The 72,089-nt window shown below is 32.1% G+C and overlaps 3 protein-coding genes across 3 annotated transcripts; 2 read left to right on the top strand and 1 right to left on the bottom strand.

The window, feature by feature from the left end:
• Positions 1 to 16,227: 16,227 nt before the first annotated feature.
• Positions 16,228 to 19,682, top strand: LOC139498555 (G-protein coupled receptor 157-like). Its single transcript, XM_071286993.1, has 3 exons — positions 16,228 to 16,665; positions 17,533 to 17,738; positions 18,375 to 19,682. The coding sequence occupies exons 1-3, from the start codon at positions 16,248 to 16,250 to the stop codon at positions 18,789 to 18,791; spliced, it is 1,041 nt and encodes a 346-aa protein (XP_071143094.1). The 5' UTR covers positions 16,228 to 16,247; the 3' UTR covers positions 18,792 to 19,682.
• Positions 19,683 to 25,700: 6,018 nt separating this feature from the next.
• LOC139498557 (perlucin-like) lies at positions 25,701 to 31,916 on the top strand. The gene is made up of 6 exons (XM_071286995.1): positions 25,701 to 25,794; positions 26,368 to 26,468; positions 29,480 to 29,576; positions 30,600 to 30,711; positions 31,001 to 31,129; positions 31,839 to 31,916. The coding sequence occupies exons 1-6, from the start codon at positions 25,743 to 25,745 to the stop codon at positions 31,867 to 31,869; spliced, it is 522 nt and encodes a 173-aa protein (XP_071143096.1). The 5' UTR covers positions 25,701 to 25,742; the 3' UTR covers positions 31,870 to 31,916.
• Positions 31,917 to 33,482: 1,566 nt separating this feature from the next.
• Positions 33,483 to 50,955, bottom strand: LOC139498556 (RCC1-like G exchanging factor-like protein). Its single transcript, XM_071286994.1, has 11 exons — positions 50,814 to 50,955; positions 44,232 to 44,453; positions 43,603 to 43,700; positions 42,975 to 43,104; positions 42,393 to 42,521; positions 40,268 to 40,386; positions 39,759 to 39,843; positions 38,042 to 38,311; positions 36,441 to 36,614; positions 35,118 to 35,203; positions 33,483 to 33,850 (listed from the first exon to the last, which is right to left on the bottom strand). The coding sequence occupies exons 2-11, from the start codon at positions 44,443 to 44,445 to the stop codon at positions 33,773 to 33,775; spliced, it is 1,383 nt and encodes a 460-aa protein (XP_071143095.1). The 5' UTR covers positions 44,446 to 44,453; positions 50,814 to 50,955; the 3' UTR covers positions 33,483 to 33,772.
• Between the last annotated feature and the right edge of the window lie 21,134 nt (positions 50,956 to 72,089).

Consider the following 72,089-nt stretch of genomic DNA (forward strand, 5'->3'; position numbering starts at 1 on the left):
GAGATGTGGTATCATCGCCAATGACATAGTAATCCACCAAAGTTCTAATGAAGTGGTTGTGAACAACCTTTTGTCCTTCGAAAAATGATCAAACATTTTCCGTTACAAATCCCACAAACTACGGTGTCGAAAATCATTATATTGAATAGACTTTAATTTATTTTCTTCGTATATATTTGATTTAAAAATTGATTGGTATATACGACGTCCGGTGATTATCAAACGAGGATATCTCATAAATGATGCCTGCTGCAAATAATAACTTAAAAAATGAATTTTGCAAGTGACTTCTTTTTCAAAAACAAAAAACATCATTTCTCATAACTCAAGTAAAATCAAATTAGTCACAACAAGACTTTAGAATAAATGAATTGAAATGTTTTCCGAAAGTAAGGCGTTATTTCATGTTTAATGATAAAAAAAAATGGTAGAAAATAATTTTATAACGTATAAAATGATGAAACAAACAAGAATCTTCAAACATTTAACAAAGTTTATTTGAGATGTATTATTTGAATAATACATTTGAAACATAGGAGTAACTGAATAAAATATTTCAGTGCATAGCTTATTACAAAAAATAAAGGATGGCAAATCATTCAGAAGAGTGTTAAAATACAAACAAATAAGCCAGAGAGAAAGTTTAAAGATGGAAAATAAATAAATCAATGAAAAAAATAGTAAAACAAAAGAGACGCTATATGGTAAATGTAACAAGGTAAAGAAGCATTGTCCCGTGGTGTGTGCGGTTATACAGATTCACTAGTACGATCACTCAGACTTTAAACTCAAAGGTAAATTATTTGATAGAATGAAGCTAGATTTATCAAATTTAAAAAAAAAAGATAATCGTGTTTTTTTTTTCAGGAAATGCGTTAAAAATTCTTCATATATCAGGACTGGAGTATGAGATGTATTGCAGAAATGTCACGACATACTTTCTGGAGACAAGAATTAATTGTGCTTTACAATGTAGCACTGAATTAGATAGATGTACGCATATCAACTTCAACAATACTGTAGAACGTTGTCTGTTGCTGAAATCATGCTTAGCATTAGATACAGTATCAGCAAATGCATCAGCTACATCATCAGCAAATGCAACAACAGCTAATGCAGATGCTTGGGCATCAGCGGGTCCATCAGGTTTCGCATCAGCATCTGCATCATCATCATCATCAGGTGGACCCTCAGCTTCAGCATCAGCTTCAGTGTCAGTAAATTTGACTGTAAATGCGAATCATTTTAAGGGTTTAGTTCATTCAGTTACTTAATTCTTTTCTGATCCTGGAGTGACTTATAATGTAAAACTTTAGAAAAACATGACCTATAACATGAATTTTATAATTATCTGACTTGTACTTTGAAGTAGAACTCGTATAAACTATGTTTTGTGTTGTTTCATAATATGTTGGAGTATTTGAAAATTGGTATACTTTTTTTATTTAAAAATATCAAGCCATAAAAGAAACTGACAATACTGTTGATAAAGGAAAGTACGAATTTTAGTTAAATTTCCTTGAATTTAATGTATTTTAAAAATTTCACTAGTGAAGAAATTTACATTGAATTTCAAATTATTTCTAAAACATAGAAGTTTTCATTTAAAAAATTGAATAACTAAGATAGATGTCAAAGGTATAACAAATCATATCTTCGCTTATGCTTATAAAGATGTGTATTTTGTATCAATCTTATCGCTAGTCAAAATAAATCACACGATCTAAGCATATGTTAATAACTATCAAAGGTACCAGGATTATAATTTAGTACGCCAGACGCGCGTTTCGTTTATATAAGACTCATCAGTGACGCTCATATCAAATGTATAAGGAATGTTATTAGAATGCTACCACTTTTTTTCATCTTTCTGTTAATTTTCCTGACTGTTTAAGCCACTCAATGTACCCCTGCTGTTCGATTTAAATAGACATCATATACTGATGGTACTTGATGCAGTGGAATTCAAACAATTTTCAAAAAATGTTACAGGTTTGGCTCATTACTTTAAATAGTCTCGATGTTATGTCTTTTTATTTTAGTGAAAGGTTTTCTGTCGTTTTACTCATATACTACAGTTATCTAAACATTTAATGTTTCCATTATATTGTTATTCCTTGTTCCTCGATATGAACTATTTGAATAAAATTCTCTCTGGTTCGGTCTTATTAACTGTCACCTTTAATCTACTCATTATCAACTTCATTATCAGGTTTTTAAAAGATTGCGTTACTAAAATCTTTTTTTTTTTTTTTTATTATTTTAGCAAAATAAAATATTTTTTTGTGTCTGATATTATTCATTTGAGCAATGAAATACTAGGAAAACGATTTTTCAAAATGCAAGCTATTTTGATACTGCATTATTTCATTGTGTTTAATAAACTGTTCGTATACAGATTATTTTTTATTTTTCAGGCAATTTTGTTTGCGTCCGTTACATTTACTAGAGTTGTTTTACTTCACAAGGGGCAAAACCTTTTGAACTTGACCTTTATCACGTACTTGTCTGTTGTTGACTATTGTATATTGACCGAAATATGTCGTTTGGTTACTATTTTTTTCAATTACTGTCTCATTGGCGTAAACAGAACACACTTCACAATCATTTAGAGTCGTTGTACGATTCGAATAGCACATGCCTTATGATTCGAAACTGAAATGAATATACAAAAATATATCAAAGCGATAGCATAATCCGATTACATTATACTAAAAATAAAAACTTTCATTGTCAAATGCCATAGCAAGTTTTAAATCAAAATACTATATTTTTATTTAGTATATTCCTATGCTTGTGACCGATTAATTTGTTATTTATGACAGACGCGCTTTTAGTCTACAAAAGACTCATCAGTTAAGCTCGAATGCAAAAAAGTTAAAAAGGCCAAATAAAATACGAAGTTGAAGAGCATAGAACCACAATTTCTAAACATTTTGCCAAATTCAGTCAAGGTAATCTATTCCTGAGTTAGAAAACCTTAGTATTTCAAAAATTCAAAGAAGTTTTATAAACAGTTAATTTATGAATATGACCATATCAATGATAATTCATGTCAGCACAGAAGTGCTGGCTTGACTACTAGGCTAGTGATACCTTCGAGGGATTTACACTCCACCAGCAGTGGCATCGACCGAGTGGTTGTAAATAAACTCATTATATAAACTAGGATTAAATTTTGTATTTACGACGGACGCGTGTTTCGTCTACAAAAGACTCTTCAGCGACGCTCGAATTAAAAAAAAGAGTCACATAGGCCAAATAAAATACGAAGTTGAAGAGCATTCAGGACTAAAATTCCTAAAAGTTTTGCCAAATACAGCTAACGTAATATATTACTGAGGTAGAAATGTCTTAGTGTTTCAAATTCAAACGTTTTGCAAACAGTCATTTTATAAATATGACCATATCAATGACAATATCAAGTTTAACACCGGAATAGGACATATGACGTCATACTGGATTGTGCAAAAGACTTTATCAAGGATTCTCAATTTTTAAACACCATAAGGGAAATAGGTTAAACAACTTGTGAGAATGGGATATTAATTGATATCAAATATTGTTATTCGATTTAGATAGTGATAATGAACTCGCACAAGACTTGTTTAATATTATATTAAAATTAAATAACTCAGATCATATCAAACGATATCCCATTTAACTCGTATGAACCTATACATATGATTTTGGGAATGTTGAATTACAAATTTCAAACACAAGATTTGTCTGTTTCTTTTTATAGAGAAAATCAAAAGGACGATTGAATTAAATTCATTTTGAAAAAAAAATTAGTTTAAACTAGCAAGTAATAAATGTTGGTTTTGATAATTTGTTACGGATAGAAATATTAATCACCGCCTTTATTAATTATATTTAATTTTGTACGATTAATTACGTTTGAAGTTGCATTCATAACAAACTGGACATATATATATTACAGTTAATTGCTATTAATAAGTATTACAATATGCATTTTGTTTTAATGAATTAACAGTATTTAGTTTTAATATAATCTTAAAGCAATCCTAATTCTAGCTCACTTTTAAATTATAGTTTTTCATAGTTATCAAAAGTACCAGGATTCATGTGTGACGTCATGCTGTTTATAAATTTTATAAATTCAAATGTAGCATAACGTTTGCCTTTTCGCCATCGTTTGTGACGTCATTTTTTTAATTGCGTTAACGCCTGCACTGATTCTGGTGTGTCTATGCTGTATTGAACTTGGCATCATGTATTCGGGTTTAGTTTTCTGTAATAAGTTAATACTTTAGTTTCATTATGAATATATCTGACATTCATTTGTTAAAATTTACTGTTTGCAATAACATGAATCGTTCTATATAATAGTGTTCTTATCCCGGGCATATTACAATGCCGTATTTAGCAAAACCTTTTCAACTTTTGATCTTCAGTGCTGTACAACTTTGTACTTTTTTCACTTTCGGTCTTGTATATCTGGGCGTTATGTATTCGGGTTTAGTTTTCTGGAATCAGTTTTCTGTAATTAGTTTTTACTTCAGTTTCATTATGTACATGTATATCTCTTTCATATTCATTTGTTAAAATTTACTGTTTGCAATAGTGTGAATTGTTTTATATAATATGAATGTTCTTATCCTGGGCATACAAACAATGCCGTATTTGGCAAAACCTTTTCAACTTTAGATCTTCAGTGCTGTACAATTTTGTAATTTTTTTTCGTCACTGGTGAGTCTCGTGTGGACTAGACGCGTTTTTGGCGTATTGAATTTTAAACCTGATGCTTTTTGTTATCTATTAATCATGCTTTTCTTTGTCTAATATGTTCTGCTTTTTATTTGTATTGTAGTCCTGTAATATTTTGTTTTCATTTCAATGTTATATTTAACTGTGCCATTAAAGTGCGAGGTTTGGCATGCCTTAAAACCAGGTTCAACCCACCACTTTTATTCCCCTTTAAAAGTGTCCTGTACCAAGTCAGGAAGATGGTCATTGTTATAATATTGTTCGTTTCTGTGTGTGTGTTGCATTTTAACGTTGAGTCGTTTCTGTTTTCTCTTAATTTTGAGATAAGACGTGGCACGGTACTTGTCTATCCCATATTTATGTATTTGGTTTTGATGTTATATTTGTTATTCTCGTGGTGTATTGTCTGTTGCTTGGTCCGTTTCTGTGTGCTGTTGCGTTTCGGTGTTGTGTCGTTGTTCTCCTCTTATATTTAATGCGTTTCCCTCGGTTTTGGTTTGTTGCCCCGATTTTGTTTTTAGTCCATGGATTTATGAGTTTTGAACAGCGGTATACTACTGTTGCCTTTATTTAAACATTATTGAATATTAAAATTGGCCTTCATAGGGAACACTCAAGTCCAAAACTTTGAATACCAATGATTCATGATAACGTAATACTTTAGTACCTATTTGACCATAAAGTGTAACCGGGAAACACTTAAAATCAAATCATCGAATTTTAACTTTGTTTGAAAGTGTGGAAACAGGAAATTTACCCCTTAGGCGGCATAGTTCGTTTGCTAAATCTTTAGATTCTGTGACGTATTGTTGATTGCAGTATGTTCCCCATTTTAACTTTTTACCATGAATTGTTCGTCTTTCTCTTCATAATGGTTTATTTTTGCTTCTTGATATTAATCGCCGCTGTTAATTCAGCAATAGGCATTGTATGAGATAAGATTATTGCATCGTTCTTGAGAATTTTTATATAAGCACCATTTCTTCAGTTTGGTTTGTAAGATTTCTTTATAAGAACTAGCAAAAAAAGAAATGTCAGAAAAGTAATAAGATTTTTACTTAGGCTTATCCTCGAAGCTTACAAGGACTTAACCTGATTATATAAGATCTAACTTATATAACTGACGAATCGAACTATTTAAACATACTAAATCAATTCGAACAAAGACTTCATGTCACCAACGATACGACTGTAGGCACTTAATTTAGAAAACCCATACAGTTTCCCATTATATGGTTCTCTCATTGAAACGGAAGTATAAACAACAAAACATAATTGATATCAACGGAAATCCGACAATACGCAGTTTTGAGTGCAGGAATCGCTTTTTTCGTCGCTGGTTACGAATTTTATTCGATATGGTTATAATTACAAATTAACTGTTTACAAAATGTTTATTTTTTGGAAATACTAAGGCTTTTCAACCTCAGGCACAGATTACCTTAGCTGAATTTTGGTCCTCAATGCTCTTTACTTTCGTATTTTATTTGGCCTTTTTTAACGTTTTTGGATTCGAGCGTCACTGATGAGTCTTTTGGAGACGAAATGAGCGTTTAGCGTATATACACAATTTAATCCTGGTATCTATTATGAGTTTATTGTTAAGTATATTTAAAATAAATCATAGATCTGTTTTATCATATTTTAATGATGGTTTTAAGCAGATATACATACCGCATATTTAATTTTGTCGTTATTAAGAAGCAGTTAAACGATGTTAAAGCATTACAAAACATTCATAAAATTAGTTTAAAAAACAACCCGCCCAATTACGTATAAAAGGAAGCACGAGACCAAGGTATTTAAACAAAAAACAAATTTTAAATTATTTCTAAATTAAAATTGAAATTGAAATTGATGAAAAGACAAACAAGTCAACAAAATTCTAAAGAACACTAAAGACACGTGAGCCAAAACCAAAAACAGATACCCTTCAGCTCACCAATTAAGACACGTGTTAATCAAATGACTTATTTAAAAAAACGCTCGATATTTTTTCATATTATTTATGCGAAATTAACAATATGTAAAACTGATCGTAGCGACCAAATTGATTTCTTCAGTTTGGTTTGTAAGATTTCTTTATAAGAACTAGCAAAAAAAGAAATGTCAGAAAAGTAATAAGATTTTTCCTTAGGCTTATCCTCGAAGCTTACAAGGACTTAACCTGATTATATAAGATCTAACTTATATAACTGACGAATCGAACTATTTAAACATACTAAATCAATTCGAACAAAGACGTCATGCCACCAACGATACGACTGTAGGCACCTTAAGAAAACGAAGAAAACTTGCCCTCATTATACTGGATACCTAAATTACACAAAACTCCATATAAAGAACGATACATAGCTGGGTCTTCAAAATGTTCGACTAAACATCTTTCTAAAGTATTGACTACTATTCTTTCTACAGTTAAAGATGGGCTTCAAAAATATTGTGAGGAGATATATTCTACCAGTGGTGTTAACCAGATGTGGATTCTCAAAAATTCGAAAGATCTACTGCTTAACCTTCGATCACAATCTTTGCAATTTTGCAGCAACATAAAAACTTTTGATTTTTCTACGCTATATACTACTATTCCCCATGCTCAGTTGAAAGATCGACTTCACCATCTCATAAAACAGAGCTTTTTCTATAAAAAGGGGAATCGTAGATACAAATTTCTTGTTTTGGGATACAATAATTCATATTTTGCGAAGAATCACACTGAATCTTCCAGAAAATATACTGAAGATGATATTATTAAAATGCTGGACTTTTTGATCGACAATATATTTGTTGAGTTTGGAGGATTTATATTTCAACAGACAGTCGGTATTCCAATGGGTACTAATTGTGCACCCCTGCTGGCTGATTTGTTTTTGTATTCGTATGAAGCAGAATTTATTCAGAACCTTCTAAAAGACAAAAAGAAAAAGCACCTTGCGAAATTCTTTAATTTTACTTTCCGATATATTGATGATGTTTTATCATTGAACAACCCATACTTCAGCCAATACTTACATCTCATATATCCAAGTGAGCTTGAAATTAAGGATACTACTGATACTAGAAGGACTGCTTCATACCTTGATCTTTTCCTCAATATTGACATAGATGGACGACTTCACATGAAAATCTATGATAAACGGGACGATTTCAACTTCCCAATTATCAATTTCCCATTTCTCAGCAGTAACATACCCTCTGCCCCTTCGTATGGTGTTAACATATCACAATTGATACGTTATTCACGTGCTTGTTCACACTATACGGACTTCATATACAGGAGTGTGCTCCTTACGCAGAAACTGCTCCAACAAAGTTATGAGGCGGACAGATTAAAATTGACTCTCCGTAAATTTTATGGACACCATCACGAATTGGTGGATCCATATGATGTCTCTTTAACCAAACTAGCTAAGGACATTTTTACTACATGGTAGATTGTGGTTTGTCATTATGTCGTCTAGTCTTTTAATTACCTAACGTGACTTATTCCCGATTGTGACTGTTTTGCTGAATGTGAATTCGCATTACTATAAGACGTGTTTCTGTACTTGTTTATCCCAATTTCATGTATTTAGTTTACATGTTTAATGTTATATTTGTAATTCTCATCGGATTTTGTCAAATGTGTTGTCGTCTTTTTATTATATTTAGGTGTTACGGATAGAAAAATTAATCACCGCCTTTATTAATTATATTAAAATTTTGAACGATTATTTACGTTTGAAGTTGGATTCATAACAAACTGGACATATATATATATATATAACAGTTAATTGCTATTAATAAGTATTGCTATATGCATTTTGTTTAAATGAATTATCAGTATTTAGTTCTAATATAATCTTAAATCAATCCTAATTCTATCTCACTTCGATAGTTTTTCATATGTGACGTCATGCTGTTTCTAAATTTCATAAATTATAAATTCAAATGTGACATAACGTTTGTGCCGTTTCGCCATCGTATGTGACGTCACATTTTTTTAATTACGTTGACGCCTGGACTGATTCGGTTGTGTCTATTCTGTGTTAAACTTTAATAGCATAAGTATTCGGGTTCAGTTTTCTGTAATTAGTTAATACTTCAGTTTCATTATGTATATCTCTTTCATATTCATTTGTTAAAATTTACTGTTTGCAATAGCATGAATTGTTCTATATAATTGGGATGTTCTTATCCCTGGCATTAAAACAATGCCGTATTTGGCAAAACCTTTTCAACTTTTGATCTTCAGTGCTGTACAACTTTGTACCTTTTTCACTTTCGATCTTTTATATCTTGGCGTTATGTATTCGGGTTTAGTTTTCTGTAATTAGTTAATACCTCAGTTTCTTTATGTTAACTCTTTCATATACATTAGATAAAAGTTACTGTTTTCAATAGAATGAATTGTTCTATGATAAGAATGTTCTTATCCCGGGCATAAAAACAATGCCGTATTTTGCGAAACCTTTTCTACTTTTGATCTTCAGTGCTGTACAACTTTGTACTTTTTCACTTACGATCTTTTATATCTGGGCGTCCGTCACTGTTGATTTTTGTGTAGACAAGGCGCGTTTTTGGCGTATTGAATTTTAAACCTGATGCTTTTAATCATGTTTTTCTTTGTCTAATATGTTCTCCTATTTATTTGTATTGTAATATTATGTTGTCATCTCAATGTTATATTTAACTTTGCCATTAAAGTGCGAGGTTTGGCATGCCACAAAACCAGGTTCAACCCACCACTTTTATTCCCATTTAAAAGTGTCCTGTACCAAGTCAGGAAGATGGCCATTGTTATATTATTGTTCGTTTATGTGTGTGTTGCATTTTAACGTTGAGTCGTTTATGTTTGAGATATTGAGATAAGACGTGGCACGGTACTTGTCTATCCCAAATTCATGTATTTGGTTTTCATGTTATATGTGTTATTCTCGTGGTGTTTTGTCTGATGCTTGGTCCGTTTCTGTGTGTGTTACCTTTCGGTGTTATGTCGTTGTTCTCCTCTTATATTTAATGCGTTTCCCTCGGTTTTAGTTTGATACCCCGATTTTGTTTTTTGTCCATGGATTTATGAGTTTTGAACAGCGGTATACTACTGTTGCCTTTATTTATTTAACCCCCAAGGTTTTATTGGGTACGTGGAGAAAGGAAAAGTTAAGCAATATGAAGTGAAATGACTTAATTAAAACTCAATGTGTCAGTTTAGATATCAATTAATTTCTTTCATAATCGTGTTCTTCGGTCCTACTAGTATTTCAATATTTTTGAGAAATGATCAGCTATCTTGCACGGCCCTCTGATTTGTAATTTTAAGGGTATGAATGGCTATCAGGATATTCCTTTACTGTATAATTAACATCATCGATGTTGCTTTCGTAAAAGTCTCTGTTGATACGTTCACACAACACTCTGCAAATATAGCTTATTATTACGTACGCACGATATTCGTTTCGTTTACGAAAGACTAATCAGTGAGGGTCAAATAAAAAAAGTAAATGGCCAAAAGAAATGTTGATAAGCATTGAGGACGAACATTTTCAAAGGTTTGCCAAATAAAGCTAAGATGTAATATATTCCTGGATCCAATACAAACGATTCCTGGAAGGTTACATGCAGGTTTGTAAGGGTTAGCGGAAGCTCTTTTCGACTCAATAGACAACTTTCGAGTTCGATGCATTTCTGTCAAAATATTTGGTTTTAGTGAATTTATATCCATATCAAATACAATTCGTAACAAAAACCAAATAACCATAATCAAATCACTTCCACGAGGCAATAGTTTCTTTCAAAGTTTGGTTAATTTTGAGAGACTACTCGAGCTTCAACTATAGATCAGCACATTTATAAAAGATTATGGTATTTCATGTTATATGGACACACCAGAAAATCCATACAAAACACGTCATTCGTGCGTTTAAGGGTATAGACAATTCCGTTCTCATGTTGAGCTAGTATTTGGAAAACTATGATGATATATTGCACGAAATATTCGGCATATTGAATTATAATATACCGCAATGGAGGTAAGCAATTCACCTAAAAACATTTTTTTTTCTTAGTCACTGCATACTAAAGCTGCTTAACATGCAAATGTCAATGGCGTCAATGCCACGCTTCGCATTGAAGTATATATCCAATCAAATTGGTCTATTGTCAATTTTTTAGACTAAGGCCACTTTATACTATATCATTTGTTTGTGTGATGTTGTTTGGAAATAGTTTGCAATAAAATGGGAGTTTATTCAATAGGAAACCTCATTATAAGCCATGAAATTCGACATCAATGAATTTTCATATAAAAATTTACCTATGGTCAAAATATTTATCTCTTTATATTAAACCAGCATTTGTTTTTATGAAAATTATATGTATATCGTTTTTTATTAACCTTCTCTATATTCCTGCACAAAAATATTGCATAAACACAGTTTTTTTTCTAAAAGTTATTCTTCCATTTTGAGTAGGGTTTTTTGGCGGGAAAATCGTTAAAGACGCTTAATGGAATGTATACAAAGCAATGGAGGCCGGAAGTGGGATTTTCTGAAGTTCGGAAATATTTTTAAGCATTCGGAAGTCAGGTTTGAAATGACCATTAGAAAATTGACATTTTTGTACAATACTTTAGAATAACAATGAAAACATATCAGTAGAAATGGTTTTTTTTATTTAGAAGTGTAGAAAAAAACGTATTCTACGCTAATTTTGTACACTGGTATTAGCGTTGTTACGTCAATGCAGAGTTTTACAGTGTGATAAGGAAAATAACCAAGTCCGAACGAACTGACATGATGACAAATTATAGACTGCTGTAGGATAATTGAAAATCAGCACTGTGGTCATAAAGGAATTGGGATTAGGTATAAACATTATTTCTAGTATCCTGCTCAATGACGATCACTAAAAAGCTTGATGAACGTTAAGATTGCAGGGATACAGGCGATCTCCTCTATCTGGTAAATGACGTCATAAAGGCGTGCATAATTGACGAGTTTTTTCCGGTAATGGACAAACTCGAAAGAAGCCTATTTGACTATAATAGACGTCACCAAAAAGGCTAAAGGATTGTGTACCCTTCTGTTGATTCAATGCTAAACAAATGGAAATTTTATAGAAAATCCACAGCCTTTTATCCTTGTACTATCAATAATATCATATTTGGCAGTTTGATGACTGATAGGTATAGGATTATTGCATGCAGTGCTAGCATTGATTTCCTTAAAACAAGTTTATTTATGTTGTTATTGGTTAAAACAAATAAAAATATGGTCCAAATCAAGTACACCTTTTAGGGTGCGCTCGACTTTAGTGACTCAGCACGAGGTATTTTGGAATTTACAGCTAGGTTGGTTAGAACTTTTTGTAAAAAATAAGCACTAGCACATCGTAGAAAAGCAAATGAGTAATCTATTTTTCAAATTTTATAACAAAAATCTCTGTATTAAAGGCTGTGGATTTTCTACAGAAATCTTGGTTTATGTGCCACAAAGTACTAGTACTCTTTTTTTTTCAAATGCAATGCAACAGTAAATAATAATGCTCGCCATCAATTTTCCCCCTAGTATATGTACAAAATGGCCTTTCTCTATTATTTATTATATCTGTAGTTTAGATACAATTGATGTTTGAAAAATTTGTACAAAAATGGCTACAGAAGGGATCATAAACCTTAAGGTTCATCATAAGGAATTGAAAAATATGGCCGTGTTTACACCTCAAAAATTACTATGAGTACAGACAAACTGGTACATCCAGGAAAGTTTTAAGGCATGGCAGGAACTAGATATATAAAAGTCATACGAAGTCTACGTTTCAGAAAATAAAATACTCACCTGGATTTCCATGTCCAGTTTTTTTCAGTCTGCAGAAGATAGCAAAATAAACAAACACCCTAGTTTCATTTGATACGGTCCACTCAGTTACACAGTTTAAATCACATATTGTTTATAGGTGTACATTGTCCATCCATTGTCCATGTAAATCAATACTACTCACAACATTGATTATATGAGGGGAGCTTCTCAATCATTTTCACTACTAAGTTAATTTTTGCACCTTCTGCAGGAACGAAAAAAACTGGAAGGCAAAATCTAGAAAGTTTATAATTTTCTAAAACATAAAATGCATTTAAAATCTATATATCTAGTTCCTGTCATCCCTTAAAACTGTTGCAGGTGCATACGTTAGTCTGCACTCAGAGTAAAATTTGGGGTGTAAATACGTGCCGTATTAGAAGTGGGACATTTAAAGACGTATCGTATCCGTATCTGATACGTTGACGTATCCGAACGTATCTTTGAGTTATGGCTTCAAATACATATGTTTATGTGGATTAATTGTTTGTTATGTAAGATCTCTTTCAGTCATTAATACCCTTTTTTATTACACGATAGTTTTCAATTTATGTTTACTCGTTTATATCTACACACTCGATATTTAAGCCATTGATCATCACTGTTCAGTCATGAGTTTTAATGACACCAAATTGAATGCAGATATAATTAATGCGAGAACAGAAATAAGAGAGGGAAAAAATAGGAAAATTATGGTCTATTTTATTCTTAATATTTGAAAAAAGTATTGCCTGCTAAATGTATTAAAATTGATATTGATCAGTCATCAATCCAACTTTGCTGATGTTGAATGATTCATTTATCATAAGCAAATTCAAAGTACGCGTATATAGAGATTGTCAACGTTAAATTTGATTTATAATTCAACTTCACGCCTGTGTAGTTCTAATTATATAATGATTTAAACATCGAGTGTTATAACATGTACAGGTATATAGATTGACACGACAAACACGTGATTGTTAAATGTGTGTAGATGCAGTCGTCCATGCTTTCATAATTGTATTAAAGGTACTGAATATATATATTTATCATATACTTAGCAATAATATGATAGCTTTTGCATATGGCTAACGAACGGAAGTACACAAGCCATAATTTCCCACCCATTCTGATAACCCATATCAGCCCGGTCTGATAACCCATATCAGGGGCGTCTCGGCGTGCAAAAACCCATAACAGTGCTTCTCGTGCAAGTTACTTCCGGTGTTTACGGTATCGGTTGTTTACTTTTCCATTGTGACGGCGTCAGATATTTTTTATGACGACGTCAAAATTTACGTGAAGTTTTGTGGGGATAGTTAAGTACTTGCTAACAAATGCCATTGGCAATTATGAATCATTTTATAGACAAACCTTGAGTAATAATGATCATAAAACTCTTCCAAATTTTCAATGTTTCAAAATGCCTCTATTGGAAATAAATCATACATATATATGGAGGTAATGATGCTGTTGTTGGACAATTATTGTATATTTGATTCATAATTTAACTTCATTATAAAGTTTTTGACTGTTTTAGCTGTTGCATTTGTTTATTTGCCTTACATACAACTATTGTCGGAAGTATATGATAAAGCGATTAATACATGGCCTTTTCCATATCAGCCTGGGTATCATCCCTCGACCCATATCAGCGCCTCGACTCCGTCTCGGGCTGATATGGGGGTCTCAGGATGATACACAGGCTGATATGGAAAAGGCCATGTATTAATCTCTATATATCGTAGTGACATCACGTTTAGGGCAGTCAATTTACAATACATGTAAGAAGTAAGGATTTTGACATACAAGAAGCAAGTCTATAAACACCGTTAATACATTTATTAAACAATTTAAAAAAAAAAAACCATTCAGGTATCAAATATAAGAGACCAAAAAGAGTCATTAACCTTTCACTTTTACCCTTTTCTCGATAGCTACATGTATTTTGACAATAACCAATAGATGCGTTCATATACGTCAACGTATCAGATACAGATACGATACGTCTTTAAATGTCCCACTTCTATTAGCCATAAGGTTATGATGAACCTTAACTGCATATTTATAATCTGAAGAATGTATTGGTAACAATAATTTCTTCTTAACTCCTGAATTTTACACTTCCACCGAGAAAATAGATTTTTCAAAGTTTTAGTAATTTTGAGAGACTACTAAAGCTTCAACTATAGATCAACACATTTATCCAAGATTATGGAATTTCATGTTATATGGACACACGCGTTTTTCTGGTCTCCCATTAAATAGACAGTATGAACCCTGTCTCAGACCTGAATACCATATAATATTGTTATAAGCATGACTTAGTCTGTCCTTGCGCACGATTCGTCTTTTGCTAACAATCTCAACATTTACATAAGTGGTTAAAAACGGGGACTGTGAAACATATTGGCATAAAAAATAAAATATAGGGCCAGACGGTTTAGCAAAATAGTCAGTAAATTTGTCAGTGAAATGATGCTTTTTCTTTATCGAATTATAGTGAAAACTTCACAATGAAAATCTACATATATTGTGGAAACGATCAAAATGTAAAATTTAGAAATTGACTTTGACCTTTGACCTTGACCTTCAATCAATTTCTGTGGTCTAAAAACCTTTAATCAATAGAACCTTAGGTATAAACCACTAAGCATTTATCACATATCTTGTGATCACTAGAAATTTCGAAAAACATTCTTGTACGATAACGGAGGAGTTTCAAACACAAGAAAAAGTATTAGGGGTGATAACTGTTGCAACGAACAAATGTGAGAGATAACGCTTGCAACGAAAAGTATTCGGTTAAGCGGGGTCAGTGCCATGGCGCATAAACTGTACGATTTTATATACCAAACATTAATCGACATTTTGTGCCAGAAATAAATGTGGCGGATAAAATTGTAAACCAGATGTTAAGAAAACAAGTAAAGGTCTTCCCTGATATCAGTAGTTTCTGTTAAAGATAAAAAAAAAAGTTTTAAAAAATCATTAGGGTTAGGCATAAACAGATCAAACAAACATCACTTCCAGTGTTAAATGAGAGGATATTTTACACTGATATGGAAAAGATATAATTGCTAGAGATATTTCTGGGAATTAAGGGAGAACATAATTACCTCCGTTTTAGAAAGTGTCACTTCCAGAGTTATGAAAGGTTATTTTAAACAGATTCCAGAAATATATGATTTCCTTTCACTTTTCTTTAAAATAATGGATATCATTAGCATGATTAGCCTCAACAGTTTATTTCTGTTGTAGTTTGATGGGTTATTGTATGCTGATTCCAAAAATATAGTTATTTCCCTATGAATTATTGCAAAATGTCTACTTCCGGCTACCCCTCAATAACCGAATCATATGCACCAGTTCTTTTAATTGAATCTAGCTTTTAAAGGGAAGACTCACACACTAGCAAATAACAAACTTTAGAATATGACTTTGAACTTAAACATTAAGCCCATGTTATTTTTTAGTGGAACAAGGCTCTTAAAGGTTTGTCATTGTCTTAAAACAAAATAGCTACATGTATCATTGAAGCAAAAAGTAAACAAACTTGCATGATACAGTAAAAAAATGCGTTATCTAAACTGCCCTTAAATAAAACGTGAACATGATGCACATGATTTATATCTACGCTATCTATTTTTGTGAAATACTTAACGAAATCTTATTTGTATGATAGAACAACGTTTAAAAATGAATCAGACAACTTTAAATGTATCTGATCTGACAATATCGGCCAATATAACAACTGTTAGTGCTTCCTTGTCACTTTTAGGAGGATTAATAATAATTTGGTCGTACCGATGTATCCCTGCAACACGAAATCAAGTTCGTGCCATGTTAGTGGCTCTTACTGTTGCCGATATGATGACTGCTTTTGGCCAGGAAATAGCCGGTATAAGATGGTACAACCTTGGTATGAACAACTCCACAACATCGGACACTTTATGCGAAGTTCAAAGTTTTTTGACAACATTTTCATGTATGGCATCATTCTTTTGGACAACATTTATAGCGCTTTACCTATTCATTTGTGTTTGGTATTCGACAGATCTACTTTTGTCTAGATCGCAACGTTTCCTGTTGCAATGTATTGCATGGGGAATCCCAGGTAAGTTTTGATTCTGAAACGTTCTTATCAAATTATTTAATAGTGTAACGTTATCTACTTTGAATTTCTCAATCCAAATAGTGCAGCTTTAAATCCTAGAGTAATTTTTGTTATGAAAAAAATAGACATCTATTTTCTTTCATCATATTTTGTTCAATCATAGATACTTTTGAGTATCTACAATGCTTAAGAAAACTTTACTATTTCTATTATATTAAAAATGTTAAATTTTAGATTAATCAATAGAAAACGTTCCTCGATATACGTTATTATTTTTATATATCAAATCTTTAATTATTAAAAGGCTCCATAGAATGGTTTTATAACATGCAGAAGACAATTCTAAATACCGATAGTTTTGGAGAATACAAAAGCCATTATTAATCGACTGCTGAAAGCATGCTATTGACCATAACTATGCTCACTTTGAATTAATAGAGCGCATACATATGTATTGCAACTCTCTGCTGAAATAATAAACTTATCAATGAACATTCTTACAGCAAGTATACTATTTTTAAGTTCTTAAAATATAAATTTTATTATTGCTCGTTTAATCTGTAAATTAGTGAAAGGAGGTTTTTTTTTAAACTTGCTTAATCGCTTCTCCAAATTGGATCCTTATCTTTCTTGAATTAGAAATGTTATGGCGTAATAATTTTCGTATTTCATTATTTGGTGGCTGATATTGTAGTTTATGTATCTTACCCGGTAAATAGCCGACAAGTTGACAAATCTTCGAATACGATTTCATACATGTTTTGTACGAAATCATTTATTATTTTTTATTATTTGTCTATTTTTTTGTTCTTATACAATGTCATGGAATTCTAGAACACACATATGAACAAAACCATGTCTTTGTAGGAGTTATAACATCAGCAGCATTGGCTTATGGAGTTCTCGGAAATAATGGTTTTGCTTTAAATGGAGTTTGGTGTTGGCTTAATAAAACATCTAAAGACAAATACGGAATCCTTTGGATGTTACTAACAGGAAAAGGCTGGGAAATACTAACTTACCTGATTACAGCTTCATTGTATATTTTACTAAAAATAAGAACATTCTTTAAGGTATGTAAGCACAGCCTGTTTTCCATTGATTTGCCCGGAAGATAATGTTGTTTTAATAGCATTACTGAAATGGTATATTATGGATACATTTTCTTGGTAGAAAAATATGTCATTTGTCATCTAACTTAGTTGTTAACTTTCTAAAATTACTACATCTAGGATTACCTCGGACGGCTTACTATGTTTGACCTTCAGTAGTTTTGGTCTCCAGTGGAAGGTTTTATTCAAGAAATAGGAGTTCTGTGAAAAGAATTTATATCATGAATTTCGAAAAGCGAACATGTTAACCGAAGTTCAACTTACATTCCTGCTTAACGTATTCACATAGTTATTTAAAATTACTAGATGAAAAAGAACACCGATTGAACTGCATCTTTCAATTATTGAGTAGCAAGCAAAGGCATCATCGCCTATAATAAGATTATAAGATATAAATTGTTTTATTGAGAAGAATATCAAAATATGAAACAAACATGCAAAATGTTATATTAAAAACAATTAAGATTAGCATAAATCCTGCATTCTTTTGTCTTTTTTTTTGATTTATTGAAATAGCTCTTTAAATAAAATAATAAAGGTCACATTGAAATGCATGTTTCGTTCTGTTTTTTTATATCTAAAAAAAATCTTTTTCAGAGAAGACGCCACAATTCTTATCTTTGGAATCAAGTCAGCAATGGGCTTCGAAGGGAGGACGAACTTTTTTGTTTTACTTGGTTGATCCTTTATTGTCTTAGGTTTTGGGGAACGGCTAGATTTTTTATCAATATTATTGACGATGGCAGTGATCCAAAAAGCTTGTATTTTGAAAATTTTAAATTGGCATTACTATTTCTTCAATCATATGGAGATAGTGCGCAGGCTTTTTGGAATTTCATTTTATTTTGTGTCTTTGATAATGCTGTTCGTTCTTTTAGTTTAAACAATTGCCTTTCTTTTTCACCTAATGAAATAGCCTCTTCTGATATTTGTTCCCATACTCAGGAAAGATTAGATACAAATATACAACATGACAACGAACAGAAACCTCTGTTATATAACAGAAAACTATAACATGGTTCTGCCTTTTCAAATAAATATTTATTTTAATTTATACAGTATATAGAAAAAAAAGACAAATAAGTCATTTACAATGTTAATTAGCACATAAGAAATATTTTGAATGTCAGCGTCATGTTTGGTTTATGTGAATTAGTTTGTTCAATAACAACATCTAATGATTAATATACGGTTTTTTGTGTCTTACTTTTATCATATTAGTAAGTCTATATGAAGTTGTAATTTTATAATTTTATAGTTTGTGGTTTGGGTATTTTTTGTGTTTCACATATCCTTATCAAGACAATAACAATCAAAACCAAGGAGTAAACAAAGACTCAAAAATCCAAAGGACATTTACATCAACAGTTATAAATAATAAATAAGAAACAACACGAACTCCACTAAAAACCGGGAGTGAAATCAGGTGCTCCGGAAGGGTAAGCATTTCCTGCACCGTATACGGCACCCGTCGTGTTATTTCTTTGTTCAGTTCGGTAATGATAGAAGGTTATTATGACTGAGGAAGAATATCAGATATGATTTCTGACACACTTTTGTCATAATGGCCAATAAGCTCATGATGGCGACCTTAACATTTCTTGAGTGATGACCTTACTTTGATTGATTCATAGCCCTTTCTATGTAATTCTTTATAACTTTCGGTATGTCACATTGACCGTTTTTTAATTGACATGTGAATAGATTTTGTCATTCTCTAATGTTTTGTATTTAAAGACAAATATGTTAAATTTCATCTGCAAAAAACCATACAAGCACACAAACAATTAAGTTTTCTAAATCCATCCCTAATCTTAACATATTAAGCTAATTTTTAACCTCACAATATTCTGTTAACACTTCAGAATAATACGTATCGTTTCTCTGCATTCCAAACAATTTGAATTTCGGATACTATAATGAATATTTGGCAAAATGTTAAAATGTTATATTTATCTTCTATTTTATTATATCATTTATTTTTATCTTATTTGTGATTCTTAACAATTATTACATGTGAATCTGTTTTTGTTCGTTTTTATCTATCTTCCGCTTTATGAACAGATAATGAACTTATCCAATGGCAATTGGCTTAAAATTCTGCACAGATAACAACGAATATCAAAGTGCGTATTGTGTCAACTTTGATCTCTTATTATTAACAACATGATGTGATACAATCTGTGAAAAAATATATATATACCGTACCACATGAACCAAATGTATGCATTTTTCGTTTTCGTTTTTTTTTTTTTTTTCTCTCTTTCAAACGACAGATCAGGTACGATACCATAAGCATTATAAATGAATTTTCAATATATAGTTAGACCGACGCGATATTCTTTTTCAACCAATAATAAACAACAAAAGAGCATTTAAAAAGATTGTATATACTTTAAATATGCGCATATTCCGTTGGTAATTGATGTATGACAAACTTTAAACCCTTATCATATTGAAACACATATTGTGCTGATTCAACCGAACACACTACATGTATGCCCAAGTAGGCAAAACATTAAAATGATACGAGAAACACCACAGATGTAACATACGTAGAATATGCAGGTATTATATGTTTCAATGACGTATATGAAAGAGTAGACATATAATATGGATCATTATATGTCATCTTAAGTCGTAAGGTCTTGTGTTCAAATCCAGGGGAAAGGGGGATAGGCATTCACTTTTGTTCAGGAAAGTATCAGACAGAAAGAACAATTGTGGTCTTATTCCCATGTTACTAAAAGTTTTGATACATTTGCATTTTTATGAAGTCAATAAAATGAGGAAAAGCCTTAAAAAGGAACAATTTTAAAATGCTAGATACATTATAATGTGGGCAGCAAATGATTCAAATGAGAGCAATACATCGACAATACATCGACAAAGACTAGTATCAAAACGGATAAGATATGTTTTACAAAGAAAAATATTCCATTATGTTTCAATTTTTATCGTTTAAAAAAAAGGAGAATGTTTTTTGTGATTTTTGGGTAAATCGTCCTTTTCAATATGTTTGCTGTTGTTTTTTAGTTTTGTTAAAAATATTCATATTGTTATAGATTATGAAATTGTTCTCTTCCAAATCTTATCAAAACCATCCATTAAACACTACAGTGCCCTGAAGTGCACAACAATAATTGACAATGACGTCCTTGACATTTTCAATGAACAGCAAAACTATGACGAAAAAAACGTCTGTTCACACCACATGGATTTCATACATAACCTGTGTGATGTAAATAAAGAAACAGAAGAAAATATGAGGACACTTACAATTCAAATACAGTTAACACAGATTAATGGAGGTAACTGAAGCGTATCTAATCTGATTTCATTAAATCGTAAGAATTATATAATGACGTACATGCTAAACGAAAATACAAACAGTGTAACAAAAGAGTTTGAATAGGAATGTAAGATGATAGGGTTTGTGATTTTGTTATTTCCTATTGGTCTCACACTAAGACAACTAGGCGGCTAAAACACGACACAGATATCGTGTAATAAGTGTTGATTTTCACAATATCTTAGGTTTTCAATTTTTTTTAAAGTACGTTTGTTTCAGTATCTTTTGTCTATTTGTAATGATGAAACGCATGTCAACACGACACTATTTACAACGTTCTAATGAGTTTCTTAGATGCTTTGAATTAGGATGACGGTCATATTATCATAAGACTTGACAGTGATCTTAACAAATAACAGCACGACGTGTTTCGTTCTACGCTCACTATCATTGAAACCATATTCAGAATAAGAAGCAGGAGTGATACCCTATTTCTTTTCTCGAAATGAAATGGATTGTTTTTATGTGTATACTGATCTTTCCAGTTAAATCTGCGAACGGTAAGGAGACATATGAAAATATTTAGATTCTATTCAGAATCAGAAAAAAAGCATTTCCAAGGTTTTTTCAGTCTTACCTGAGTACTGATTTTTAGAGATTAACAGAAAATAATTTTACGTATGATTGTAAAGGCTACATTTCGTGGGATTTAACATAGATATAAAAAATATGTATGATCATAAATCTAGATATAGGAAGATGTGGTATGAGTGCCAATGAGACAACTCTCCATCCAAATAACAATTTATAAAAGTAAACATTATAGGTCAGAGTACGGCCTTCAACATGGGGCCTTGGCTCACACCGAACAACAAGCTTTAAAGAGCCCCAAAATTACAAGTGTAAAACCTTTCAAACGGGATGTTTAAACATATTTAAAGTCATAAGAAACGAGTTTCTTGTATTTTTAATGTTGTCAAAATTTTTGACCAAACGCATGAATATAGACATGCATGTCTATTTTCTATTTAGATATTGCTTGATCTACCTTTAACATGATGCATGTACATATGTATCATAAGTTTAAATTCTAACTACCCTACTGCCTGTCGACACTTTCTTCATTGCACAAGTCATGACTTCTTTGATAGTCTATGACGTTTTAAAACACTAAAAAAATATAAATCGCTGGGATGCATTTTAATTGATTTTAGTCTCTGATGCATGCTTTATTGTTATTTATTTATTTTTGCTTTAAACGAGTTTTCAGCTCCCGCGAATACTCCCAAATCGTACTTTGGTGTTTACCTAGTATGTTGGCATAATCTGTAATACATTTCTGTTTTTCACTGCTAACTTATTTTGTAAGGAAAATCAACGAATTGAATTACAATTAAAATGTAAATAAATTATATATTTGAATTGTTTTTTCGTTGTAGCTTTTGTCTCTAAACTAGTTAAAATCACAGGACCAGAACGTAAGTTGCTATGTGGCGAGAGTAAGAACTACATTGTTGAAAATAAAATGAAATGTGTAATACAGTGTAGTTATAACATAGAATCCTGTACAAATTTGTCATTTAACTTGGAAACAGGGATTTGCACTTTGTTGAATAGTTGTTCACTAGCGTCCATTTCTGCACATGGCGATGCCGATGGAGGAGGTTATGGTTACAATTTCATTGGAGTTAAAGTTTCAAAATTTTAACTTTTTCCTTATATATGGAATATTGTAAATATTTAAGACATTCTGATGATCAATGTAAATAATAAATACATTCCACATGAGTCTATTGTTTATTCATTGATGATGTTTCATGCACATTAGAAAGCAGACCTGCATAGAATTATAAATTACCTCATGGGTTTTTAAAGTTTTCTTTAAGTAAAGTAGAATTGACAAGTTAGATAATTCAAACTTAAGAATACGGTTTAGAAATTAGATTATAAGATTTAATTTAATCCACTTGTATTAAAATACTATTTTGACGTGTATAAAGTTTTAATGATACATATATTATTGTACCGGATTTCTTGGGAATATTTGGACTTAATATTTATAGAAGGTTTCCGATGCAACAAATGCTTACCGAAAACTGAACACAAGCATTAAGAGTACAAGTTGCAATATTAATGCTATTTACTGATATAGTAATGATTGTGTTATTCATATTGGATTTATTGTTTAATGTAAATATTCCTTTTTTCAAATTGCTTCAGTGCTTGTCTTGTGAGTAATGTTTGACGACATATAACAAGTTCAGCAACAAAATGAATACCATGCGTTTTATCGATTTGAAGATTTGAATTTTAATACACCTCCTTATGTGATTAACTGAGAATAGAACTGCAAATCACAAACCTTTCATATTCTCAATCGATTCTTATTGTTATAAAGTGCTTATAATATGGAAACGAGTATCATACATCTGAAGGGTAAAACAAGATCACCCTGAATAAAACATGCAATGAGATATAATACACATATTACATTTATACCTCTCATCTATATCATAACATTGGCATTTCTATAAATGTTATAATTTTATAATGATTGAAAATTATATCAAGTAACTTGGAACAACGACATTTCACTCACGGGCACTTTCAATAGTAAGTGGTTATTTTTTTGTTTCCTGATGTTTTAATTCAAAGGAATATTACTGTTTTTTTTATATAAAAAGTCATTAACCTGTCTCTTTGGCATAAAACAGAACGTTTTCATATAATACAAACTAAGTATGATATAGAAAATATGTATCTATACGCGTCTAACATTTCACAAAATCTTGGATGAGCAAATGCAAATGATTCAATATGTTGCAATACAAAACTATTTCATGACAATTCCTTATTATAATAAATTTTTTAAACCTATGAGATAAACTGTTATCACAGAGATATGTCTCACCTTTTTTTAATTTTGATTATGCAAATGTTGAAATCAAAATAGCAATACTTTAACATCTTACACAAGATATGCAAATATTCAAAGTCAATGAACCATGACTGAGTTACATGGCTGAACAATCTCCATGTAAATGAGATGTGCCAATGATAATAATACTGCATACCAAATATCATTGACTTATTATATATAAGTCGTTCCCAAACCTAAATACAAACATTAACTTGTAAAATATGTAAAATATTCAAATTTAATGAACCATGAAGAGGTGTTGGGGCTATATAATCTCCATGAAAACAATACTTGCAAATGCCAAAAAATTTGCATACCAAATATCATTTACTTAACATTAGCAGTTCATCTGAAACTGATCTAATTACAAAATAATACATGTAAACTAAGATTAGTTTCAAAGTCATTAGACTGTGACTGAGGGGCAAGGCCAAATATTCTCCATGGAAATGAGATGTGCCAATGATTATACAACAGAATACCAATTAACATTGGCCTACCACTAATGGTTCCCCTTACACTGACCTAATCACAAACTAATCCATGATAACTTATAAAAAATGTCAAGGTCAACCTGAGTGTACACAAGTAATAGCCGTCGTGTTACACAAGACAAATATCCGATCATGTCATTATGAGTTACAAAATTTGGTTTTACCATACAAAAGTACAAATGAGTTACAAAATTGGGTTTTACCATACAAAAGTAAACTGGTGTTTTTGATTGTTAATTGATTCTTTACCAGAGAATCAGATTAACTAACACCAAAAGGGGAATACAAATTCAACAGTTTGCAGCATATTTTTTCTCTCTCAATTTACATAATTTACAAACATAAAACAAAATACAAAAGTTAAATTTAGGGAAATCATTGAAAGGCGAAAAATCACTTAGATTAGTTTGAATATGTATACATTATAGTCTGAACTGTGATTCTGTCGTGTTGGCATGTGTCTTTAGACTAGTAAAAACAACTGTATTCGAACAAAATTCACTGTTGCCCGAGTACGACATACGTTGTATTGAATAAAATAAAATGTGTAATACAACGTAATACCAACGTAGAGTTTGGTATGAGAATATCTTTTGATAGGAAAACAGGGATGTGTTTGGCAAATAATTGTGTAAACACGGCTAATTTCGATGTCGTTGATGACGTTGATGCTAATGTTGAAGGCCGTTTCCTGGATTTTATTGTCACCGATGTTCTTAATAAATGATTTAGAATCATAGACAATATTTTAATACATAACTTAAAGGCATTTCGACTATTCATAATGGTGTTTCTCCAAGTAAATTTCTACGATGAAACCTCGAAGCATCATGTAGAGTTCTTTAAAGCAACGCCACAAGTTGTTCATTACCAAATTATTTGACTCAAGATAGGTTGAGTTTGTCATTACCAACCTTCGTGATTCAAGATAGTCTGGTTTGGTCATTTCCAGGCTAATTGGTTCAAGATGATCTTTTTTTTCACTACCAGTCAGGTTTTTGAATTACCAGGATTTTTAATTATAAAAGTTAGTCTGATTTTCCCCTTACCAGGCTTATGCCATCAGCACCAACTTTACACATACAAATGACCTACAGGACTCTTATTTTGTCAGAGCTTTTGTAGAACGTTTCCCAGATTGCACGAAACCAAAGAGTTCTTAAATCATTTAGAAATAATGAATAAAGGCACATACAGTTACCTGATAAGAACTGACATATACCTTATCAGGAAATAATCTCGACTTGTTTCCTGTCAGAATGTCTATTGCGACGTACTCCATATCGTTACTAGTGCTTTTGACCTTAAGTGGTAAGTTGTTATATTGAAATGAATTAATCATCATATGATAATTCATAAATTAATTAATTGACTTTATATTTGTTGATTTTTTTCTTTAGAACAAATGTGGTCATTTTTGCTAGATTAATTTAAAAAAGGTCTATTTTGATTAGAAGTATCATTTATCAATGAAAAACATATGAATATATGTTTCATAAGTTAGGTGTAAAGCAATAAGAATTTCTTCTCCGTAAATAAACTAGTCCGTACTGATACAATTCTTATAACTTACATTATATAATCATAATACAAGACAATCAGTCGTTCATTTGACGTCATCGCATCATCGCATTCAAATTTGTGAGATCAGCTGTAAAACCGATGGAACGAATTTTATATCAAATCGTATAACTGTTTAAGATGCATATGTGATATTAACATTAACCTTTTTTCTTCACCAGATGGGCGTTTCGACAATATCTGTCTCTTCTCGGATGATTGAGATATATGTCTATTTAATCGTGAAAACAGCTGACGACGTTATTGCCAGATTCAAAACTGTTATCATGTAGTGTGATATTATTTTCTATCCTCTTTTTCCAGTATCCTTATGCCAAGCTGGCTGTCCATACACATTTAAGTTACATGGAGACTACTGTTACAGAATATTTAGTAAAGTTAGGGCGTCTTGGTTTGAAGCAAAGGTAAATTGACAATATGGTTAACAAGACATTTCGACACCCAGAGTGAGTGAGACAAATCAGCACCCAAGTCCGAAGACATTTCGGCATCAATTTTGGACATTTGTCTGGGTACCGAACTGTCTAGAATTCTGCAATATTCCCTTAACCAACTTATTTTCGCAAACACATTCATTCGTTTTACCTCTTTCTATCTGAGTTCGCAGATATTATTGTTTGCGATTATCTTAAAATCTGTATATATATTTATATATGAGACGATCAAAGGTTGAACAATTTGCGACGATGAATAATCTCGGTATCGTTCCACTTGCAAAAATATTTCATTTTACAGTATATGTCACGGAGATTTGTTTCAATGTAATGGCTCATAATGAACATTCACTGAATTCGCACACAATTTTGTAAAATAACTGGTAAATATTTATATCCCATATGTCATGATTACTAAGTTTATTATTTTATTTGATGATCCCATGATCTTCGCCTGTTTCTTTTTTTTTTTCTTTTGTGCATAATTGGTGATGTACCAGTTAAGAAATATTGTTTAGATTATTTACATTTGTGCATATAAAAAACACGTTAGGCCACACCAATTTAATTTCTTGTTCTACGGATTTTTGGACTCCAAAATTTGGGGCGAGCGAGCGATTTGAAAATTTTAATAAAAAAATATTTAATTTGCAAATTTTTGAGGCGAAGCTTGAAAGGTAAAGGCGAGCGATTATAATTTTTTTTTGTAAACATAAAATAATAGGTTTTGACAATATTAAAACTTGATTTATCACTTGTACTTTGACATTTCTTTAATTTCTGAAGTATTTTTTCCCTGTTCACCAAGAAATAATTAAATCTGGTCTATAGGGATTTTCTGGTAAAGAACAGAAAACCCTTGCCGTTTTTGGCACAACCTTTTTTTATCTTTTTGGTCCTCGATGCTGTTCAACTTTGTACTCGTTTCGGCTTTCAAACTTTTGTATCTGGGCGTCACACGTAGGTGTGGACAAAATACACTTCTGGCGTATTAATATTTTGAACTTGTTGCCTTTTGTTGGCTGTTGTTCGTGTGATTCTTTGTTAATTGTGTTCTCCAATTTATTTATATTGTAGTCCTGTGTTGTCATTTTGATGTTATATTTCACATGGACATAAAAGTGCGAGGTTTGGCATGCCACAAAACCAGGTTCAACCCACCATTTTTTCCTTTAAAAATGCCCTGTACCAAGTCAGGAATATGGCCATTGTTATATTATAGTTCGTTTCTGTGTGTATTACATTATAACGTTGTGTCGTTTGTTTGCTCTTATTTTTTAGTGTAAATTCACATTGCGATAAGACGTGTCACGGTACTTGTCTATCCCAAATTCATGTATTTGGTTTTGATGTTATATATATATTTTATATTTGTTATTCTCGTGGGATTTTGCCTATGTGTGTTACATTTTAGTGTTATGTCGTTGGTCTCCTCTTATATTTAATGCGTTTCCCTCGGTTTTAGTTTGTTACCCCGATTTTGTTTTTTGTCCATGGATTTATGAGTTTTGAACAGCGGTATACTACTGTTGCCTTTATCTATGTATGTGTGACTGACAATGAGACAATTCTCCATCCAAATCATAATCAGTTTGGGGGCAACCCCTTAATGTTATAAATATCCCTTTTAAATGTTTTATGAGGGATCAATATAAGTTAAAATATATTTGTTTGTACAAAAGGGCTCATATTTTCTCATAGAACTATATATCTATCTGGTATTAAATGGTCAAAACATGTCCAAGAATTTAGAAATATTCCTGGACTTTAACCATGTTAACACATTTACTTTAACAGTTTATTATTATTCAAAATTAGTGGACCCCTCTTTTAGAAAAATTTGTTTAAAATATGATGTAACTCTCCTCTTTTTGAGTACAAAATTCTAAGTGTTCAAAGGTTTTGTATAGAAGAACTATACAAATCCTTGGTATTTCTATTTTTTGTTTCTACATCAGTAATTAAAATGACCCCTTGTCTGACAAAAATGTCTGAGGGAGGGTTGTTCTCAACCTGATAATAATAAACACAGGTCAAAGTACGGCCTTTTACACAGGGCTTTGATACAGATCAAACAGAGCAAGCTATAAAGAACCCCAAAATTATTAGCGTACACAATTCGAACAGGAAAACCAACGATCTAATTTATATATCCAAACGGGAAAATACCAATGAACAACATCAACATGATCAACAAACAATAACTGCTGAACGACATGCTCCTGAATCAATCAGGACAGGTGCATAAACATGCAGCGGCTATGGATAGTTTTGTTTCGCCAGCATACAATATAATTGCAGTTGAAGGCAAATCCTTCAGAAGTTCTTTGTACTTTATTCTAACAACGAACATTTTTTGATAGGGAATATAAGCATGATAAGTAAGGGGGAAAGAAACCAATTTTTTGTTCTTCACGGAAATACCCGCTGTTATAACTTTTTATCGGAGCATTCCAGGTTTCATGCTGAAACAAATATTCTCACAGATGTTTACACAGTGTGGTGGGGTGCTTTTATGTTTAAAATCGTTATATACAGGTTAGACTGTGCTTTAACAAATGTTGATATCTTTTTATAATATTTACAATAAAAAAAAACGTTGCGGGAAATGGACATGATTACAATTCCGGATGCGGGAAGCGGGAATATAAAAAAAAATTAAAAAAATCTGTTTTGAAAAAAATAGGTGCGGGCGGGTCCGTCGAACAAGGGATCAAATTGGTGTGGCCTTAAAGGTTAAATCCCAAAAATACCGAACTCCGATGAAAATTTAAAACGGAAAGTCCCTAATCAAATGGCACAATCAAAAGCTCAAATACATTAAACGAATAGATAACAACTGTCATATTTCTGACTTAGTACTGACATTTTTGTCTTATGTAGAAAATGGTGGAATAAAACAATAACAAAAAAAACACAACACAACAGTTACTTATGTTATTTCACATGTATAAGTGTTTATAAAGGATCCATATTTACAGACATATTGCAATGTTGCTGGTGGTGATTTAGCAACTATAGAAAGCAAAGAGGAGGAATTATATATTGAGAGTGAATTACGAAAGGAACACGGGAATGGTAGGGAATTGTTCTTTTTACATTTTTTAGACATATTATTAAATTTAAAGAACGAGATTTACAAAGTTTGTTTTTCGCTGTTTATTGAAGACAAGTTTAATCAATTCAAAGCTTCTAGACTTGTACAGTAAATTCATCGCAATTAAAAGCAGGAACAAGTTATTATGTACTCTTTCTGGCAACATATTATAGTTATTGTTTAATTAGAGATCAATATCATGTACAATGGTGGTGAAATAAGCTGTACGGTTTTTTATGCCACACCTACAATAGTAGAGGGGCATTATGTTTTCTGGTCTGTGTGTCCCGCTTCAGGTTAAAGTTTTTGGTCAAAGTAGTTTTTGATAAAGTTGAAGTCCAATCAACTTGCAACTTAGTACACATCTTCCCCGTGATAGATCTTTCTAATTTTAATATCAAATTAAAGTTTTTATTCCTATTTCACGGTCCACTGAACATAGAAAATGATAGTGCAAAGTTTAGGTTAAAGTTTTGGTTAAAGTTTTTGGTCAAGGTAGTTTTTGATGAAGTTGAAGTCACACCAATTTGATACTTGTACACATGTTCCCTATGATATGACCTTTCTTATTTTCATTTCAAATTAAAGTTTTGACCCCAATGTCATGGTCAAATGAACATAGAAAATGATAGTGCGAGTGGGGCATTCGTGTACTATGGACACATTCTTGTTTTCAAAAAGGTGTATAATTAAAAAAGGTATTGTTCAAATCGATTGATCGGTGGGTGTTTAATGTTAAAGAGCGTCAACTGAATACTTATTTAGGGCAATATATGACATTTAAATAAGACATACAAAAGATTGCTACCAACATGCTTTCATGAATCGTATGTCCAAAAAGTGACGGGGTTTGATGTATGAACATACTGTATAGCGACGTATAAATACACGATCATACTTGTAGATAACTATTTTTTGGTAATCTTCTAACGGACTACTCGTAGCAAGAACATTCCTTTTTATGTGATATCCAAATATTTCATTCTGGGTTTTTTTTATGAAAGTGTCGGCCGGTACACCTGAAAATTACTGGTTAGATGGTAGTGATATTTTGACTGAAGGTGAATGGCGATGGATGTCAGAAGAAGGCGAAAGTCGTCTTATCACAGGATATACGTATGTAATTTTAAATATCTTTAAAGGTGTATCTGTTCTTTATTGACTCTTGTAACAAGATAACACAAATAATTTTCTTTTGAGCACAAATCTGTTAAGTGTATTGTTAAAAAAAACATGTTTATGTTGTGTATAGGATGTCTTTCAATCAATATTTTAGCGTTTGTGTTGTTCGCATTATTCGAAATTATTTATTTTTTTTACTTTTTCATTAAACAATGATATTTTTTGTCAAAATGGTGAACAAATTTGCAACAAAATAAAACTGTGATTCTTGACAAAACTTTAGGAGATGGGCACCAGGACAACCAGACAATGCAGGAACACAGGAACATTGTCTAGAAATACGATACACGTTTGGCGTTCTGTGGAATGATTATCAATGTCAAGTTCAACAGAACTTCATATGCAAGTCATCGTAAGTAAACAAATATAGTCTAAAACAAAAACTTTCCACTACCAAATCCATACATGGCTAACTTTTCCATGTCACGGCCGATGTACATATAGACTTCCATTTGTTGTATGTATAAAAAAAATCTCGGTCTAACATGGATATAACAATTATATTGGTTTATTTGCATAGTTACATTATGGAAATATAAATACATTATAGTCCAGAGTCTCGTACCAAAGTAATAGTAGGCTTGACATCTTCATTTGGTGAGTTATAAAAGAAAGGCGAAAGATACCAAAGGGGCATTCAAACTCATAAGTCGAAAATTAACTTGACAACGCCATGGCTTAAAAGAAAAAAAGACAAGCAACAGTACACAAAACGCAACATAAACAAAACTAACAACTGAGCAACACAAAATCCGCAATATAACCTGGATGGTATCTCATGTGCTCCAAAAGGGTAAGCATTTCCTGCTCCACATCTGGCGACTGTCATGTTGCTGATGCTCATCTCTTTTGTCGTATTACAACAATTTTCCATTTGTAAACAGGCATAAATCTAGAATGGTCATAGTGACACTACCTAATTTTACTCTTGATCTGTTAAAAGTTTTAAACTTGTCCCTAAATGTGTTAATAGTTTTCTGTGTGTGAACGTTTTTTTTTTACAATTCTTCTTTTATACAATGTAATTCACTGACTTAAATGACCTTTTATCTATTTTTTAGAAATGGCTTTGAGACTGGTGTTATTGGGTAGAACAGATCTAAGATCACTATTAATAAAGCAGATATAACCAATATAAACACTTGTGTGCAGACTTTCATTTTTCTTTCTCATGCACTTGTTTATTAGCTTGAAAAGAGACTCTAAATATAACTAATCCTTTGAAGGTCATTATACTTATTTTTGCTAAGAAAAGTATATAATTGTGATATCAAAGGCCACATCCTATGCAGGACATTGCACTTATTTTTTCTAGGAAAATTATACTTGATGTGATATCAATTCAATGGCTGCAGTGACCCTATTCAAATAAAAGTATACATTCTTCATGCTCCATATTGCCATGAGCTTGAGGCAAATAATTCCTTTCACTTTGGTAATGACAAATCGTTTCAGTAAGTTTTGTAATAATCATTGATTCTGATTTATATAGGTATTTAAAAGTAGTGTAAATGAAAAGAAGTAAAATGTTTATTTTGTCTTTAAAAATATCTTTAAAAACTTAAAATATCAGTCATGAAGTACTATCGTATAAAATTATGGTGGAATATTGCATTTGTAAAATAAAAAAAAATTTGAGAATTGAGGCAGAAGGTCAACAAAAGGTCTTCAATGCAGCGAGAAACTCCTGCACCCAGAGGCGTCCTTCAGCTGGCCCCTAAACAAATATCTATACTTGTTCAGTGATAATAGACGTCATACTTAACTACGAATAATACACAAAAAAACTAAAATTAAAAATTGTACAAGGCTTACAAAGGCCCGAGGCTCCTAACTTGGGACAGGCGCAAAAATGCCCTTCTTAGGACATAACAAAAATGAGATGTGGAATGGTTGCCAATAAGACAACTAACCACTAGAGAACAAGGAACAAGTAGGTAAACTACTATTTGGCATTGCACAACCTTCATGCTTGTAGATACTCATTGTAGGCATGACAGGTACAAACAGTATAAAGAATAAAGTTCAATAAATTCTCAATGTCATTTACGAAATTAAAGAAAATCAAAAGGATGTTTACATAAACTGGAAAAAAAACCTTTTTTAATGAATCAACCTTACATAACTTGCAAATGTAAAATCTAAAATTTAAAAAAATTCTAAATGGAGCTGATATACAAATCACCAAAGTTTCATGAGAACTGCTGTAAGCATTTTTGAGTTATTGTCCGAAAACTGAAAGATCCCTGTTTTTATGAATAATACCCTGTAACTTGGAAACGTAAAATCTCAAATTTATAAAAAGGGAAAGGGAGCTCATGTCAATAAGATATAAATAATTCATCAAAATTTCTTGCAAGTTAGTGAAAGCATTCTTGAGTTATTGTCTGAAAACTTGAATATCCCTCCTTTTTAATGAAAAAAACCCACAACGAGTAAATGTAAAATCTAAAATTAATAATAAGAAGAAAGGGAGCTCACATCAATAGATATAAAAGAGGGACGAAAGATACCAAAGGGACAGTTAAACTCATAAATCTAAAACAAACTGACAATGCCAAACAATTCACTATAGTTTTATGCAAATTGGTAAAAGCATTTTTAATGTTAATGTCAGACATATTCATGAGGGACAGACAGATGGATGGACAACAGTATACTATAATATGTCCCGTAATAGGGCGTATAAAAAATCTTAAAGAAAAATCACTTTAAAATTTTATCACAGATATTTTTGGCTGATTAAAATTTTATCTGACAATTTCTCTGTTTCATGATTGTCATATGATGTATCCATGTTATATTACATATTTGACAAATAGTTCTTAACTACACCAGAATTCTTTTCTTCATCATGTTCATAACTTTTCCAACAATGCAGCCATCCAGCAATCAACAGAGTGATAATCCATTCAACACTGTGAAATAAACACTTATGATGTGGAGCTGGTATAAAACACAACCTGATGAATTATATGCTGGATTGTGGTATCCATCAGCAAAATGATTTACATAACACTACAGTATGGTCCACTCCACATTGTATACTATGAGTCTCTGCTGGTATGGATACCTGCAAAATAAATTAATTTTCAAAACAATAAGAAAAAATCTTTATTTTAGCATAGATTTACATTACTGGAAAACACAATTGTCATTCAATGGGCTTCCACCAGAGGCAAAATAATCTTCACACAAGGTTACAGTACAAACATTAACTAAATTTCTCATTTGCTAGTAAAAAAATAACTTTATTCATAATTTGAACAAACATAAATCTTAAAATTAATTGAATATATGATATTAATCACAGTAGGCATAATTTTTGTGCAACACAATGTAGCCTTTATAGTTATTCTTTGTTGGAATAATTAAATTTTAGAATCTTTTGTTACCAATGTAGGGAAAATTCCTCAATTCTCATGGATTATCAGCACTAGTTGGTTAATCACTTTATAGCTGACTATCTGTATTGGCTTTGCTCATTGTTGAAGGCCGTACGGTGATCTATATTTGTTAATGTCTGTGTCATTTTGTTTTTTTGTGGATAGTTGTCTCATTGGCAATCATACCACATCTTCTTTTTTTTATTACCATGTTTACTATGGCCAAAGAATTGCCAAAAAATATATGTAACAAGATTGTGTCCATGCCCCATCTGTACTATCATTTTCTATGTTCAGTGGACCATGAAATTAGGGTAGAAATTCTAATTTGGCACTAACATTGGAAAGATCATATCATAGGGAATATGTGTGCTAAGTTTCAAGTTGAGTGGACTACAACTTCATCAAAAACTACCTCAACAAAAAATGTTTCACCTGAAGCAGGACAGACAGACAAAGGAATAGACAAAAGGACAGACGGACGGACAAATGGACATCCAACAATTATCCACTGAGTTATGATTTGTCTTTAAAAATTGTCAGAGTCATGAAAATAAATCTTCTGTATTGAACTTGGAATGCATATACACAGTATTTTTTTCTCTTTCTATCTTTCCATGCAATAGTGTTTTTCATAATTTTTTTCTATGATTCATATTGTCCTATGCTTTTCATATGAAATGGATATAATGAGAACACAATATTCCTTAATTAAGGATTTGAGGGTTCTCCCTTTAAAGATAGTTTAAGTTGTGATCCAAAATATTTGTACACTAATGTTTCATGGGGTAACAATTAAACAAAAGTCATCATTATATAACTAAACATGAGCACTTCTATAGACTTCCCTTAGAAATCGTAAATAGAGCTTTTACAGGTTCCATTATCATATCAGCGATGCAAAAGGAAGAGCTTTGTTGAAAAAAACAAACTGAAAAAGATATTCATACCCACCTTTAATGGAAAATACTGATCTCTCTGAATGCCAAGACCTAAACATCCATGTTTATCTTTGCCCCATGTGTATACAGATCCATTATCTAAATAATTCAAACTAACATATAAATATGTTTTGACTACGTAAACAGTATTTGCATTTTGATATAACTATTTCATATTATTCAGTGATATTCAAACATAAATCAATGAAAAAAATATTTCAAATCATGTAAGGCCCTGAAGGGCCAAGTGAGCTTTTCTCATCACTTGGGTTCCATCGTCGTCGTCGTCTGTCGTCGTCGTCCATCGTCATTTACTTTTACAAAAATCTTCTCCTCTGAAACTGCTAGGCCAAATTGAACCAAACTTGGCCATAATCATTATTGAAGTATTAATTTTAAAAAATGTTGTCTGATGACCAGGAAAACCAACCAAGATGGCTGCCATGGCTAAAAATAGAACATAGGGATAAAATGCAGTTTTTGGCTTATATCTCAAAAATCAAAGCATTTAGAGCAAATCTGACATGGGTTTAATTGTTTATTAGGTCAAGATCTATCTACCCTGAAATTTTCAGACCAATCGGGCAACAGTTGTTAGGTTGCTGCCCCTGAATTGGTAATTTTAAGGAAATTTTAACTTTTTTGGTTATTATCTTGAATATTATTAGAGATAGAGATAAACTGTAAACTGCAATAATGTACAGCAAAGGAGGACCTAAAATAAGTCAACATGACCAAAATGGACAATTGACCCCCTAAGGAGGTATTGCCCTTTATAGTAAATTTTTAACAATTTTCATAAAATTTCTAAATTTTTACTATCATTTTCCACTGTAACTACTGGGCCAAGTTCATTATAGATAGAGATAATTGTAAGCAGCAAGAATGTTCAGTAAAGTAAGATCTACAAACACATCACCATCACCAAAACACAATTTTGCCTTGAATCCATCTGTGTCCTTTGTTAAATATTCACATAGACCAAGGTGAGCGACACATGCTCTTTAGAGCCTCTAGTTTAATATAAATAAGGCTGTTAGTTTTCTCGTTTAAATTCTTTTACATTGTCATATTGGGGCCTTTTATAGCTGACTATGCGGTATGGGCTTTGCTAATTGTTGAAGGTCTTACGGTGACCTATAGTTGTTAATGTATGTGTCATTTTGGTCTCTTGTGGACAGTTGTCTCATTGGCAATCATACCACATCTTCTTTTTTATATTGTAAACAGATTTTATCCAAACCATGAAATCAACTACCATGACGTTTTCCTCAGGCCATGAAAATAAGTACCCACAAAGATAAATGAATCCACAGTATATTGCAACATAACCTACTTGTGAGTGCCACAAAGTGATGAAGGCCACATACAACATCTATAACTGATACATCTGGTTCTAACTCGTTACAACCAAACAATGGAGGAGGAATCATTTCTGGTTCTGTTGCGGATTCTAACTTTGGACCTTTACCAAGTATACCATAACCCCATACAAATAGTTCTCCTTTAGCTGAAAGTAAACAAACATTTATATCTCTTTACCAAGAACCCCATAAAAAAAATTTCTCCTTTACCTTAAAATAAACAAACATTAAAATATGTTTGGATATTCAACATGCATAAATGCTTGATAGATGATGGATTTCATGAAATGTGCATCCTTAGTTTCTAGCAATTATTTTTCATATCACTCTACTGTGCTGAAAGGAAAATTATCAGTCAGTAAGATGAAAGGAAAATTTATTTCTGTTCCGTTATATTTGGATTTTCCCTTATTAATTTCTATCTTTAGTAACTGTGGAACAGGTTTGTAGGGGTTCTATAGTCATATATAAGTCTGATACTAGAATAATATGTATCGAGGTGCTCTCCGTAACTTTTAAGTACAACACGTTCTGCATAGTATATTATTTACATTATTTTATAATGATTTAGTGTAGAATAGCTAGATGTGTATTTGCTGGGATATATTTGTTTTTATTATCATAATTAAATGTCGTATCACACAGAAAATGATAAGTTACTGCAAGCAAACCAAGTCTAGATTTTGACTTGCCTCTTATTATCTATGTAGATAGATAAGAAATATTTAAAATTCTGACAAATTTATGAGGAAGAATTTAAATTTCGCAAAATAGCAATAGTCCTTTATAGACACATAATAGGTACAAAACTTTTTCAGATAGGCTTAGCAATTTTAAATAAATCAAATATTTTTTATAAAACATTTATAGAAAAGTTATAAATATGATTCAACTGAAATTGATGGATAAAGTTGTTTGATAATATTATCAGAGATAATTAAGAAACAAAACAGCTTTAGAATCATTATTTGTGTGTGTTTTTTGTGCTGGTTTTATTTTATTTTTATTTTATGGACGCACAGACCGGAAAACATAATACCTATAAATCAGGCATTAAAAGAGAAAATAATTAATATAATAACAAAATTTTATCAATGTCTTTCATCTTGACATTTGATAGAAAGTTGTCAACAATACACCTAATCGCTATTTATTCCATTCCGGATAAGTTCTATAATTAGACAACTTTTTCATCAAGTTGAAGCTATCTGGGACCCTGTTTAAACAATTCACCATGTATGATACTTTTTTATGATACCTGTTTAAACTACCGTAAATACTTCAAACAAAATATTTTTTTACTTCAATTTTAATTTCGAAAAAAGTGGATCATACTTTATCAAAGTTTCTTGATGATCACTTTCTGAAGTTTTTTCTCCCTCAGCTCACTACTGATGACCTCCATTTTTCGGCCGGTGACCCAAACAGGAAGTTGTATAAATGACTGTTTTTCCCGGAATGGACTTAATAGCGATAAGGTGTATGGATTAGAAAAAAAAAGAATGAGGGATTTTTTTAGAATTTTGGGAAATCCCTTTTTCTATTTTTAAGTTATCCATAATAGTGTACTTACTATTGACTATTGCACATTTGGATCCAGCAGAAGCTGCTTTTATAATTTTCCCACAATGCTTCAGTGGTAAATACTTTGGTATATTTATCTGTGTCTGCTCTGTAACTATTGACAACTGGTTGTACTCTGAATTCCCCCATGCAAAAACATCCCCTTCCTCAGACAATGCTAACACACAATCCCCAGTTGATGCTATTTGAGTAATCTTAACTCCCTCTATCCCTCCTTTTATCTTGGTTGGTTGCGAAGTTGTTCTGTAATGACCCAGACCTGGAGAGAAAAGGAATCTAAATTAATATAAACATCAAATAAAACAACTGAGCCAGCAGTGCATGATACAGAAACCCTCTAATTTCTATCACTATAGTCTCTAAGTCTCAGAGCATCAAAGCTGATAATTAAATATTCAAAAGTAATGTTTAAAAGCTGTTTGAGCAGAACCAAAAAATGTCTATATTTTGACAAACTAAGTCCATTACTGTGATATAAATTAACAATTCGAAAAATCATCAGAATTAAAAGGTACCTTGACTTTATAGAACCAACATTGTAAAAATTTCCATAATGAATGAATTGTTCTATTCCATGTTATTGGAAGACATACTCCCAAATGATCAATTTTAAGGATTAATGTTCCATATATTAGATATTTAATATCAACTCAAAATTGATGCAAAACTAAGCACTATAATACATGTACCTTGTCATTTCCAAAAGTTTAGAATACTAGAATGACTGTCTAGAGGGTGGTAAAGGGTTATTTTTCGTGCAACGTGTTTTGCCATTTTTATTTTACGTGCAGCCGTGAAAAAGGTTAGTTATTCTCTGTGTTTCGTGAAATAGGTAAAAAGTTCAACGTGCAAGACATTTTTAATTGTTCTTTCATCGTGAAATGGCAATTTTATTTCGCGTTCTTCCGTGCAGATACCCCCTTTTACGCCCCTCTGTTTAGGGTTGATCATCGCTACATATTTCCTCAGTTAGGGTTTTCTTTTACCTTTCCAAAATATCGCTATTTCCATGCTTATTTTTCAAGAATGTAATAAAAAGTATAGGGTACTGTGCTATATTTGAAGCAAAAAGTTGTGCATAGATTATTTATGAAAAAACACATTTTGTAAATAGAAAGAAATCGTTGATATACAGAATTCTGAAGAAAAAAACCAGATGATAGGTTTTATAACATGCTTTAGCGAAATGAAAATAAGAAATAGTGTCACCAAACTAATAATCCTGCTCAAGTGAACTGAAAAGTTCATATTTTTTTAGTGTATCAGTTATCTCCCCTTATATGGCTAAGTTGAACATTAACAAGTATTTGGTATTCATAAACAATAGTTATATTTTTTTACATAAATAAGGCAGTTAGTTTTTTCTCGTTTGAATTGTTTTACATTGTCTTATCGAGGCCTATTATAGCTGACTATGCGGTATGGGCTTTGCTTGTTGTTGAAGGCCGTACGATGACCTATAGTTGTTAATGTCTGTGTCATTTTGGTCTTTTGTGGATAGTTGTCTAATTGGCAATCATACCACATCTTCTTTTTTATATTATACACTAAATAATTATTCAGTTTCAAAATTTGCAGATTACAGCAAAGAACTAGGTTAAGTGTGTACTTCTATTTCATTTTACAATCTGAGAAGGAGTTATACTACTCATCTACCTTAATTACAACATTTTATTTTGAAAAATCTGGACTGAATAATGATATACCTGTTTGTCCATCACAACCTAATCCACAGCTATACACTTCTCCATCTGTTGTCAACAAAAAACTATGATCGTGGCCACAAACTATCTGTAAATTTATAAATCATATTTCATGTATTTAGGATTATAAATGTAAGGAAATATTGAAAGAACATTTCTGTGAGAAGAACTTACTAAGTATAAACCTTAAATTTAATTGTAATATATGAATAGTATGTATTACTATAAAGTGCAATATTTTCTATCTCAAGGCAAAACCCATGCTATGCTTAAATATAACATAAGTAGTCTAGACAAGCTAGAAGAAGCTGTCTTCTTATTTCTATTTTCTGGTTTTCTGATGACAGAAAGGATTTTAATTATCATATTAAGGTTGTGATGCTAACAAAATGCTTATTATCTTTCTTAAAAAATTTAAATTTAAATTTGACAAACTTAGCGTTCATTTTAATTGAAATTGTATAAATATATCCTGCAAATAAGATTTGTTACATGTATGCATTTAATTTTACCTTAGCAATGTTGTCAGGAATGTCTTTCATTTTATTTACTCTAGGATTCTGTCCATATACCTCCCCTTCCACTATAGGTCTCCCACACTGTCCATAGGCATTGTTCCCCAATGTAAACACTGTTCAAATATCAAAGACATATCTATCTAGTTAGAGTGTATGGTGTAATCAAAATACTCATACTGGTCAGTAAAAATTGTAACTGTAGAAAACAAGGAATTTCTAAAATATTATTTATGAACCAATAATAAAAAAAAATCACTTTTTATATACCGTTTTTCAAAATTGCATCCTTAAAAATGTCAAAACATTTCCAAGAAAATAAAAAAATTGATTAAAAGAGAAACATTGGTCCACTTTAATGCTAAGTTCATTATCTTATTTGGAAGACATTTACATGGAAGGCAACAACAAAACATTAACCATAAAACAAAACGTCCTTGGAGACAGACAGACAAATGAAAGCAATTTTACTTGTTTCTGAATATTGTGCTATTTTGTGGCAGTATCAGGAGTACCACCATCATTTCAGATTGGAGTCAAGCGAACTACCAGCTGGATTTGAACTCATACCCTCAGTGTTGACAGAAAATGATACAGTATTTGGACTGTTTAGACCACTCAGCTCTTTTCTTTGAGTCAAAGCTTTTATATAGATCATGTAATTACTGGTAAAACTTCCTTAACAATGAGAACCAGTGTATGGCCTCAACCCTAAAACTGTTGTGTCTCTTTAAACTGGTACTTACCCCCTTCCTTATCAGTGAGTACCAGTGTATGGCCTCTACAACAAACTGTTGTGTCTCTTTAAACTGGTACATACCCCCTTCCTTATCAGTGAGAACCAGTGTATGGCCTCAACCACAAACTAGTTGTGTCTCTTTAAACTGGTACTTACCCCCTTCCTTATTAGTGAGTTCCAGTGTAGGACCTCTACAACAAACTGTTGTGTCTCTTTAAACTGGTACTTACCAACTTCTTCATCAGTGAGTACCAGTGTTTGACCTCTACCACAAGCTACCTGCGTTATGTTAGTTGTGCCCCTATGAACAAGTACTTACCACCTTCTTTATCAGTGAGTATCAGTGTATGACCTCTACCACAAGCTACCTGAGTTATGTTAGTGTTTCCCTATGAACTGGTACTTACCACCTTCTTTATCAGTGAGTATCAGTGTATGACCTCTACCACAAGCTACCTGAGTTATGTTAGTGTTTCCCTATGAACTGGTACTTACCACCTTCTTTATCAGTGAGTATCAGTGTATGACCTCTACCACAAGCTACCTGAGTTATGTTAGTGTTTCCCTATGAACTGGTACTTACCACCTTCTTTATCAGTGAGTATCAGTGTATGACATCTACCACAAGCTACCTGAGTTATGTTAGTGTTTCCCTATGAACTGGTACTTACCACCTTCTTTATCAGTGAGTATCAGTGTATGACCTCTACCACAAGCTACCTGAGTTATGTTAGTTGTGCCCCTATGAACAAGTACTTACCACCTTCTTTATCAGTGAGTATCAGTGTATGACCTCTACCACAAGCTACCTGAGTTATGTTAGTTGTTTCCCTATGAACTGGTACTTACCATCTTCTTTATCAGTGAGTATCAGTGTATGACCTCTACCACAAGCTACCTGAGTTATGTTAGTTGTTTCCCTATGAACTGGTACTTACCACCTTCTTTATCAGTGAGTATCAGTGTATGACCTCTACCACAAGCTACCTGAGTTATGTTAGTTGTGCCCCTATGAACAAGTACTTACCACCTTCTTTATCAGTGAGTATCAGTGTATGACCTCTACCACAAGATACCTGAGTTATGTTAGTTGTTTCCCTATGAACTGGTACTTACCACCTTCTTTATCAGTGAGTATCAGTGTATGACCTCTACCACAAGCTACCTGAGTTATGTTAGTTGTGCCCCTATGAACAAGTACTTACCACCTTCTTTTTCAGTGAGTATCAGTGTATGACCTCTACCACAAGCTACCTGAGTTATGTTAGTTGTTTCCCTATGAACTGGTACTTACCATCTTCTTTATCAGTGAGTATCAGTGTATGACCTCTACCACAAGCTACCTGAGTTATGTTAGTTGTTTCCCTATGAACAAGTACTTACCACCTTCTTTATCAGTGAGTATCAGTGTATGACCTCTACCACAAGCTACCTGAGTTATGTTAGTTGTGTCCCTGTGATCAAGTGGGAGATCTATCAGGGTTGGTTCTATCACATAGTCTAACACTCGACCTGAAAGTATTTATAGGAATATAGAAAAACATAAGAGCATAACTTCAATAATTTCAAAAATAGGAAAAAAAGAAACAAACAGCATGAACAGAGGGTCGAAAGGAATGGTAGTTGCAATATATAGAAATCACTCTGCAAATTGAAAAAAATTACTAATGCTCCTTAAAAAAATGTTTGAACTGAATGCTTCAAACATCCATCAAAATTTTGTTTTTAAAAACTCATTAATCATGTTAATGTCAATTAAACTATGGAAACAATATCTTTTAAAAGACATTTACATGTGTGTAATAAAATTAACTGTACAAATTTTAACTCAACTAGATGGGTATTTTAACAACTAATGTATCTTCAGTGATATTCAAGGCCAACATATTTGCAATCCAAAACCTAATACAACATTAAATGCTTAACATATTACAACTTCTACATGGTTTTTTTATGTCTAAATACCTGTATTTCTTGGGAACTCATGATAACCAATTTGTGAATCTGTATTTATGCCTGTGCCATATAACCTGTTACCACGGAAACTTATGGTGACATAAACAGTAAAACCATACCCACAACCCACTTTGGTGACCTGTTAATAGAAGAAAACATTTCTAAGCAATTTACTGGTATGATTAGTATGTTAGTGAACAACAACAACATTTCCTTTGGCTTGTAAGAGGTTCATTCGTGGCTTGTAAGAGGTTCATTCGTGGCTTGTAAGAGGTTCATTCGTGGCTTGTAAGAGGTTCATTCGTGAACATGACATAAAACCTATAAAACCAGGAAAATGCATGTAACAAGTCAGGAATATGGCAGTTATTCGTTTGATGTGTTTTATCTTTCAATTTTGCAATTTGATTAGGAACTTTCTGTTTTAAATTTTCCTTGGAGTTCAGTATTATTGTGATTTAACTTCTTATTTCAACAAAGTATCAAAGATGGTTGGATGGTTGATTTCCATAACACGTATTTAAGAATATTCAAAGAATTAGAATAAACTTCATGTCATATTGAAACCTTTTGGCTAGTGAACAAAGAATATATTATAAAGAGCTGGCCTCACAAACTTTTTCTATTTATATCCTACCTTGAGATTAGCTCTGTCCATAAATTTAACTCTAGCTGGCTGTCTAACTGTGTATATTGGATGCTGTCCTTTCTCAGGCTTTAAATATGATGGAATTCCTGGAAAAGAGATCAAAACAAATAAGATATATATAGCTGACAATTTCCTTTGACTTGAAAGAGGTTCATTCATGACCATGACATTGAAGGAAACCCCTTACAAGCTCAACAAAATCATAAACCAGTATTGCAATGAAATAATGAAATAACTGATTAATCTTAGAATAGTCTGGATTCAGGACAATTTGTATATAGATACAGGAAGATGTGGTATGAGTGCCATCCAAGTAACAATTTATAAAAGTAAACCATTATAGGTTAAGGTACGGCCTTCAACACAGAGCCTTGGCTCACACCAAACAGCAAGCTATAAAGGGTCCCAAAAAATTACTAGTGTAAAACCATTCAAACGGAAAACCAACAGTCTAATATAAATAATTTTCTTTATGGATCTAAAGAAGCGTACCAGTATGCACAGTATGTACAAAAAAATTGTACATGTATGTTAACCTTCAGATGTCTCTTCTTGTCTTTTTGTTTCTTTTTGAGAGCTTTCTAGTCGATAGTTCCAAAGATAATAATTTGACCTACCTATTGCCCCTGTTGAAGCACAACCCCAGGCATAAACTCTATCTGCTCTCTTAGAGTTATCTCCAGCATATTGTGTAATTGTTTCTTCCTTCATTTTTCTTTTCTGCTGTTTCTTTGATAATGGAGGTTCTGTAGTATTTCTTGTTGACATTCTTCTCCATGGTGACCACTTTGATAAACAGTTCAAGCAAATAGAACCTCTTAAAGGATGCATTCTATTAACTGTGGAATAAACATAACATATCAATTAAAAGCTGTCTTCTACACTAAATGAAACAAAATACGATACAACATGTACAACTTAGCAGTACTTATTAACTGAAGAAATTACTCCCTGTAAAATACATACATGTACAAACAAAACCAAACCTCATAGAACTTGATAACTTGGATAAACATGATACAATGAGATGTGGGGTTTGAAATTATGTTGATGAACATGATGAGATAGCAATGAAAACAACAATGGCAACAGAATTTTTTTATTACTAAAAAGCATTCTGAAAAGAAAAGGCACCCAGGAGAATGAAATAATAATATTTTATAACAATAAATGTTTTCCTGTATAAAAAAAAATAACCTTTGCTTGCCATATAAATGGGGATATGTTGCTATATCTAAAGTATTAAGATAGTATAGAATTTTGCACTTTTACATTTTATATTTAAGGAATGACTTTAATATTTTTTCTGTCTATGAAGAAATAACATAAAAAATTTGGTGCACACTGAATAACATGCGTAGCGGGTTATTTAACAGTGTGCACCACATTTTTTATGTTATTTCGAATAGACAGAAAAAATATTACAGTCATTTCTTATAATTTAATTCTAAATTCCATTTTAAACCTTAAAAAACATGAAAAAACGCTGATGACGTCACGGTCACATGACTAAATTATGTCTATGGGCTCATAACAAAATAACGTCAGCCAATCAGAAGACGTGTTACATCCAAAATTAAATTATTTCAAAAATATATATAAGTAAGTAAGTCAATATAAACAAGAGTATATAGAAGATTCATGAACGATATTGTCATTGATCAAAACATATATTTCGTTATTTGTTAAAAAAATCATTGACAGAGGTCTTATACATGTACATGTATTCTACATGGTGAACACTTTTCAAAGTTTTGTATTTCATTAAACACACTTGAAATGAGGGTTGAAGATAGCAAAAGGGTTTCAACATGCCTGTCACTAAGAAGAGAAAAACCCACTGCTAAAGTAAATATGATATTCTGGCCTTGTGGAATATGCTGTAAAAGTTGTAAAATTGCATGCATCTGCTGCGACAATTGTGATACTTGGTACCTTCTACAATGTGTAGGGCTGGAATTGGAAGACTTTCAGATGTTCCTTACAGACAAAAATGTGAATTATTCATGCAAAGGGTGTTATTATCTATCTTTCGAAATAGTATTCATATATTATTGTTAAATTTGAAAGATTCATACTTGTTTTTGTGCTTTATAACAAATGTCTATAATCATGATAATCTGAATTTGCAAAATACTTGTCTAAAATTAAAAACAAAATCAATGTGCATAACTTATTTCATCCACACAAAGTTGTGTCATGCCAATACATTATCTATATATTTTCCCAGGGCCCTTTTTATCTTCTCCTGGCATTTTTTCTTCTCCCTGGGGGCTTTTTCTTCAACCGGGCGCTCTTTAGTAAGGGGACATTTTTTTGGTCCCCTATTACAGTGGAAAAATCAATAAAAAAAACAAACAAAAACGAGAAAATTCCTATATTTTCATTGTACATTGTACTAATGAACTCAAAATCATGTTGCCACTTTTTTTTTAATCCCGCATTTGCGCAGAACACAGAAATCTACTTCCTTCTTCCAGTGTTGTTGTCATGAGACTTTGATTAGTCTAGTAAAATATAGGAACTCAAGGAACACCATACCAATTTCATTTTTAATAATTCTTTGCCTTTGATATGAATCAACGTTACTTGATGATCGCGTTTCTTTGTTTACATTGAACATGACGTCATAACTTAAATAACGTCACAAGTAAAATCCCTAACAACAGAACCAAAATTGGAAACATTACAGTATTTCTGTTTCTTTTTTTAACAGATTTTGAAGTTACAAAAACTAGAGGCTCTCAAGAGCCTGTATCCAGGTATCGCTCACCTGACTCTACTTGGGTTTTTGAATTCATATAAAAAAAGATAAAATTTGGCTACAAAATAAACAGCACTTGGTCAGCACCTCATTAGGAAAGGAACATTCATGCTATGTTAGGTTGTATTCAAATAAGTGGTTCTCTAGAAGAAGACTTTTGTATGCATTTCCCATATATAGGTCCCCGCTGGCGGCCATCTTGGATGATGGATCAGCAACAAAGTAACAACACTTGGTCAGCATCTCATCAGGAACATTCATGCTATGTTTAGTTTCATTCCATTCATTGGTTCTCTAAAAGAAAAAATTTGTATTTATTTCCCATAGGATCGTATGTTAAACTAAGTCCCCCCACTGTCAGCCATCTTGGACGTTGGATTGGCGACAAAGTGACAACACTTGGGCAGCACCTCATAAGGAGCATTCATGCTATGTTTGGTTTCATTCCATTCAGTGGTTCTCTAATAGAAGTCATTTGTATGCATTTCCCATAGGGTCCTATGTTAAACCAAGTCCCCCCACTGTCGGCCATCTTGGATGATGGATCGCCAACAAAGTAACAAGACTTGGTCAGCACCTCATAAGGAACATTCATGCTATGTTTGGATTCAAGTCATTTAGTGGTTCTCTAAAAGAAGTCATTTGTATGCATTTCCAATAGGGTCCTATGTTAAACTAAGTCCCCTGCTGGCGGCCATCTTAGATGATGGATAGGCTGCAAAGTAACAACACTTAGTCACCACCTCATAAGGAACATTCATGCTATGTTTGGATTCATTCCATTCAGTGGTTCTCTAAAAGAAGTCATTTGTATGCATTTCCCATAGGGTCCTATGTTCATGATGTTAAACTAAGTCCCCCGCTGGCGGCCATCTTGGATGATGGATAGGCTACAAAGTAACAACACTTGGTCAGCACCTCATAAGGAACATTCATGCCATGTTTGGTTTCATTCCATTCAGTGGTTCTCTAGAAGAAGTTCAAAATGTAAAAAGTTAATGACGACGACGTCAGACGACGGATGCCAAGTGATGAGAAAAGCTCACTTGGCCCTTCGGGCCAGATGAGCTAAAAATAATTAATACAGACTTCGTCCCCTTTCACAGATAATGCCTGCCTCATATTAGTACCCAATCATGATAAGGCTTATTTTTATTCTTTAAACACTTACAACAGTTTATCTTTAATTATGCGGGTACGAATAGTCAAATTGCCATTCTAGGTTGCGCGTACCCACATCTGGTTTTATAATTAAATGCTGTCGGATCGGGAATGAAACATGAAATATATGCGGAATTTGTTGCAATTAGTGAATAAATTGATTAAAATTACTCAGAAATTTTATAAATATACATGTACATATATATATATACATTTTGTATATACAGTCCGCCAAAAGTTAAGCACCACCGAAATATAACTGGCAATATTTTTTTAACTATTGCAAAAAAAATATTAATGTTTGGTGTTATGAATTACCTTTAACATACACTAAAAAAATTCATTACAACCAAAAAGATTGCACTCCGATAAAGCAGTCAACCAACCTTTTATCAAAGGTCATATGTGCGTTTATAAATTTATACACTGTTTCTCCAGGTGGTCGTGTAAGTGTTCGTACATTGGTCCGTCGACTTTATAGAGGCAAACGAAGAGCACGTCGTGGTGTATAGAGACCTGTACCTTCAAGCAGGCACTCTACCGTCAGGTTTAAATGGGATAATGAACATCTATGCTTGAACATAAGAACCTGACAAAACACTCATTGGTCAGATGGGAGTCAGTTTCCTTTACTGCCAGAAGACGCCATAATACGAATTTCGCAGGAGAAAAAAACGGCCTATGACCAAAAACAATATTTGCACAAGGACTGCATGCATTGCTGGTTGTGTTCCAGTACGGGGTTGCTTCTTATACCGTTATAAGCTGGGTATGCATATTCTGCAGGGTAACATAAACGGACAGACATACAGAGATTTGGTGCCTTAACATATTGTAGTCCGTCATTTTAGTAATCCCCCACTTGCGTCAACATTGTCAAGACACTTGTACCTGAATGACAACGCTATACCACGCAGGGCAAGAATTTTAACCGAGTCCAAAGAGCAACCAGTCATTTACACTAATTTTTGGCCTTCCTTGACTCCATGCATGAACCCTATCAAACATGTCTGAGATGCCATTGTCGGAAATCTCAATCGCAGAGATTCACCTTCACAAAAGTTTGTCGATTTAAAAGTGGCATTTGTTGTTTAATGCAACAGATTTCCTCAACTAAAGTTTTGAAGGCTTGTACCGAGAAAGATAGGTCGTGTTATGAAACTGTACCGGAAATGAGGTTGTTACACATGCTATTGACTCAAATATTGACATTAAATTTGCCAAACATACCAAAGATTATGTGTAGAAAATTTTAATGGTATTGGGTGATTAATTGTTGTAAAAAAATAAAATCACAGTGAAACTTAAATTCCATTTCTTAATTGTGTAATTTACACTATTTCTATGAACGAAAAACCTATATGCATAGAACCTTCATAAGTGACCAAAATTATATTTGTGGTTTGTTTATGGTATACATTAGCAAAATTGCTATATGATTGTTTTCTATTTTTCGAGGAACAATTGATTTTTTAAATTTGAAAAAAAATCGATGCAATAAAAGTAGGTGGTGCTTAACTTTTGGCGGACTGTATATATATATAATATACATTTTGTATATAAGTAAGTGAATAGTTTTTTCTCAGTTAGAAAATATTCTTAAAATGGAAGAGAGTGATATTATAACTGTGGGGAAGACATTTCAGACTTATCATGAACTAGAAAAATTTGTACAGAACTACATTTATCAGGCATTAAATTTCATAGAATTGACAGGCAGCACAAAAATTAAAGAAGATATAAAGTACAACAGAATAAACAACTAAAAATTAAGATCACCGTAAGAAGGAAAACATACGACTGGATATGTATAAAGTGAGAAAAAAAACTACACAATCAGGACTCTTTGGCCTGAGATTGCTGTTTAGACTGGCAACATTTGAAATGTGCAGGGTTGAAATCTGTGCCAAAACTGAGACTACTATGTGTTATAGTAGTCTCAGGCCAAAACAATCATATTTTTGCTTCTTTAATTTGTATAAACTCAAGCTTTAATTTTAGTTTTATATATTTTAAAATTTCAGTTTCTGTTTTACATTTTACTTAAAGATTATTTTAAAATATCCTATGGGCATTTCTTTAAAATGTTTAAATTATTAAAATTTTATTTGTTAAATTTTCATTTAAATTTTAAACTGAATAGTATTCAGGTATTAATTTCTATCATGTTTTTCTTTTACAGGGACTACATTTTCCATCATTGTGAATTTAATTTTGCACTGTTTATTATGTATCATTATTTAATAAATACAATTTGAAAATATTATTTTTCATACTCTTCACTCTTTCTACACGAAATTCCCATATTATCGATAACTTCCGTATATATTTCACGTTTCATTCCCAATCCTATGGCATTTTAGTAGAAAATCGTATGCAGGTACGCGCAGCCTAAATGGCAATTTGATTATTCGTACCCGCATGCGGGTACGCGCAGACAATGCCTATAAACAATATGTACAACGTTGTACAATGAAAGGACTGTGTGTGAATAATGTCAATATTGTGCATGTACGAATTAAAGAGATGTGTGAACCCATACAACTGTTGTCAGTTTTAAGTTCTATATTTAAGCTACATTTTAACTCAAAAACACAAAATAAAATACTTAAGTCTAAGAATATGCCAGACAGCAAACAATGACATCCACTAATTAAAAGGCTCTTGACTTAGGACGAGCTCATTAAGACTATTACAGGATGAAAATGTATGTTACCAGTCTTCACGACAAACTTTTAAATCTACACTACTACAGGCCCGGAGCTCAATTTTTGAAAATTTTTAGTTAGATTCTGTTTGCCTGAAGATATGATTTTTACTAGTCCAAATAATTATGACGTCTGGCAAGGCTATTTTATTATTTTTCTGGGACGCCTTGTAGGAAGGCGTCCCAGAAAAAAATTAAAATAGCCTTGCCAGACGTCATAATTATTTGGACTAGATTTTTACAGGCCCGAGAGCAATTTTACTAGCCTGGGCTGCCTGGGCTGCCACTCAGCATGAAGGCTGTGTTACTCATAGAACAGCATAGTCCAAATAATTATGACGTCTTGAAAGGCTATTATATTTTTTTTCTTTGACGCCTTACTTCGACGTCATAATGCTTAGGCGTCAAAGAAAAAAATTATAATAGCCTTTCAAGATGTCATAATTATTTGGACTAAGAACAGCACAACTACAGTACAAGAACACACGGTAAAAATAACATTCAGTTGAAAAAAGGCTGAACTTATCAGATTTAAATGTACTGACGATGAATTATAAAATTATTTACTTAAACTTTCCTCTCCTAGTTAATTTTTAAGTCAGGCATTTGATGACACTTAGTCAAAGATGGTGTTATTTTAAGTTTGAGATAAAATCCAATAAAAATATTGTGTTTTCATGGGCGCAGCCATTTTCACATTCTAAATTGTGTTCGTTGACTGTTAAGGATATCCGGATTTGGAAAAATGAGTTATTTCCCTTTGTACACTTGTCGTTGGAATAATTTCTCACCAGTTTCTCACCAGTTCTTACTCCCCTTAAATGAAATTAATTTGAATAATAATATATGAAAAATTAGCACAAATCATTACGTAACTTGATTATATGATAACAGCTGGGACATAATATATTGATTTACAGTGGCCTATAGTTGTTAATTTATGTGACATTTTGGTCTCTTGTGGAGTGTTGTCTCATTGGCAATCATACCACATCTTCTTGTTTATATTTATTAAAAAGTTATTGTAGCCGCAGTTCTAGTTAGATTGACTTAGATCTTATTACGTGATCTATAGATAAATAGTCTCAGAGTAAACTTATTATATATTGAGAATGTAAATGGGGTATATTTCATATAAACAACAATCCGACCAAAGAGCACTGAGACAACAGCCGAAGTCTCATGCCAAAGCAGCGAGAAATGTTCAGTGGAGATAAACAATTCCGTCCAGTACAGAACTCATTTTAAGTTTTAATAAATCTGACTTCAAACCTTTAACAATATTCGTTAATGCAGTGTTTTCTTTTTTGTTTCTTCATAATTTATAATTTATAGTGTCAAGCTATCCAGCAATTCTCATGTACACCTTAGTCTTTGAGTTCAGACTAACTGGACGAAGATGCACATTCTAATAATTAAATTTAAAAAAAAGTTTAGTTCAAAATGAAATGAAACAAAACGAAAACGAAAATCATTTATCTAGTTTCTGTCAGAATCTATTTTTTACAGTTTTGATAGATTTTATTTTCAGGTTCACAGAATATTTGTACATGCATATACATATGCCCATTTTCTCAAATGTTTGGGGATGTTATAAACGAAATAAACCCTTTAAAAAATAATGACATACATCGTCAAAGTCTGTTTCTTAAATTTAAGTTTACAGGGTTTTTTTCACAAGCAAACAAAACTTGCTTACTAGAAAACGCACAACATTTGATCTCCAGACTCGTTAATTGCAATATGCAATATGTATATAACTAGAGCATTGTTATTATGAACTCTTCAGACATCGATCGGTCCTTAGACTCTACGTCAATGGTAATTGACATGATAGTTGGTCATGTAAGGAGATAAACAAATAAACAGTTTGTAAAACTTGCTCTGATAAAAAATGAAACATAAAAGATAATTTGATAGGTAATCATTTCACCTGGTGTTGTACATATCATTGACATAATGTATATAATATTTATAGATAGATAATTCACGTTTACGTGATGTCAAACTTGATTCTGAATAAACAATTTATAGATATAATTCACGGACGGTGGCATAAACTTGGAAGATTTTAATTTTTACCAAAAATAAAGTTCAAATTTTATTTAACAAACACCATAAACAGAATAATACAAAACTTGAGGTAAAATGCGGAAAGAAATAATATTCCTAGAAACACGCGAGAAAAAGATAAAAGGGAGCCGGAATGAGTAGCAGCATGTCCATACGACGACCGACCCTTATATATGTCATTGCTGGAGTCACCATCTTAATAACGACTAATCATAAACACCTTTTGCATATTGTCGAAAAGTCCAGTGTTGACTTCTGTTTGATATAGGTTTTGCCTGAATAGTCAATTAAAGCCAGTACTAACACCATGGATGTGTATTTGGGTGTTTGATATAATTTGAGATCGTTCTTAGAGCTGTTTATGCAATTTGCTGGTTCTTTTTCGAAGATGTATGTTCTAGTGGAAGCATTTGTATTTATTGTCAAAAGGTTCTTATTATTATGTTCACATTTATAACAATTAAGGACTAGCGGGACGGCTGCAGTGCAGGCGATTTGGTGTCACGATATCACAGTAGCATGGGTTCGAATCCCGGCGAGGGAAGAACCAAAAGTTTGCGAAAGCAAATTTACAGATCTAACATTGTTGGGTTGATGTTTAGACGAGTTGTATATCAAAGTTATTATATACATTCTTACTTTTAACAGTACCGCTTTACTCTTTTTATTGTATTTCTATTTTAAACATTATTCTTAAACTCATGAATATAATTCAAATCAAATCAAATTTGTATTGCCATATAAACTTAAAATATTAAGTTTAAATAATAATAGTTTATCGGTTTTCTAGCCGCGGAGAATTTAGACATACATAATGCCTTTATAGCTTGCTGTTCGGTGTGAGCCTAGGCACCGTGTTGAATACCGTACCTTGACCTATTATAATGGTTTACTTTCATAATTGTGACTTGGATGGAGAGTTGTTTCATTGGCACTCATATCACATCTTATTATATCTATAATGTAAAAATCTCGTTTGATCAATGGTCTGATGAATACGGGTCTCAATTAAATTGAAAAAAAAAACTAATATGCATAAAAGGATAGGTTGAATTCACACAAGCACTGTGTATAAGTTAATGAAATGGCAACTCAACAACAGAGAATAACCAAATTACAAAGTGAGCATTAACTTAAGAGCAATATTGTCAGAGAACATCAAAGAAATGCCATCATTACCTTAATTAATTCTCCAAAATAATTCAAAATAGTATATAACAAATGACAAGGCTCCTGACTTAAGTCAGGCTTATTACCCCCCTTTGTTATTGAATTCGTTTCAAAAAGGCATACAACCGAGTGGTAATGTAGGATTTAATAATGTCCTCCATGAAAAAATGTCCACCGGACACATTTTGACAATATTTACTTATTTAAATGTGTCCTGGACACAATTTCCTATGAAAACATGTCCTCAGGTATGAAAAAGTGTCCATGAACATGCACATTATTCACTACCATAATATTGTCCAGGTGGACATTTTTTTCACAGGACATTGTGTCCGTAAGGGCATTTGTTAATATTATTAAAGTATTAAAGGATATCCATTGCCTTGTTATTACTGGACGCATTTTAACTTTAATTACGAACTTGAATTAATTGTTACTTGGACATAAAAATTGTCTCGTTTTGCACTCATACCATCCTTATCTACATATCTATATTTTATAATATACTTATATATGTTAGATCCTGTTCCATTTTATTTTCCTTTGAGGACACAATTTAATAACATTCACTACGAAAATTTGTTCTGCAGATGGACCATATTTCATAACTGTTGCTGTAAAATGCTGTCCACTTAGGAGACAATATTTCATGGCAATAGACATTATTTATTTTCTATTGCCTTCTTCTTTGACATAAATTGACATAATAAATATAATAAAGTTCTTCATATTTGATGTACACTTCCTTCTTATTGTTATTCTTTCATTGTCATAACCATTTGCTGGGAATTTCTTAGAACTTAAATTTCTCTATATTCACTTCCATCCATTATTTATTTGTTTACATTTGTATATTGATCAATTTCTCATAAATCCTTCATATTCTAATTAAAATTCAAGTATAATAAAACTTTGTAATGTCCTTTGTATTACTTCCCTTGGAGGACACAATTTAATAGCAACTACTATGAAAATTTGTCCTTTGAGTGGACACTATTTCATATTGTTATCAGTAAAAATCTGTCCTTTTGAGGGACACCATTCCATGGCAATGGACATTATTAAATACAAAATTTCAATGAAAAAGTGTCCATGTGGACACTTTTTCATAGGACACTATTATGTCTTACAGTAACAGTATGATAAAAACAAACACAAACTTAAAAGTAAAATAAGACACAAATGATTCAAAACACTGAAAGTCTTATGACAGTATATGGACCGTATCCCCAAAAAGTAAATGGACCGAAGCAGGAAAGAATTGTTTTTACTATCAACGTGTTAATACAAAACAGTATACTTTAATTTTAAACATAAGTACAAAGTATACTTTTTTAAGTCTTGTTATCATCAATGTATTATCTAAACATGACAAGACACTTCAAAATGAGGAAATACATATGTTCTTTTCTGGACTACCTTGTGATTAGAAATATTTGTTATTATTTTTGAAATATTTTCATTCAAGCAATTCTATTTTATAAAGAATTCTTTTTAAAGCGTTTTGTGTAAAATACAGTCATGAATAAACATGCAGTTAAAATAAAAGCATGACTTGATGTCCCAGTTCTAAATACAATATGGATCCAGATGTGGATTTAGATGCCCGTCCCCTTTATAGAGCTTCATTTATAGTTAAGCTAGACTTTGTACTGTTCCACTTCACATTTTGTCAAGTTGAGGAACCAGCGGGCCCTCTTTTCGATATCCTGCTGAGTACGCATCTGGGTAACCAATTGATTTCAAACGATATATATATAATCATAATTAATTTATTATCACACCGTCCTGATGAGAATTCTCACAGACACTTAAAAGACAGCAATTGAATAATGTCTTCGTCGCTTTTAGCCACACCTCGATCTGAAATTGACTCTTTTCATGTAGAGTGAGATCACGTACAAATTCATATACGTGCATATTCATTTTCAGTTATATGTTTTCTTATATCTGAGCCATCTTTTTTCCAATGCACGTAGATAGATCGGTATCAAATGTTGTTTTACACAAAAAAAATGCATGGAAACACATATTATTTTTTTTTGCAATACATTTCATCAAGTAGCACAAGGAAAGGTCTTGTCCAAAAAGTATCTGATATTCTTTAATACGTCTTTAACTAGAAAAAAAACATCAAGGTTATCGCTTGAAATTAGCCTTTTAGCATAAGACTAAAAGACAGGCATCTGCGTTTCCACCTCAAAGTTAACCTACATGCAAGTTCGATTTAAGTTTTCATACGAAACAAATTTGAGAATTAGTGTAGAAAATTATTTGAATTTCGATTTTATATAAAATTTGGAAGTGTGTGCATGTTTGTTAGAGGGATATTCTTTATGTTTTTCTTCTGGTATCTAGTTTAAAAAAAAAACTTGTTAATGTTTTGTTATCTGTAGAATCCAGTACAAAAATCTTTGGAGTACCTTGCTTATAGTATACATGGACAAATAATATTAATAGTAATAATATTTTTTTCAGACAATTCGTATACAAAATAACTGTTCCCTCGACTCCTAAAATACTTGACATAATAATGAAGAGAGAGGTGTGAAATTACAATACTTTTTGGGTATTTTTATCTAAAATGTCACCTGATACAACTAGAGTGTACAGTGTTTGATTGACAAATTTAGTATTTATGGGCTTAAGTTTATCTTAATACCTAGGATACATAACATTTACGGAGAATTCAAAGTACTACTCTGTTGTTTATCTTAAATCTACCTACCTGGTTATAAGATGTGCCAATGTACTTCCGTGGTATCTAGAGGACACGCCCTCGTGTGGCTAGTCAATAGATGATCATATATATATATCTCCTTAAAATGGAAGATGCAATGTGTGGCCTCCCTTTCTAAGCTCTTGACATCTACAGGAGTTTATGAAATGGCTTGTCTGACTAAATTTCTACTTTTACTTGATGTTTTTACGAAACTGATTCTCGCGTTCAAACGGATAACCGCATCTTAACGTCTTCTGATTCCTGCCAAAAATCGACTAATTTGTTGCTAAGGTAGCAGCAACCATTTCTGATGAAGGGCATTGTTTATTTCATGATGTGTTTGAACTGGGGTGTCCTTTCGCGCACTTCCCGCCCAATAGTGTCCCATATATGCTCGATATGGTTCAAATCTGGGCTACGATCCGTCCATGGAAGATGACCCGAATTCCATTGGAACAATGAATCTTCCTCCATGATGCTAATTTTCAATTTTAGCGAGCTCTGCACTACATTGGATACGGAAAACTGTGTGTCTGTTCGTGAACAAAGGTCTCCGAAATGGTCTTATCGCACGATAACCAGTAGCGATGAGTCAATCTCGAACAGTTCTTGTTAAAGGTCCCTGTATGCCAAACACTCTCTTTTTTGGATTGTATTGTATGCAAGGGGTTTCCTTCTGACCAATCTTTTTTATGCTTGATTTTCCCTAGCAAATGGTATAGAGGGTCTTCTTTATTTCGGAAGGTTTTTAACATCGTTTAGTGCCATTTTTAATTCTCAAAACGACTTCTAGTGGAATGGTGATGACCAACAATACGTGCAGTTATTACAGCGACCTCCTGCTTCACTCATGCTGATAATCTGTCATCTTGCTGCAGTTAAGAGTTGTCGATGACCCATTACAAGGTGTCAATCACATAACTTTAAAATTTTGGTTATTTAAAGTGTTGAAAACAATGAGGATGAAAACACCTGTTTTGCTGTTTACGGGTACAGTAGCTGCATGTGCAGATAAAAACTTACCGAGTCGATATTTATTGATTAAACTCAGGTGATACTTAAATAATGTTTAAGTAGTTCTATTTTACCAAATTATATCACAAAAAAATAAAAAGTGTTTTTTTAATTTCAATTTCAATTTGGTGTTGCAATACTTTTTTCCATGTGTATATATTGCATGGTGTTCTGTCTTTCTTCGATTTATGAGTTTTAAATGTCTTCACATTTGCTTAACAATGGCCAATCTCACTGGAAAATACAATAAATAGAAATCAAACTGCTTGCATCTGTCAATTCTAAAATTCAATGTGAAACAGTGATCCCCATTTGCTTTCAAATTTGTGAAAATTGTAAAGGAATAATTTTCTGTGAAAAAAACCTTTTGGGGTAATTTGGGCTTCCTTTGATAATTGAAACTGAATGATACAATTAAATGTGAATGCAGTTTCACATAGACAAGGTTTAACGGCGTTAAATTGAACACTCTTAGAGTCTCTTTTTTGGTTCTTCAGTAGAAGAGAGTCGTTTGATACTAAAGAAACACACAAACTCATAAACTCAAACAAACTGAAAACACCATGGCAAAAAAAGAAAGAAAAAGACAAAAAGAAAATCAGTAGTATACAAAACGCAACATAGAAAACAAAAGAATGAGCAACATGAACATTAGCTGAATCATAGAAAACACCATTTCTAGAACATAATTCAAGCTGATGCATATCTTATTTATATTTAGAAAGTCCTCAAGGAAAACTTGAAGATTGTTTCTTTCGTCGATTAGATAAAATTTTAAATCGACCCTCGTTGGATTTCAAGTTGTGGTTTAAGGTGTTAGGCTGACTTTGAAATCTATACCCAACTATTTCAAGCTCAATGCATGTACAAAAATGCAACAATAGACTCCAACAGGATAGTTCCAGGGTATTTCGATGTATAATAATACACCAATACGATGAACTTACTCATTAAAAAGCAATCGACTTTCTGTTGAATACACATATAAAAGTGTAAGTTGTGCTGATGTCAGTTCGGTGACGACAATTGGAAAATATCCATGGGCAAGCAGTAACCCTATATCGAAGAAACCATTAAACGATAAACAAGCTTTTACATATCATATAATATCACTTTGAGATATATACCCCTTTATGCTGGAGCCGTTGCTATAATTCCATATAGAAATGGAAAGTTCTAAAACTGCTTTTAATACTATTGTATGAACAGACGGATCATATTATAACGTTTTACGTGCTGTTAAATATAAATATATGTCTCCATTCAAATGCATTGATTGGTCAAAAAAGGGGGGTTCCAACCCCCGGCCCCTGGATCCGTCACTGTAAGTAGTCCTATTTAACAACCCCAACATAATCACAACACTGATAGAGAACACACAGATTTGTTTATTAATTTAAAAGATATACCTATACTAGTATGTAGAAAGGGGTTCTTTTTTGTAAGTGCTGTCTGGATATGTTTGGGTTGCTACGTGAATAGTTATTTATAATTTCTGTATTCGTGTACCTGCCAGTCTATACAAAACAAGACAAAAATAAAAACGTTAGTGTGCATGTAACAACGTTAACATGGTAGTGTGAGTTTTGAATATACTGCAAACTTACTGGGACTGTGGACAAGGTCAGCAATCATTCAAACAAACATCATAGATATACCAGGATTGAAATTTTATATTTGCGTCAGACGCCCGTTTCGTCTACAAAAGACTGATCACTGATTTTCGAATAAAAAAAAATGTTAAAAGGCCAAATAAAGTACGAAGTTGATGAAACTTACTTTAGAAACAATCGGCAAAGACATTTCAAAACGGTAAAAACTCGTCGTCTTTGTTAATGAACATGTGTAACCGACTCTTGATAAAACAAAGATGTAACGGCTTTAAATTAGAACTGTAGAATGTTTTACTTATTGGTAAAGAAACAGCTGATTTGTGTAATTAATATATTATGTTTTACCTAACGCAAAACTCAGAAATAAATACAGTCACTATTGAATTATGAAACAATGACTGTTCCTTTGAGCAAGGTTGGAACAAAAACACACGATGAGCTAGATTCATATCGACAATATAAACAATAACATGAAGAAACCCAAAAAGATGAGATAATACAAGTAAACTAACATCAAATTACATATATACAAAGTTCAACAACGGTATGTTTAATTGAATCCACGAATCATAATTTTTAATTACCAATTTGGCCAACCTTAGTAGCAATATACTAACTTCAGCTGTATATGGGATATACATTCCCATTTCATTCGGTATTCGGGATCTTGCAGCTGCTACTCAGACTTTGAAAAATCACCAGTGTCTGAGCAGACAGTATAATAACTAGGGAGATGTCAAATAAGATGTATAAAAAATGTTTATCTGAAGCTACTAAGACCTTGTTGCAAAATATTCCGTATCACCTTCACTAATAAATTACGTTCGTCTTGAATTATAGATCCATGGTAATTTCGTTGTTTATCATCTTTAATGTGTTATAGTATTTTGTTATTTGTCTTTGTAAATTATTACTTTTACTGTTTAACTTATATTTGGCGGTATCCATTTGACGTGGCTCGGTACTGTCTGCTCTTTTCGGTTGATTGACGTGAGGGGCGTTTTATCTTTACACAAGTTTTACACTTTTCAAACTTCTCTCAAGTCCAATTTTCAGACTGAATCCGTTGCAAATGACTATAAAATTATTCACTGCATATATTACTTGTGACGAAATAGCTTCTAACGATATTTGGTAGATATAAAGAATACGAAAACGGTATTTTACTTCATCTTTTATTTATATTGATAAAGACCAATTCTTATCTAGAATAAAACTTTCCCGACATTTTCTTTGAAGAAGTGATTTTCCTCCATCACAAGCTATTAATAACATTCCATTTTCTCTCGCGTATAAAATTGTTCTAGGTTTGAATATGCCGTCTACTTTTGATTAGACGGCCTCCGTATGTGTTCCATCCTCCCTAATCTTATATACTTTATTTGCAACCCAGTCGGTCACCATAAAAGTATTTTGTGTTATTCGTTCAAACCCATAAGAACCTTTAAGTGCAGAACTGTTAACTTCAAAAACAATATCTCCATTGATTGTTGTGCACACAAAAGAACTTGCCAAATAGTTCGTAAAAAATATTTTTTCATCGTGAATTTGTAGGTAAAATATCCAACCATTCGGGATTTTAATTATGTTTTCAAAAGGAGGCGATACTTCGTTGATCACAACTATTCGATCTTTTGCAGCAATGTAAAACGTTCCCGCGTAATAATCTAACCCCTACAATCTCACTTCGGAATTATTATAAGTTATCGGCTGTAATTCGGTTTCTTCCTGCTCAGACCTACTGGTTCGAGACGATTGTGAATGAGTTCGAGATTTCTCTATTGTTTTTGAAACAACTTCTATAGTTCGTAATACTTGTTCTTTGCTAACATCTATTACTTGAATTTGTGTATGATCAACTGACACAACTTTGTCAAAAGGATCAATATGAAATAGGATCTAAGTCTGTCATTTAATAGACACAAGCATATTGAAGAAAATGTGTGATTTATTCTTCGCAAGAGACACTTATCCAGTTAAAGCACCAGTAAAATGGAATTTATAACGTCTAATATCTGTTCAACTTCAAACTCGGGGGACGAGACGTCTATTTGATATTCGGGAAAGGGACAGAAAGGACAGGAGTTTTTTCAGAATTGATAATTTGTTGACTGATTTTATTAGCCGCATGGCCGAGCTTAAATTTGTTTTATTTTTACTTTTGTACACTTAAGTTGCCGTTAACTATACTGCATTATATGTACAAGGTATTTTATTCTCAGTTCTTGCCAAGCCAATTAAAGTTGGTCAATTTCAGAATTCTCTTGACCCCACCCCCATCCCCCCACCCCTTACCCCTATCCCGAAATCAACTTGTTGTTCCCAGATATAATTATAAGGTATTCACCTAATAAAACTTTATTATGCAAAACAGCAATGTATTTCTAAAAAGTACAGGAATCAAATGACTACTCAATCTTTTCTATAGATGAAAAAAAGATAGTTAATTATCAACAATTTTTATTGATTTCATATATTAGAATTGCCTACGTAGATGTTTGAAGGATACACACAAGTCTACAACCCCGTAATCATATTAAGTAATTAATAGAGCAAGGATAACCGAAATACAAGAGAGAACAATGTTGTATTTTATTTGTTGTGGAATACTGTAACACATTTCATATATAGATATCCGAGCATAATACATTTTTGTTTTATTCTTTATGATTTATAAATCACGAGTATACGTACAATAAACATGTTATTTAGACTCACACTGACCGTTTGTTACCACAAAATGATAATCCTTTACAAAAATTTATCTACCATGCACACTGCTTTAGGTTCTGTTAATTTGTTTTCATTATGCACCTTTTAAGACTTTGTTTCATTTTGTATTGAATGTTAAAAAATCATAAAAATCTGAATAGACGAATGTATTATCTAAACTATAGAACTATTTTCTCCTGAACGAGTGTAAATGCCTTTTAAATGAGAGTAATAATTTGTAAAAGATTAAAACATCATCAGTTGCTAATAAATTTTCCGTCAGTTTCATCTATTTTTCATTTACCTTGATTGAGTTATTTTGCTATTATTATATAGACCATTAATTTCACAAGGTATGTAATAGCTTTAATGCTAAAATCTAAAATAAGAGTTTCTTTTGTTTTTTAAAAGTAAATCGAATCGAGAGTTAATAAAGGTTGCAAATCGAAAATGACGTAATTGTCATTAATTTATTTTATAAAAAGCTTTTTTTGGCCAATTTTGAGGTAGAAGTCAAATAAAAAACAAAGGCTAACGATGACCTACAGTTCGTAACGTCTTCGTCATTTGGTCTCTGTGTGGACAGCTGTCTCATTGGCAACGATACCAAATCTACCTATTTCATGTTTTAAACCACAAAATGTATATGTGCTTATCTAATTATACCCATGAGGTATTTTATCAAAAAGTATTTTTTATATTTTAAAGTAAAATGAAGGTTACAAAATCGTCAGCTGATTTCAGTATACTTGGCTGTAAAGTCAAAGAAATTCGCATATCTATTTTAAAAATTATTTTATGCTACAAATCTGGACAGTAGAATAAGGTACATGTAACTGTAAACAGTTGTCTTTTCAGAAATAAAGTTAAATAAGAGGCGGAGCCTTGGTAAACAATCCATTTTAGCTTATCTCATTCGGAAAACAAATGTGCTAACAACTTAATAAATAGCTAGTTTTTTCAAAAATGTTAAACAAATACTTAAAATCTTTTCTAAAGTTTAGATTGAAGAATACACATTTAAAAACAAATATTCAATACGCAAATCTGATTGACACCTCTCATACAGTAGATAGTATAATCGGAATTCAAGTTTAAATGTAGGTAGCATACTTATTTTTAATTAATAAAGGGGTTTTCAGGATCAGCTCTGGCTTTACACGTTAATCTTGTTGCTCTGTCTGAAGGGACAACAACGTATTTTTCATAGAGTTAAGCCAGATGATTAGCAACATTTTGGTACTTGAATTAAGATGAAGCACAGTTTTTCATGTAACTATACACATTCAGGTTTGAAGAGTATCATTGTGACCTTGTCCAGTTTACCATATTGTCTGTCATAATCTACTTCGATTTTAGTATACTTGCAATATTTCGTGATATAAATTACCAACTATGGGACCCGGGAAACCGATCGCTTTTGGACTGTTTCAATTATAGCGGAACATTTAAAATTCTATACCTAATATGTTAAATTTTTAACCGATTGTTACTGTTAGAATATTTATATTAGACAAAAACGAATTAGGGAAACTTAAAACTGTATCGGTGGTATCCTTTATTTCAAGTTCATCTGACAGATGGGGTCAACATAATTATAAATTGTTTGAATTGACCAGCAAAAATACATCGTCTTTCAAGTGGAAATTTATCGTAAAGTAATAAGGTGTTTTGTTGTCCCTAGAGTAGACTAGATTTAACATTATAATGAGATCTATCTCATTTTCACTGTTTACAAATGGAACAAAATCAATACAAATGTACGTTATACGCAGTTAGATAAACATGATAGAAGAGAAGCAAAAATACTAAAGAGACATTCAACGGAGAACCGTGGGCTACAAAAACATTTATCACTAAAAACATAGGATGGGATTAAGCCAATCAATCACGTTTTGCTGATTTGCGAATGAAAGAAAGAACTATATATCATGTATATTGACTATCAGAACCCTTAATGAAAACTTTTACAAGGAAATTCTTATTGTGATCCAACCTTCATTCTGCAATATTGACAATGAAATTACAAGTTATATAATGCTAATGTAACAAAAAACGATTTACTCCAGAATTGCCTTTATTCATTTGAATATGTCTCAAAAGAGCAATCTAATGTCGGTAAAAAGAAGAAAAACATGTTCTTTGTTAAAGTTCTCACAACATCAATTTTGATGTAATACTTCCTGGTGTGAATCTTTACTAGTTTGCAATGAATTTTATTTTACCGATATAATTTCAGTATCTTAAATAAAGGCAACTCTCTTTCAGAAGTCATGAAAGCCGCAATACTATTTTTATTTATACTGGTAGCAATCCCAAGTTGTGTCTCTATGTGATGAAACATAGAAATTACATGTATATCTTGGAACCAGTACATAAACAAAACAATTTATCTATGAATATTATTTGTCTCCCCCAAGAGGCGTGGTTTGTGAAACAGCCGTATATATGTTTTGTTATTTAGTTTGATAAAATCGTCGATGAAGTGATGCATGGTACCAATATCTTCGGTGATTCCATTTCCATCTGCTATTTTTTTTCCCTTATTTTTTGCTGCAACTACACTGTTATAGGTGAAGGTAGGGTTGGACACTTAAAAACATTGGTAACCCATCCACATTCTATATGAGACTGTTCCAAGTCTAGAGTCTGTAATGCCATGTTTGTCGTTTGTTAAAATATGCCATATGGTTTTAGTTGAATGATTGTTCAAGTAGCAGGTTATTGTTTTTTATCGTGTTATTGTTTTATATTTTCATATATCGGGAAATTCTGGTAGCTAATTATATTCTTTACGTTTTGTTAATTCTACGGTATAAAGTTAAATCCCAACATAACTGAACAACGAGGAAAGTTAAAATAGGAAAGTCCCTAACAAAATGGCAAAATCAAACACATCAAACGAATTGATAAACGGTCACTTATGGCTATACTTACTATCATCCGGTCATTTTTGCTCTGATAGGTCATCGTCAATCTTATCTTGATATTTACAGTTAACTTTTATATAATTAACTGACGAACTATTGGTCAACGAACCAACCAAAAGTTCGTTAGCTAATTATATACAAATTAGCTGTATAAAAAAGCCGCAGAGTTGAATTATTTTATTCCTCTGATCACTTAAATAATCAATCAAAAGTTTCATACTGTTACGAAATCACTGGGATAAAATAATTCTACTGTGTGGCTTTTTTATACATAAAAAAGTGTGGTATGATTGTCAGTGAGTCAACCCTCCCCAAGACAAAAATTCTGCAACCCCAATCCCTCCCTAAAAAAGGAGGGATAACAAGAGAAGGATGACACATTGTGTGCAAAACAATATATTCTGGATTTTTTAAATCAATTGAACCATTTAAGTTATTCATTAACTTTATTTTTTTAGATAAAATGGCCATATGATATATAAATAAAGTAAAAAAAAAAAAAATACCGAACGCCGAAAAAAATTCAAAACGAAAAATCCCTAATCAAATGGCACAATTAAAAATTCGGACGAATGAATAACAACTGTCAAATTCCTGACTTGATACAGGTATTGTCTTATGTATATTAGTATATGTATATCTCATGGTGGTTAAAACTTGGTTTTATAGCTAGCTAAACCTCTCACTTGTATGAAATTTTCATATAAAATTTCATTATATAGTCGAATCGGTATATAGGTAAAGTAAAGATATACGACAAACATCTCCTTCTAAAACGAGACATTGACCTATAGTCTTGACATTTCGAAGTGGACAGGGCAAAAATTTTCATAGAAGTAATCAGCTTATGACGATTTTCAGTTAAACTGATAATTTATTATTTTCCTTGCAGCTGATATGAAACATTTTTTTTTAATTCTTGAAAGCGTACTTTCAACAATATAGTAATATTTCATATAAAAAATGATATTTGAAATTGAAAATTTACTTTTAACTTTTCTGCCTTTTTAATGTACCACAATAGTACATAATGCATTATTGACGTGGATGCAAACGATGAAATACTTATAACCGTATTGAATGTTCCTCGAAATACTTTAATATGAAACGAATTCGTATCTACATTAGAATAATAAGACTTATCCCCTGATTAAATATTATATTAATATTGAAACTCAAAACAAAAATTTTGGTCGAAAATTTCATTAACACATTAACCTGCAAAATTTTTGACGGAGCAAAATTAGAAGTAAAGCATTTGTATTAAAACAGCCATGATTTAAAACTATCTTTGTAGTATTTTAACCTTTAAAATGTATCGTTCAATGTGAGTATTTAATTGCATACTGTATTCATTTATTGCATGTGCGTTTTTTTAATCAATTTCGTTACCTTGAATCATTATTTAATATCTAATATAAGGATGAAGACGACGGAATGAATGTTACTAGAACGGACATCATGACATATGAAATTAGATAAATCGATTCGTAATAGTTTTAATTTTCATGTATATGAAAAACATGATGTTCTGTCTTATGAAGAGAAAAGTTTTCTTAATTTTCCTTACTTTGACAATTTCGTCGCATGTAAATTCATGTAAGTCATAACTTGTTTATTTTTTATTATTGTTGACTGTTCTTTTAAGTATAATTTAAAGTGTTCATGATTTTTATAATTACTAAAAGTTTAATTCAAGATTTTTTTATGAAAAAAGTAGAACAAATTGTAGCTGTCTCAAGTCAGGAGCCTGTAATTAAGTGATTGTCGATTCTTTGTTACATATTTGTTTTTCGTTCATTTTTTGTACATAATTTATGCCGTTTGTTTTCTCGTTTGAATTGTTTTACATTGTCATTTCTGGGCCTATAAAAGCTTACTATGCGGTATTTGTGTTGCTCATTGTTGAAGGGCCGTACGGTGACCTATAGTTGTAAATTTCTATATCATTTAGTCTCTTGTGGAGAGTTGTCTCATCGGCAATCATACCACATGTTCTTATTTATAGATAGCAGTCAACATTGTATTATAATCTAAATCACTTTAGAACAATCAACTATATCAAAAAAGAAAAACAAAAAGGCACTAAGACCCTCTTTCGATAAACACATATGAGAGACAAGAATATTATAATGACACAAGAACGTGACGTATAGATATCGAGCCGCGCAAAAGGTACATTCCCAAAAATGGACTTAAAGGTTAACAATATACAATCAAATAAAAAGAACACTAAATAACGCGTAATAAAAATGAAAAGCATCGTCGATATTTAGAATCTATACTTCAAGACCATCATGTATTATTTGTGAAGTTGATACGAAATATTTATGAACAGGGTGTTGATATCTTCTGATGAACTTTTTTAAGAAAACGGAGAAAAGCCTGGGTAGTCAAGTTTCTGCTAAAAAACTGGTGACGTTTTATAAAATGCGAGTAGCAAAGTGCAAGCTCTTGAATACTGAATGAATTTGAAATTTGTACCCCATATATACACAGGTGAAGTTGGATTACCGATGCTAAGGTAGGGGAATTTATAATTTCAAAAATTACACATATATCTAACGCACTAGATGATGCAAAAGTTAAACATATTAAATTTCAATATTTATTACAGGTAGTTAACAGGTTTATAAATATTGAGTGGTGCTTACAAAAAAAAGAAAAACGAGTCTTTCAAACGTACCTTTATGCCCGCGTCACACTGTCCCGATTTGTACGCCGATGGCAACACGATTATGGAAATTTTCAAAATCGGGACTGATCGTATCCAGATCGGGCTATTCGTAGTGCCATCTTTAACCATCGTAGAACCATCGGCCACTTTTTCTAGCCTTCGGGGACAACTTCGGGAAGGGTTCTAAATTTTTTAACATGTTAAAAAATCCCCGAAGGTGCGTCCGATGTAGAGGGTTCGTATTGAGTTCGTATCACCATCCTCACCATTGTAATGTCACTGAGAATGCATCTTTGAACATCGTATTGCATTCGTGTTTCCATCTTTTCCATCGGGCAGTTTTGACATTACGATGTCTACACGAATGAATCACGAAGGTCTTACGAAGGCAACACGACTTCATGAAGACCTCGTAATCCCGTCGTGTTGCCATCGAATAAAAATACGAAGGCGACAAGATGGAACTACGACGGCAATCAATCCAGCTAAATGTAAGTTAATTTTTGCGCTAAAATACATTTAAAGTGCCATGCACGATATGCACTGGTCAGTCTAATACGACAGTTTAGAAAGACGTTCACAAAACATGGAGCTCATATCATATGATTCTATGAGAACAAGAAAGGCGACAGCGTTGTTTCTATTAATTCAAATGGAACAAGAAGTGCAGCTATTACAGGCTCAGGATTTACTTTTACAAGTAAAATATTATTTTTTGTCAATTTTTCATATCAAGTAACATAATGAAAATCATAAACGCGCCTCGTACACCAACACTGCAGGTACAAGTATACAGGGAAACCAACGTTTTCTTCATTATTCTGATTTTTTATGTATCGTCTGAGTTGTTGTCACACGAATGTTTACTCCATAACCATTTTGTTTTCTATACGTCATATTTTGCCGATTTGTTGCTTTCCCCGCATCCTTCCTTTTGTCTATATTATTATGACATTCTCCTGGAAAGAGCTCTTTTTGAATAAAAGGGATCAACGAACCCATTACCTTACCTTTAAGAGAGATCAGTAAACATGGGCATAATTATGGGTGATTATTCAGACTAGTGCACACATTTAACAGTTCAAACAAGGCAATGCCGAGCGTGGCATCCCCTCGTATGTAACATATTGGGGACAAATATGGACACTATATTTGTATATGACACATGCAGAAAATGGTAAATTGAATATGCATATTTGATACATAAACTATTTTTTTAGAATCAACCAAAACATTCAGTTACTGGAAATACCTTTAATATTGTCTTCAGAACCAACAGGTTAAAAAATGAGCAACCAATTTCCTGTGTATTATGCTATTTCAAGGAGAAAAAAACAAGTCCATCTGCATGACCTTGACCTTTGGCCTTGAACGTAAAAGATGTCAGATCATTACAAGGAGGAACAATATACCAAATGCGGTTAAAATCTTTTGAAGCATATTGGTTTTAGAGTGTCCACAAGGGTGATATTGCCTTGTATTACAATTACGCGTGATGCTTCGGCATATAATTTAAATGCATCGTAAACTGTACACGACGTCTCTTAGACATCGTATGGCCATCGCGCCATCATCGTAGTCCATCGTGTAGCCTTCGTAATCCATCGTGTAGCCTTCGTGATCCATCGTGTAGGCTTCGGCTGAGATATGAAGCTTAAATACCCGTCTTCGGTTGACCTTCGTATGTCCATCTTTTGCTATCGTATATAATTTCGGCACCATCGTATATACTTCGTTATTCATCCTACTTGCTTCGGTCACTTTTTGGTATTTTAACGAGATCGGGACCAACTTCGTACGAACTTACAATTTTCGCATTCGGGTGTCCATCGTATATAAAAATCGAGACAGTGTGACGCGGGCATTAGTAAAGACATCTTAACGATAATTCCAAATAAGATTAACAGTTGAAAAATGAATCATACCAGTTCATCATTCCTACATAAGCTATCTAATCTTGATTTGCAAAACCCAATAAGTTTCCGGAAAAATGAAATATTGCAAACAAAATGGCATACGGAGAGGAGACCTGAACAAGAGCATATATTTCTCATTCATGTTAACTTGTTTTTATTATAATTGAACTTGAAACACCTGTCAAACAAGTTGGAGGAAATGCTAGCTATAAAATCAGGTTAAAGCCATATTTTTCTTCGATCAATGTCTATGCAAAGTCGGGAATATGATTATGATGTTTTGTTGATTAATAGCGTTTGATTTTGTCAGTAATTTTGTACTTCCCGTTTTTGAAGTTGCCTTGAAGTTGATACTTTTTTCTAACCTTTTTACAGATAGTTTTCTCATACATATTTTAGGAAATGTTGTATCGTAAATTTTGTCATTGACATCAACATCACTTGCAGGTTTATGCATTTTGATTTACAAGAATCACTTAAGGTAGATACATAGTAAACCACCATCTTGGATTGTACAATCACAGTAAAAAATCGGTCTAGTTATTTGCCTAAATCTGCAAATTTGGAGACTGTTTAATAATATAAAGAAAACTTGGTAATTTGTTGTAATTAAAAATATTTAAACAAACATTATTTTGTTTTTGTTTTTAGAATCATTTTTTTTTTCAAATGAGCCATTTAAGGGAAGATAATTTTTGTAGTAAAAAAAATATACTGGACTGATAGGGAAATTTTTTCTTTTTACTTGTAGTTAGAAATCAAGTTTGGTGACACCATTTTTTCTTTTTATTTTCTAAAAATATATTACAAAACCTATCTTTTTACAATTTATTTCGAAATTCTATCTCATAGGTTTTTTTTATGCACACAAATGTGTTTTTCCATGAACAATCTAACCAAATTTAGTCAATTTTTAACGACTCATAGCTTGAAAAATAGCAGTGTGACCCATGCTTTTTATTATATATTTGAAAAGAGCATAGTACAATCTTCATTTTGGCTAAGTATAAGAAAATTCTGTCTAAAAAAATATTTACTTTTGATCTACCTGGTCCGAGACCACAATTATTTCGTAGTGCATTTCTTTTAGAACATAAATGAAAATAAAAAAAAATCCCACCTGCGCTTTCTCAAAGAAACTTTTACAGTGTGTTGTACTACTTTTGGGACAATTATATCAAAATTATAGAAAACTTCATCGGCTCTAACTCAAAATATGGACAATTTTATGTTTATGGCGTCTTGAAATCTTTTGACAGCTTCCCAAGTGCTAATTTTAAACCTTTTTCAGCTGGACCAAATCACTACTTTCCTTTCAAATTCTGGACCCAAATTTTTTAACAGTGTACTTTCACCCCCTACTTGCAATTTGAGGCATTAAACATGGAGAAATAAATTTGGAAGGGGTATAAAAATTAATGGCAAGTAACCCATTGTCAACACTAGGGACTATATTGTAATTTCACCCCCCCCCCCTACTTGCAATTTGAGGCATTAAACATGGAGAAATAAATTTGGAAGGGGTATATAAATTAATGGCAAGTAACCCACTGTCAACACTAGGGACTATATTTGTGAACAACGAGAACAACGAAAATCAAGGGACGACAATGGTGGTCTCGGACAACCTTAACTACATTAAGGCAGTGTTTGAAAAAAGATTTTTGTTTGTCCTGAACCTTTTCCAGGTTAAATACTAAGTGTATACATACCGAAAAGTAAAACAGCCCATTCTACTAACTAAAATCAAGTCATGTGTGCTGATATGCTGAAATCGTCATGTATAGGATAAAAGTGCCTAAATTGTTGTGACAAGATTATAATGCCCCTTTTAATGTTACCCACATATATGCTCTACAAAATCAAATAGAAATAACAGACTACTAGATACAGTTTATTTAAATTTAAGAAATGATTCATGTATATCGTGATTTTACCACGTGTTGGCCCTTGATGACACATATTTTACCCTGAGCGTTAGGATAAGATAAGGTATAAAAATAAAAGAAAAAAAGAAGAGAACAAATAAGGGTGCATCAATGAAAACAAGGTAAGAGAAGCCGTTGTCAAGTCATAAAAAAAAGAACTTATTCAAATCCAGGTGTTATTATGTTTGACTCATTACTCAAAAGAAACCTATTTGACCATACTATTTCAGGAAATGATGTCAGTTTTCAGAAAGTATGACACTTTGCAGTAAAATATCGAAATTTTACTGAATGTTGAATGTTTTACAAAACATGTTAACAAATATAAAATTGTAAGGAAATAGTCTAACAGAAAAGTGTCTTTAACATTTATCTCATCACTAAACAAAAAGAAAAAAAAACACTTGTGACATCGTTTGTTATATTTCGATGCTGTATTTATAGATTATCGTTGTTCATCTCATCGAGATTGTTTTTCTCACTTGAGCCGTTCCGAGTTGAAATGACCAATGATAATCTGTTTATCGCTATTTCACCTATGACGACGATGTCAATTTCATGTCAATTTCCTTAGCAAAGCCACGTGTCTCCTTAGTTTCTAGCGATAATTTTCGATCTCAAGCGAGTAGCATGATATACAAAATTATCACAAAAAAAAGATTAAAAGAAAAATGCACAAAATAGCGATAATATTTTGTATTGCATTTTTATCAACAAACTCGTTGTACTATAGGTTCTTTTAGTTTCTTCTTTCTTTTTTATACTTCTTCATTTCTTCATGCAACTGAAATTTGATGTCAACACTTTGTTTGTATTCTAATTACATTTAAGTGTTACTGGTTTAGCGTCACTGATGAGTTTTATGTAGACGAAACTCCCATCTGGCGTATTTAATTATAATCCTGGTACATGTACCTATTATTATACTATAACTATTTAGACAAGGGAAGAATAATTTAGACCTTGGTCTTTAACACAGACAATTGTCGGTTGTAAAATAATGTATCATGACTAGTACGATGTCTATAATAAATGTCAGTTTGTTCGTTAATAATATATGTTAAATCACAAAGTTGAATATAACGTTA

This window comes from Mytilus edulis, chromosome 12, assembly GCF_963676685.1.
Source record: "Mytilus edulis chromosome 12, xbMytEdul2.2, whole genome shotgun sequence".
Taxonomy (NCBI): Eukaryota; Metazoa; Mollusca; class Bivalvia; order Mytilida; family Mytilidae; genus Mytilus; species Mytilus edulis.

Excerpts from the sequence above, each read along its gene's own strand:
- LOC139498555 (XM_071286993.1), top strand. The coding sequence starts at position 16,248 with ATGAATCAGACAACTTTAAATGTATCTGATCTGACAATATCGGCCAAT. Across the intron at positions 16,666-17,532 it reads TATTGCATGGGGAATCCCAG|GAGTTATAACATCAGCAGCA; the intron begins GTAAGTTTTGAT and ends ATGTCTTTGTAG. Across the intron at positions 17,739-18,374 it reads AAATAAGAACATTCTTTAAG|AGAAGACGCCACAATTCTTA; the intron begins GTATGTAAGCAC and ends AATCTTTTTCAG.
- LOC139498557 (XM_071286995.1), top strand. The coding sequence starts at position 25,743 with ATGTCTATTGCGACGTACTCCATATCGTTACTAGTGCTTTTGACCTTA. Across the intron at positions 26,469-29,479 it reads CGTCTTGGTTTGAAGCAAAG|ACATATTGCAATGTTGCTGG; the intron begins GTAAATTGACAA and ends CCATATTTACAG. Across the intron at positions 31,130-31,838 it reads AACTTCATATGCAAGTCATC|AAATGGCTTTGAGACTGGTG; the intron begins GTAAGTAAACAA and ends TCTATTTTTTAG.
- LOC139498556 (XM_071286994.1), bottom strand. The coding sequence starts at position 44,445 with ATGCATCCTTTAAGAGGTTCTATTTGCTTGAACTGTTTATCAAAGTGG. Across the intron at positions 43,701-44,231 it reads TGCTTCAACAGGGGCAATAG|GAATTCCATCATATTTAAAG; the intron begins GTAGGTCAAATT and ends TCTCTTTTCCAG. Across the intron at positions 33,851-35,117 it reads ATCAGTATTTTCCATTAAAG|GTATCCATACCAGCAGAGAC; the intron begins GTGGGTATGAAT and ends TTTATTTTGCAG.